General features: G+C 34.0%; 2 protein-coding genes across 3 annotated transcripts; both read right to left on the bottom strand.

Moving 5' to 3' along the window:
• Positions 1 to 4,898: 4,898 nt before the first annotated feature.
• LOC117904883 (short-chain dehydrogenase TIC 32 B, chloroplastic) lies at positions 4,899 to 7,481 on the bottom strand. Of its 2 annotated transcripts, none has more exons than XM_034817690.1 (8): positions 7,330 to 7,481; positions 6,626 to 6,857; positions 6,261 to 6,340; positions 5,987 to 6,140; positions 5,749 to 5,833; positions 5,572 to 5,659; positions 5,418 to 5,464; positions 4,899 to 5,277 (listed from the first exon to the last, which is right to left on the bottom strand). In XM_034817690.1, the coding sequence occupies exons 1-8, from the start codon at positions 7,451 to 7,453 to the stop codon at positions 5,089 to 5,091; spliced, it is 999 nt and encodes a 332-aa protein (XP_034673581.1). In that variant the 5' UTR covers positions 7,454 to 7,481; the 3' UTR covers positions 4,899 to 5,088. The 2 variants fall into 2 exon arrangements, with proteins under 2 accessions (XP_034673581.1, XP_034673582.1); XM_034817691.1 differs by having other exon boundaries at positions 5,749 to 5,827.
• Positions 7,482 to 27,754: 20,273 nt separating this feature from the next.
• LOC117904617 (suppressor of mec-8 and unc-52 protein homolog 1) lies at positions 27,755 to 49,624 on the bottom strand. The gene is made up of 16 exons (XM_034817309.1): positions 49,519 to 49,624; positions 48,914 to 49,124; positions 44,508 to 44,660; positions 41,219 to 41,267; positions 38,742 to 38,825; positions 38,271 to 38,374; positions 36,680 to 36,766; positions 36,496 to 36,549; positions 35,296 to 35,391; positions 33,693 to 33,820; positions 33,276 to 33,402; positions 33,120 to 33,179; positions 32,843 to 32,950; positions 30,667 to 30,767; positions 28,315 to 28,366; positions 27,755 to 28,104 (listed from the first exon to the last, which is right to left on the bottom strand). Exons 1-16 carry the CDS (start codon positions 49,548 to 49,550, stop codon positions 28,006 to 28,008), a joined length of 1,545 nt encoding a protein of 514 aa, XP_034673200.1. The 5' UTR covers positions 49,551 to 49,624; the 3' UTR covers positions 27,755 to 28,005.
• Between the last annotated feature and the right edge of the window lie 12,441 nt (positions 49,625 to 62,065).

The raw sequence follows: 62,065 nt of genomic DNA, 5'->3' as shown, positions 1-62,065 counted from the left end.
TATTCAAGAATGATTTGGGAAGGTTAAGCTCATGAAGCAATGAAGATTGGAGCCTTTTTATAGAAGAAAAAAGTCAAACTAGCCATTGGGGGTTCAACCGGTCAAGCTAAGGGTCGACCGGTTGACTAGCCGTTAGGAAAAGTGACCGTTGGGCCTCAATCGGACCTCAACCGGTTGAGGTTCAACCTTGACCGGGAAGAGAAGGCCACTAGGAGAGAGAGAAACTTTTTTGCCTCCCTCAACCGGTCCTCGACCGGACGAGCACAACGGATACTCAATCGGACGAGCACAACCGGTCGACCGGTTGAGCCATTTTTTGGCTTAACACTCAACCTTTTTCAACTTAAAACCTTTTAACACAAGTTTGAAAATCATTTAATACAAGGTTTTAGTTGAAAACATAAAATCATCCAATTCTTAAGATATTTAAAACAATATTACTCTTGGATGATTTTGGTGCATAAATAAAGAATGAAATGCATGAAAGTCTTAGAGCACCAACAACCTTACAAAGAAATCTTAAGAAGCTTTGGTCTTGAAAAACTCTTCTCTTTGAGGTGGTCTTCTTCTTCATGATTTCTCCTTGACTTGATTTGTCTTTGGATTGCCACTTTGGAAGTCGTCTTGCCTAATCACACTTGAAATATCATTATTAGTTCTAAACCTTGTTTTGTTATCATCAAAATCAAGATTAACCAAACCTTGGTTTCACACTTCTTATTCTTTAGCACAAACAAGTAATTACCTAACTGCAACACTTTTTAGTGTCAAGTCTAACCCTTCATACTCTTGGATTATTGATTTTGGAGCAACTGACCACATGATAGGTTGTTCAAGTATTTTTTTTTTATCTTATAGTCCATGTGTAGGGAATAAGAAAATTAAAATTGCAGATGGTTCACTTTCGATAATTGCTTAAACTAGGAATAAAAATCTCATTTTCCCTTACTCTTTCTAATGTGCTTCATGTCTCAAATTTGTCTTGTAATTTATTGTCCATAAGCAAAATTATTCATGATCATAATTGTCGTGTTAACTTCTTTCCATCATGGCATGATTCTCAGGAACTGGACTCATGAAGGATGATTGGCAATGCTAGGGAATATGGTGGACTCTATTTTTTTTAAGATGGAATGAATTCAAGTAAACAAGTCCAGAGTACCTATTTTGAGTCTATTTTTGTTTCTAGTGATAGTGAAATAATGTTGTGGCATTATAGATTAGGTCACCTAAGTTTCCAATATTTGAAGTACTTATTTCCAAATTTATTTAAAAATAAAATTTCATTTTCATTTTAATGTGAGATTTGTGCTTTAGCAAAACAACATCATGCTTCTTATCTACCACAACCTTATAAACTCTCTATTCCATTTTTGTTAATACAAAGTGATGTGTGGGGTCCTTTATGTGTTTCTACAGTTTTTAGAAAAAAATTGTTTGTCACGTTCATTGATGATCACACTATGGTCAGTTGAGTTTATTTGCTTAAAGAAAAATATGAAGTGGATAGTATTTTTTTTTTAAAAAAATAAAAAATTATACCATGGTGCAAACACAATGTCATGAAAAAATCAAGGTTTTTAGAAGCGACAATGGTAAGGAGTATTTTAACAAGATTTTGGGGCAAATTTATCTTGAAAAAAAGCATTGTTCATCAAAGTTCTTGTAACGATACCCACAACAAAATGGAATAGCCAAAATAAAAAATAAACACCTTTTAGAAGTTGCACGAGCATTACTTTTTACAGATAATGTTCCCAAATATCTTTGGGGTGAAGCAATTCTTACGACCACTTATCTCATTAACAAAGTTCCTTAAAAAATCTTGGGGTTCAAGCCATTGTTAGAAGTTTTTCAAAACGTTTACCTTACATTTAGGCTTACATCTTCTTTACCTTTAAAAATATTTGGATGTACTATTTTTATTCATGACCATGGAAAAAGGAATGGTAAACTAGATCATAGGGTTAGAAAGTGTGTTTTCATGAGTTTTTCACCAAATAAAAAAGGTACAAATGTTATGATCCAATTTTTTTTTCAAATGTTTGTTACCAGGGATGTTTCTTTCTTTTTTTAAAACTAACTGGTTTTTACTGCCCATCTTTAGGAGGAGAGAGAAAGAAATGAAGATTCGAAAGATTCAAAATTTCTAGGTTTTTTCAAACTTCACCAGAAAATTTGTGATGTCTTTCCAATTACTAATAGAGTTTTTACTCTTAAAAGAAATTAAAAATCTTTCAAACTTTGAAACCACTGTAAAGATTCTAATTTAGGAAAATTTGATTAGTTTTTTGAAACAACAAATTCTAACTCAAATTTTAATTTTGAAACTAAATCTAATCCTAATCAAATAGAAAAAATAACTTATGTGTCCAGTGAAATAGGTTTTGGTCAATCTCTAAAGCCATCATAAAATCACAATCCTGTTGGCATCGAAAATGGAGGAAAACAAGTCTAAAATCTTTGGAATAGTTTATGAGAGGAAGTATCCAAATCAAATAAAAGAAATCAATGCTTCTCTATCAAGTCATGAATCCAATCCAAGTCAAGTTCAAGAGTTTTCAGGTAATTCTCAAACTGTGTTAGATAAAATTTCTCAGCTTTGCTCCAATTCTCCAAATGAGTCATTTAATGATTTATATGTACTCACAGCAATCCAAATCCATAAAGGAAACAAGTCTTGTACCAATCATCCAATGTCCAGATTTGTGTCTTACAAAAATCTTTCATCATCTTTTTCTATTTTCACTTCTTAACTTTCTCGTGTAAAGATTCCAAAGAGTGTACAAGATGTTTTGCGAGTTCCAGAGTGGATGAATGTGGTACTTGAGGAGATAAGAGTACTTGAGAAAAATAAGACATGGGAAATTGAAAACCTACCGAGAAGAAAAATCACAGTCGGCTGCAAATGGGTGTTCACCACCAAATACAAGTTAGATGGGACGTAAGAGAGGTATAAAACGAGATTGGTGGCCAAAGGTTTCACACAAACCTATGGCATTGACTGCTTGGAAACTTTTGCACTTGTGGAGAAGCTAAATAATGTAAGAATACTCTTGTCACTTGTAGCAACCTTGGATTGACCTTTATAACAATTGGACATCAAGAATGTTTTCTTTAATGGAGGTTTGGAATAAGAAGTCTAAATGGATCCTCCATCGAGGTTTGAATAAGGGTTTAGATCAAAGGTGTATAGGTTAAAAAAATCATTATATGGTCTTAAACAATCACCGAGAGCATGGTTTGAAAAATTTACTCGATCGGTAAAAAGACAAAGGTATAGTCAAGCTCAAACCGATCACACTATGTTCATCAAGCATTCAAGAGATGGAAAATTGACTATTTTTCTAGTGTATGTAGATGATATCATACTCACGAGTGATGATGAGAATGAGATGAATCAGTTGAAGACTTGTCTAGTAGTAGAATTTGAGATCAAAGACTTGGGATCCTTGAGCTATTTTCTTAGAATGGAGGTAGCTCGATCTAAAAAATGGATTATGGTCTCACAACAAAAATATATCCTAGATCTACTCAAAGAGACTAGGATGAGTGGTTGCAAACCTACAGACACACCAATTGATCCTAACAAAAACCTTAGAGATAACAAGCAAGGGGCTCCTGTAGATACGACTCAGTACCAAAGATTAGTGGGAAAATTGATTTGTTTGTCTCATACATGGACTAACATTGCATTTTCCATTGGTATGGTGAGTCAATTTATACATTCTCCAAGTAAAGAGCATCTTGAAGTTGCTTATCAAATATTGAGATACTTGAAGAGCTCTCCAAAAAAAAGTTTTACTTTTCAAGAAGGGCGAACAATAGACAATTAAAGTCTACATAGATGTAGATTGGGTAAGGTCTGTGACATATAGAAAGTTTACATTTGGGAAATCTGGTTACATGAAGGGGCAAAAGGCAAAATGTAGTAGCTTGAAGCAGAGTAGAGGTTGAGTTATGGAGTGTGTGAAATCATATGGTTTCAACGAGTACTTGAAGAGTTGAAGCAACCAATAAACATAACTATAAAGTTGTATTGTGACAACAAATGAGTTATAAGCATAACTCACAACCCAGTGCAATACAACATAACCAAGCACATCGAGATTGATAAACACTTGATAAAAGAAAAACTTAAAGCAAGACTTATTTTCATGTCATTCGTTCCTACCATGTAGCAAACTACTGGCAATTTAATGAAGGGACTGTGTTGACCAAACTTTGAATTTCTTGTTAGTCGGTTGGGCATGATTGACATCTATGCTCCAACTTGAGGTGAGGTGTTAGAAGAAAGTTAGGAAGTTAGTTAGGATTTTTAAGTTTTCCTTCAATAAAATCCAATAACAAACTTGGAGTAGTTAGGACCTTTCCTATTTTTTCTCTTTAGTTACTATTTTTTCTCTTCACTTAGTTAGGATTCCAAGTTACTAAGGGTCTCACTTAGTTAGGATTCTAGGCTCCTAAGAGTCCTATTTATTTCCTACTGTATTCCAAAAGTAATTTAATAAAAAAAGAATGTGGATTATTAATACATACTTATATGTGTTTACTCATATTCAAATTTTAGTTTATTATCCTAAAGACTTTCAAATTTTCTTTCTAAACTAACAAATTTTGAATACTTATGTTGAATTTATTAACCAATCTAATAATTTATAAAAAATATCTTTAAACTCAAAAATTAAACAAATTAATGCCAAAATTTCTTAGGCCAAAATATTGTCACCATTTTTTGTTTTTATTTTTATTTTTCTCTTTAGGTATAACAAATGATGGAAAAATGGAAAAACGGGAAGGCAACTTGCCATAGGAGGTCAGATTTTGATGAGATAATCCCTTTTCGACTACGGTACCAAGCCCAATCCCAACCTCCCGACCCTACAGAGAGAGAGACATTGGGAGGACAATACTGACTGTTCCTTTATTACTTTGTACTTGACCACTAAATGCCAATGCCTTGTACACATTATATACGTATATGTAAAAAAAAATATGTACAGAGAGAGAGAGAGAGAGAGAGAGAGATGAGTTCCTGTTATGTATAGAGTTATACAGAAGAAAAAGGACACATCTCAAGTCCAAGTCTCAGGCAGCAGCAGCTGGTAGACGCAACCGTCTGTGGATCAATGCACGGCTCTGCCTCCATAGGTTGTGTGCTTCACTTTCATCATTTGCCATGCTTGAGCAGCTACACTCGTTGCAGTCTGCATAGTACTTTCCACTCACTCCTTCTGTCTTCCTACTCAGTCCTACGTAGCATGTCGTTGATGCTCCCTGCGCCCATCCACCCACAAAAACATCAGCACCCCCCTTTAGCTTTAGCTTAAACCCCAAACTCCCTTCCTTCATCTCTATCTTAATTCTTAACTTCATAACTCACTCATCATATAAGGTAATGTGGATGACAACATTACCTGAGAGGTCGATTTTAGTAGCTTTGATGCTATGAAAAACAGAGAATCTGCAGCACATATTCATAAACATATCATTAGTCTTGACTCTTGTCCTCTTCTCTTCTCTTCCATTTTATATTTTTTCTAAAATTGTGAATGAATGATGAATTCTTGCCTGTGATAAAGCCTTTGTGATCTCTGATGATCCCTGTCTTCACAATTCCTGGGTGCACTGCATTGATTGTCACTCTTGCATTTCTTGCCTGCAATGTAACATTACACAACATTTATCCTTGTTTGGTTGTTGAGAAAATTGAAGAATCCCCATTAAAGGGGAGACTTAGCTCTCTACCTTAAGCTGTCTTGCCAGCTCCTTGGCATGCAATATGTTGGCTAGTTTGGACTGTGCATAGGCTCTAGTGCCATTGTAGCTGCACCCGTTGTGATTAAACAATATAATGAGATGGGAGTACGGAAAAACATATATATATATATATATATATATATATATATATATATATATATATATATATATATATATATATATATATATATATATATATTTGATATAATTAAGGAAAGTAATTTACTTTTTTGGGTTAAGCATCTGGTTGAAGCGAAAGCCATCTCTCTTCACCCAGCTGTGAATTACCGAAGAAACATTGATTATCCTTCCCTGTATGCCTGTTTGTGCTGCTGTCTCTACCATCTTCTCTATCAACAACTCTGTTAGTAAAAAATGCCCTGCCCAAAGAATTAATTCAGACAGATGTCATTTATTCTTCCCCACAAAAGTCAGTCCCTGGCCCAGGACCACCCGGCCCAAATTGTAACTCTAAAGCAGAGCAAAGTTGGGAGATTTACCTAAGTAATTTGTAGCAAATGACATCTCAATTTTGTCTTCAGAAAACTCCAACTTGTGAGAGAACTTTCCTGCATTGTTTCTGCAAAAGTCATTTTCCTCCCCATTAGTTGTTTATATTGCTTCTTCAAATACATGGAACTTTATTATAGTATCGATAAGTACTAAAAACGTAATAGCCCACATGTGCATATTTGGATCTATATACCCGGGACTAATTATATACCGGTCTAATTTGTTTGTATCTTTATATCGTGATCTCCTTTATTGATATCTTTAATATATAAAGATGTGAGTTCATCAGATCGAAAAAAAGTATACATCAGAGAAATGGGACATGAATGGAGAATGATGCGACATAACTCACATGAGGATGTGTAGGGGGAGTCCTAGAGATAAGAACTCAGAGCAGAACCTCTTGATGGAGGCAAATGAGCTGAGATCAATCTCCAACACTATAACCTCAGCCTTTGGGCTCTCCTTCTGGATTTTCTCCTTCATTTCACCTGCTTTCTTCAAGTCCCTCGCCGGAATGATCACTCTCACCCCTCTTTTAGCCATCACTCTCGCCGTCTCCGCCCCTATGCCCGACGTGGCCCCTTCAATATCAAACCCACAACATCAGAATTCGACACAATTTTCCTTAATTTTAGAATTCAAGAACCAGATGAAACCTTGTACTACTGAAGAGGATATCATTAGAGAACCAATGAGGGGAAAACTATTCAGGAAAGGACAAAACCATAGTACGTACTGTAAGTCTGTGGTGAAAAGGAACCATTATTAAATACAAGTAGGGATTCTGATTGGAGGGAGAAGTACACACATATATACACATCACCCAAAAACATCCGGGGAAAATGTTTTCATTCAAGAAAGGCTAAGAAAAAAAACATAGTAAGCAACTTCTTGGGAAATTCCCTCAAAACCCCATTAAAGATTTTAGATTCGACACACTGTAGGAAGATTAAAGCACTCATTGGAGAAACTCTTGGGATCCAAACAGAAAAGAAACTGATACATTACTAGAAAGTTTGATTTCTTTGTATTTTTCCATGGTTAGAGACAAACCAGTGATTATAGCAGTCAGCTGAGAAGGAAGAGAACAATCTTCCGTAACTTGCTCAGCAGTTGAATTGGAGCCATACCCACTTGGGCCTGCAAGACCTGCTAAGTACCTTAGTGTTTCCTTCATGAGGGTGCAACTTTAACAGCGAGAGAGCAGCTCTGGTAGAGACCAAAGTCTATATATATATATATATAGGGAGAGTTTGCATATATATATGGACAGAAGTTTTCAGCCTATCCCTATGGTAGGGCCAGATGGTAGATGGAGTTGGCTTCTTGACCCATCAATTCTCTCCTGTTTATGGGTGATTGGTTGAGACCACCTAACTTGGGTGGACCTCGCTGTGGATGATTTTTGAGCCATCTACTGTGAAAATGCACCAACATTTTGTGTCTTTTTTGCTATAATTACTGTCTGCTATATTGTGGGTGTCTTCCATTTTTTCTTTTTGTGTTGTGGGCTATGGAGATTGTTGTTTCCACTCATGTTTTGTCCACTTCATTTTATTTTCATTTGCTTAAAGAAACATATATAATTTGATGTGACATAAAGGGCTTTCACATGAGATAGTAAAATTATGGAAGCAATTAATAGTTTGGAATTTGGAATTCTTTTTCTTTTTCTTTTTCTTTTTCTTTCACTTTTCACTTAATTTGTCTGACGTGGCCACCATAAAAAAAACCCATAATTTGCCCATCAGAAAAAATTCCCCAATTAATTCACCACTAATTACCCTCTGTTAACGCCATGTGCTTTTTCCTTTTTTTGTTTTTCCCACCAACCAATCACTCCTTTCCTATCATTTAATTCCCTTCCTTTCCCTGCTCCAAACACCATCCATAAATTTGTGGAGGCCCATCCCTCATGTCTTCTCAGTATATATTTATGAATGGTAATTAAGTAATTAATTATTCCCATCCATAATTCAAAAAAATATCATTAAAAAATGTTGAATAATAAATCTGAAAACCTTCCACTAGGAATGTAATAATTACAAGTCTCATTTATGAGTGAAAACACACACACACGGGTGAGTGATGGACAGTCACAGTGGCATCATTCCCACGTGCACCTCTAGAAAAAGGAGAAAAGAAAGAAAGAAAACAAAAACGTAGCAATTACATGCAAGCAAATTGAGAGAGAAGTAAAAAGCACTTTACCATGAGAAAATAGGGAAGAAAGGTGGTGAAGACAAAAATGCTTTTGTTGCGTGCCTCTAACTCTCCTTTTTGTCTCAATGGCGAGCCCGTGGTTGTTTTTCTTTGAAATTTCATGGATGATCAGGTTGAGAAATGATGGGCAATGTTGGATGTTTGAGGGACTAAAAGAAAGCATTGAGGTTGACTCCTCAACAATGGAGTTGTGTAGTGGCTATGCACTAGGGCCCCATTTGTTTCCCAACTCTCAAACACCTTTGATCCTGAAAAAAAACACCTCCATATATGCCCACTGCCATGACCCATGAGAGTTTTTACATGTATACATGAAGCTACTAGCTGAACCACTAGTTGTCTTGCAGTACTACTTTTCACATGTGATCTTGCCTAGCTCTTCTTCTTCTTCTTCTTTATTAATCACTTTGGTTCATTCTCTCATTTCATTCATTCATTCATTCATTGCATGCCCACAAAAGTTAAAGAGAAAGTAAGAAAAGATTTATTGATTGTCATGCCCATTTTACATGCTTGTTGGGAACAAAAGCCACTTCCCATTATATTCTGAAAAAGAAAAAGAGCTAGCTAGGGTTATTGTTCTTCTTGTGAGAGAAAAGAGGGAGTTCTGAGTTTGCTTGAAGACTTTTTTTTTTTTTTTTTTTTTTTGAATTTAAGTTTTGGGGTTTTTGTTTTTATATTTTTTGGTCATGCCCTCGTGTGCATGTAAGTGACAGAAGGTACTCATGAGATTAAAAGAGAAACAAGATTAAGTTAAGTGATTCCATTTTAGTTAATCATACCAATATTTGAATGAAATGAATGCATGCTTGAGTAAGAAAGCATGAAATGAAGTGTCAAATTAAACCATTGGTATAATTTGAGATGGATGGTCATGGTTGGTTTGGATACACTTCTTATTTTTATTTTTAAAAATAGAAATTTAAAAAAACTCTTTCATGAAAAGTAAAAAATTTAGTTTATGTTATTTAAAATTATTTTTAAAATATTTAAAATTTGAGATATTAAAAATTATTTAATGCTTGAATTTTTAATCAATTTTAAACAAGTATAACATTTTTAATATAAGTCTCCAAAAAGTTCTAATATTTTATGCACAAATTATTATTATTTTTTGTTTTTAAAAATAAAAAGTGTATCGAGAATTAGATAAACACTAAGTTGGTTCAAAAATTAGTTCAATAGCAAATAATTTTAATCCCATCATTTTAAGTAAACTTTAAGTCTTTAACCATCTTTATGCTTTTGTTGGCACACATAAAATAAGACTAAAAAGAAAAAAAATATTCATTTTTCCCATATGCCCTCTCTTATCCTTTTCCTCGGCAAGGGAAATAGTTTACTTTACATGAGCCATACATTCAAGAGACATTGAAAAGTATTTGCATTGAGAAAATGGAGTTGTGTCCATTTTCCTATCCTTTAATCATCTTTTGTTAATTGCCAACAACTCCACTAAGTCAAATTATAAGAGCCAACCGCCTAATCTTGACCATTAGCCTTCCTAATCAATGAAGATGGGATTTCTCCACCAAAATCCCAACAACCCAATTTCATTAAAAAGTGAATAGACACACAAATCTTAAGAGGGAAAAACAACTAGCAAGAACCCTAAAAGAATGGTCCCCAAGTGACCCCAGTGTGAATTTTTCCTACCTGAATTGATGCATTCAACAAAGTGAAAAATTCCTTCACCGACCAAAAATGTGCCCATATCACTATCATATCAACCTACCTTTCCCCATTCATGAAAATTAAGAAAAGAGGTTGCTTAAAAAATAACCCATTATTGATCATGTACCCTTACCCCTAATCCTAACCCTAAGCTCACGTGCCATTCGTGTGGACCACAAAGATAGGCGACCCCACACTACGAGCCATTCACGGATGAGATTTGGGCACAACCCATCACCTCCAACATGGATTGTTATAGCTTTAAATAATTATTAGTCTAAAAAGTCTTTCTCTTAGGAGCCAAAATACAATCCATTGCATTGTTTTTCCTTGGTTGGGGCCTTTGAATAGTATGATTTGGAGAAAAGTAGGCTTGTCTTTACCTCACATTGCACCATATCTAACCAAAAAGTAGGTGGGTTTTAACAATTAAGAATCAAAGTCCAAGGAAAATGCTAGTTGGATTCCCATTGTAGATCAAGGCTAATATATCAATATATATATACATATATATATAAGTATGATCAATGTGAAGCATGGAGATGTGGCTGTGTGTATATAAATATATATATATACCTCCCCATGACCGACATTGGATTGAATACACGAGAGATTTCAAAACTTGTGGTTAAGAAAATAAATTATTTTATTCAAGTTTGGATGCCGGAGAGGAGACATTGGAATTCATAGTGAAAACTAATTCAAAGACAGTATAATGTGGATGTTTGCCATTCTTAGTCAATGGATGCACTGTTGAAATGGACGTGGCCATGGTTAATTAGAACTTCAAATCATTTTTTTCAAAAGCAAAATGATGGATGATTTGGCTTCAAGTCTTTTGGATTAGCCCTAAGTCATGATTTTCAGGTTTGAACTTTCCTCCCAATCTGCCTTTTTCCCCCTAATGGACGCTCAGTTTTCCTCCCCATCATTTACCTCACTTTCTCATACCAAAAATTCACCAACTTTTACAGTGTTTTCCCATCACAACTGCAATTTACCTTCATCATTTGGACACCTACCAAGGTCCACTAGTGTTGTAGTTGGGTTTCAACAGTTGGGTTCAAAGCCATGGCCTCTTCTTTGAATCTTTCTGGTATGGAACCATCAAAGAACTGATGAGAATTCATTGGAAATTTGGCTGAAAAAAATAGGAATGGCCAGCTGTGTGTTCTTTCACCATGTAGCTACATCTTTAAAAGGATAAAATTTTATTACCTGTGAAATAATTTTTGAAATGGTCCCAGGCCTAAACCAATATGCCCACAGCCTTCTCTATTATTGTTGAGATATTCAATGAACACAATGAATTCTTGCTACAAAAAAGTATGAATACTGAGCTCTGGATGGTTGTCTTCATATGCCCCCATCTCTTTCCTATGGTGCTGACTAGCATGTCCAGACTCCGGAACCTACTCTATTATTATTAGTAATAAATTCAGCTGCAGTATTCATATGGGTTAGGCTGGCTGGCATTGAAGAATCTCTTGCAGGACCATGGCTGACCTTGAGGGGTTGGGACCTTGCATGCCAAGGTAAAATGGAATTCCACTAGAGAAAATGCTTTATAGCTTTCCCTTATCTTTAACTTCAGATTCGCCATTGAAAGACATTTTGAATTCTATATGGCTCTTTTTTCCAAAAGATACTAAAAATAGGAAAAATATTCCCTTCCTAACTTTCCCCACCCAACAATTTCCAACAACCCCATTGATGGCTACCCAAGAATAAATAAATAAATAAATATTAAAATAAAATAATCAAAGAGTAATACTATTTTTCTCATCTAATTATCATCTTATCATGATAAAAATGATTATTATACATTAACTATATATATATATTTGCATTAAATTATTATTTTATTATATAAGTAATTATACAAAAAAAATATATGATAAAAATGATGAAAATAATAGGCATCACTCAAATAAACAAATTTGACATCTCCATGGCCATTATACCTTCCCACTATTACAAGAACAAATTATGATGTCATTATCAACCTAACAACATCTTAAGGCCTGAAATTAATAAGGGTGAAGCATTGCAAAAAATATTTTCACTTGGAGAATCAAGGTGATGTTATATTTGGGTTTATGATGTCGTCATTAAGAAGACAACACCATATGAAATTAAAAATTTATTCATTTCTGATTCAAATTAAGTCTAGAAGTTGCTGGAAATAAAGGTACCATTTCTGTAAAATAATATAGTGCAAAATGGTGACCATAAAATTGAAAAAAAATTAGTAGTTGATTATCATGTCTGATAATAGGAATTATTTGTACGTTTGATTCCATGAAAAAAAACATAGACATATTATGTAGGTTTATTATCCTATTTTTAATTTTTTTTTTATAAAATCATCATTATTATTATCATTTTTTTTGCTTGAGAAACCATTTAGAAAAAATATTTGGAAAACCTACGGTCAATAGCAAGTATGTGACAAAAATGTGAATAAATTTTTGTAAAAATAAAAAATCACAAAAAATTTAGATGAAATTTTGATAGATGGTAAAACGATTAATATTATACATATTAAGCTAATTTTCTTGACAATAATATATGTATGATTTTAATAATATTAGATGGTAAAAGCAATTTTATGTTCCCAAGTCTTATGTATATTAACTATTGTTTGCTAGCTCAATTTCATTTTAATGATAAAAAAATATATTCTCAAGTGGAGTTTGATGAAATTAAATAAAAATAGGTCATTTGATGAAATTAGATGACCTTGTGTGGTTAATTAATCAATTAGGACTCTTTTGAGCTACATTAAGTGACTTAAGCTTTAGTAGGCTTAAGTTACTTAAGCCCAATAGAGGAATCTTATAAATACTTTGTTAGAGGTTAGGGTTTCCAACACTCTAGTGAGAGAATCGCCTTCCACATCCAGAAAGAGAGAGAAAGAGCTAAGGCATCCTCCCTTCCAAAGTCCACTATTTGTAGTGTTGAGGTTATGGTTGGAGTCATTGGGTGGAAAGATTTGGGTGTTTGTGACTTCCAAAGTATTCAAACATCTTTTTCACTTCAAGGAATTGATTTGGGAACATCTTGATCCATGTATGAATGTTACTTCTCTTGTTCTATTAATCTAAATGGCTTTAAAAGCCATGTTTCCACTTAGATTAGTTTCTATAAAACCCTAAGGTAGATTTGCATGTACCTACATAATCCGAGGTTTGTGAACAAAAAAATCCAAGGTCCCCATCAATGATCATGTTCAATTAGCCTTCCGACTATTGTATGAACTATTTGTAGTAAAAATACAACCTCAAAGATTGGTTAAGTTATTGTAAAATAAAAGAATTAAAAGAAAAAACAAGAAAAGAACACATTGGAATGCTCAAAGAAAATAGAATATCTTTTTAGTAGCAAGTTTCCATTTTTTATAGAAAGTTAAGAAAAGATTTACATCAATATGAATGATCATCTACAAGTTCTCACAATATGACAAATTCCATATTCAAGAACACTTTTCTTGGGTGATCATAAGAATATGCTTTGTTAAAATCTTACTAGGAAAAATCTAATAGGAAAAGCCCTAGTGAAAGAAAAACAATATAATATTCTTTAAGTGGTTTGATTGTTAGAACTATCTCATTAAAAACCTTGCTAGTAAAATTCAACGAGACAAAACTTAGACAAAGGAAAAAAAAAAAAAGTATAGTTTATACATATTAGTATTTTTCTTCTCATGTAAATATAATTATGTTTTTTTTAACACTTCAACTAGTAAAGCCTTAATTTTTGCATTCCAATGTTGTATCTTAATATTTCAATATAGTCAATAGTTACACTTCTGTGAATAAATGTACTAGATTATCATATGACCGGATTTGATCATGAACACATGATCATGAACACAGATTTCATGATTGCATGTCTTTAGGATGACCCAAGGCTATACACTATCTCAGACCTATGAGAAATTATAGTGCCTATTTTGAGAATACTTATTTCTACCTACCTCAATCAACAGTAGCATAGGGAATATATGACCATCTTAAAGTCTCACCCATAAGTTAAAGCACTAAAAACCTTAGCACTAACTCAATATTCTCGTAAAGTTGAGAGCACATACAACATAGTAGTTTAGTGAATCATGACTACTTGATACCAAATGTTATAATTCATTGTAAGTCATGTCTAATGTGTAACTATACACACTAATGCACTCACCATGGAAAACTCATCTTGATAACTAAGATAATTCATTACTCTAATTAAAAGGTAATGCATTAATTTCAAACTCAGCCACTGATGATCAAGTTTGAGCCCTAAGACATGTTGAAATGAGTTCCAAAGGCCTCCATCCAATTCAAAATACATTGTAATCATTTGGAACTCATAATTTTTGAAGTTTTTTAGGTTGTTTATGACTTTACTTGTAATAGGTGACCAATGAGAGTGTACATGGTTAGGTCATTAATGATACTATATAAACTCTCTTAGTTCTAGGGTTTAGGCATCTTGGATCTCTTTTGGGAGTTTAACATTTTTGTGGGGAAAAAGACGAGAACTTTGGTTTATTTCTTTTCTTCTTTATTGAATAATTTTTTTTTAATTTCTTTTGATTTAAATTCTGGATTTTTGCCCTAATATGGATTGTGAATGTAACATCACTCCCATGAAAGGCTAAAAAGCTAACTTGGGGCTTGAATTATGAAAACCTAAGGGTTAGAAACTCATAGAAACAATAGGTAAATTGTTATAATAATGGGATTAATTATTGGTTGGGTTACAATTTATCAATTTTTTATCCTATCATTGTGAGTTAGTTTAGGGAATGATACAGTAGGTTATTATCGATACTAGTGATTCTTGGTAACTCTTGATCATTAGTTATCTTAGTCTTCGTTATTGTTATTTGTCCCAAAACAAAATTATAAGGAGTAGGAAGGGTTAAAAAGTCAAACCTTAAACCAGTAATTAATCTCATTCATTTGATAGTTTTAGGAATCTGTATTAAAAATGAAAAATTAGGTTTCAAATTCAATTTTGAGTTATAGAGCTCAAGTTGATTGCGAGCCGCCAAAGATCCCAAAACCCTAAGATCATTCTACTTAAGAAACCTTTGTTTTCTCTATGTCTATACCTTAAGTTAGATTGTGGAAAGCCCTAGACTTGAATCAATTGAATTGAAAATCAAAATTTGTTTTGTTATTAATTTAGTTCTTTTGCTTAGTTTCACTTCATTCACATATTATTTTTCACTTTAGGATTCAAATAAAAGTTATTCATTTATCCTAGTATTGACAATTTCCATAAGTTAGTCCTTGAGGATGATACTTGGAGTAATACAAAAGTCATAATGACTCTTTCTCTGGTTTTTCTTGACCAAAGTTACTATGTAAAATGGCTTAATATTTTGGACAACAAAGAAGATCGGTCAAAAAATTGGCACCATTACTAGGGGATTGGAAACTATCATCACCAGGATAAAGTGCATTGTTTTGTTTTAGTTCTTTGGTTTTTTTTTTAGATTTTATTTTCTTTCTTTCTTTATTTTTAAGATTTTCTTTAATTTTTGTTGTTTTATTTCCATAAATTTTTCCTTTTTTATGCTTGGTTGGGAAAGAGATCTTTTAGGTAGACTTTAGATAACAAATTAGGAATCTCAGCCAAATATGGAGGACACTGAAGAATTTAACAGCAACATCAATAGACCAGATATGTTTATACAAAAGTACATAACTATGAGAAAGTATCTAAATCCTCCAAAGCTAAGTACACCCTCATGTTTTGCGATGCCACAAAATTAAAATCATGTTATTATCTAGCCACAACTGGTTTCTCTACTACCAAACTAGTGCATTGAAGAAAGCAATCTTGAACTTTAAAGCTTTGGAAAATGAGAATTTTTTTGCATGTTGGGAAAGATACATGGAGATAGTTGGAGTTTGCCCTCATCATGGCTTCGAAAAATGGATGTTAGTGCCATATTTCTATGAGGGCATGTCTTCGCAAATAAAGCAACTCCTTGAGACAATGTGTGGTAGAGATTTCATGAACAAGAGCCTAAATGATGCATTTCGGTTTCTTGATTACGTGGTTGATGTTTCTAAAAGTTGGGAAGATCATGTAATCAAAGAGCAATAAAGATTCAAGGGTGTAAATGAGGTAACTGCTAGTGGAGTGTATGCATTACCAAAGGGTTTAGATGTCCACACAAAGATTGTCACTATTACAAGGAAGTTAGATGATTTGGAAGCTAAGACGTTCAAGAGGTTTAGATAGTCAACGAGGGAATAATGCAATCGTGTTTGATATGTAAGTCCATGGGACATGATGTGCATTCCTGTCTTACACTACTTACAGTACAAGTTATAGTACAAGACATGTTCTCTAAGCAGGCTAATGCTATTGGAACCCATAAACAACCAATGAACAACTCTCCATACTCAACACTTACAATTCAGGTTGGAAAAATCATTCAAATATGTCATGAGGAGGTAACAATAATGATCAGTTCCATCATGAAGGCAAAAAGTATCAAGATTACCAAGGTAATGGACAAGAAGGACTTACACCTTAGGGAATACCATCTCAAGGTTTTCAATACCAAAGGCAGATTTTATCATCCATATCAAGCTTAGAAAATATGATGAAGTAGTTCATCCAACACCAAGGTAAGATCAATGAGGATCAAGAGAGGTTCCTACTCAACCACAACAAAATCTAAGGTGTGTTATGTGAAATTTCAAAAGTAAGGAATGAAGAATGCAAGGGATTGATCACACTTAGAAATGGAAAAAGGATATGAAATGTTTAAGAATCCAATTATAGAAGATAATGGCACAAAAAAGAATTGTCCAAATTTAGGAAGAAATATGGAACTTGAAAAAAAATCAGAGAAGTTTAAAGAAATCATTGCGAGCAAGAAGAAAGAAAAATCTATCATTTTCCATTTCCAATAGTACTTCAAAAATATAAAGTATGAAACAAAACCTCAAAAATATTAGAAGTGTTGAAGCAGGTTAAGATAAATATCTCTTTCATAGATATGATCAAGCAAGTTCCTATATATGCCAAGTTTCTAAAAAATTTGTGTACTATGAAAAGAATGATCAAATTCAGTAAAAAAACATTTCTCACCAAACAAATAAGTGTGATCATTAAGAATAAAGCTCCAGTGAAATACAAAGATTCAAGATGCCCCATTGTTTCAGTGCAAATAGGATACATATGTGGAGAAGGCTTTACTTGATTTGGGAGCTAGTGTGAATATCCTATCATACTCCATCTACAAGCAACTGTTAGGAAAGCTCAAGACCACTACTATGACTTTGTCTTTGGCTAATCGATTTATCAAAGTACCTAGAGGAATAGTAGAGGATATGTTAGTACGAGTTGACAAGTTCTATTATCTTGTCGATTTCGTGGTACTAGACACTGAGCCATTATGTAAGGGAGTAATTTTTGTGCATATCATTCTTAGAAGACCCTTTCTAGTAACAAAAAATGCCCTTATCAATTGTTGAAACGAGGTAATGCAACTTTCTTTTGGCAATATGACATTGGAAGTTGAATGTATTCAACTTGAGTCATCAACATATTGATCATGAGAAAGAAAAAAATGAAGAAGTATGCCAAATAGAAAGTTTCATCCAAAGGCCTATTAGCTAGATCTTGCAAAATATGGAACTAATGGTTGATTCAACTTCATCAATTAAAGAAGTGCAAGGTAGAAAGTTGCTGAAAATTCCCAAGGAATGTAAAAAACATGGAATGAATGGAAAGATTGACTTAAGTATTTTGGAGAAAGAACTATATGACAGGTGGAGGAAAACAAGAGATAAGTTAAAATTCCATCATAGTAAATAGAACAAAAGGATAAAGTTCAAGCTAAGCAAAAGGCAAGTTCCCATTTTTGGCCTCATCAGCTTGCTCAATCCTAAAATTGGCCATAAGTTTAAGGTGAAAGATCATTACCTTAAGTCCCTTAGACAATGAGTGTGGCCATAGGGGGAAACTTTTCATATTGTTGATGAAGAGATTCCAAATGGATGATGCATTTTCCTTTATCTAGTAGGTAAAGTTAGGTTTAGGTTGTTTTTAGTTATTGTTTTTGTTTACATTTATTTTTCCTTTATTCATGCTTAGGAATTCTAGTTTATTTCTCTATTGAGACTTTTAGGATTTGAATTGTTATACTTTGTTTTCTTGTCTTTTCTTTTCTTATTTAGGATATTTTATTAATTTTTATTGCTTAGTAGCTTTCTAATATTGGTTCCCAGATGATTGGTTGATACAAGATTTGGTTTTTTGACTTGTCATTCTGATTCTATGATCATGAGATAACACTTCCACCCTATTCTTTTCACTCATTCTACACACTACGGACATTGTATAATTTAGGTTGAAGGAAGGAAGGTATATTAACCCTATTTTTTTTTCAAAAGTTTGCATACTATCTTTGTTTAGTTAATGAGATTCTTGATTTACATAAATGACTCATGGTTTATTTTGCATGAGAATGCTTTTAAGTAGCATTATTTCTTTAGAATTTGAGAAGAGATACAGTTAGAGTAAGAGTATTAGTTCGCTTATTTTATCTTTTTATGCCTTTAAGTGCAAAAATAGTTAGGTTGAATCCTTGTGATACCTCTAATTTTTCTTTGATGGTTATTTTCTATTTAAGACTCAAAGCACATGTACTCTTATGGTATCTTGATTAAGATAATTTCTTTAGCTTAAAATGAATTGTTCTTAAGCAACAAAATGAGGAAATAATATATATGGATATATATAAAAAATGAAAATGACTTATTTAAGCTTAAACAATTATCTAAAGGGGGTAATGGCCTTGTATTTAAGCCTTGGTCCCCGAAACCAACTAGTTAGGAGTCATCGATATTTTGCTTACTACACAAGCTAAACTCAATTTTGGAAAAGAAAAAAAAAACGAAGTTTGAGAAATTCAACCTTGTTCTACCTTGAGCTAGGGTGATACTTGAGGGGTAAGTGGCCTATAAAGGTCTTCAATACCTTGTACCTTGGGTGAAAACTCAGGAGTTGTCGGTGGGTACCTATTGAGTCATATAAAAGGAGATTTCCTAAACTAAGAAAGAAAAATCAAAATAAAATGTCTTCCTTTTTTAACTTAAAGAATGATGAAATATGAATTTAAGAAAAATTCTTAACAAGAATAATATAAAGGGACATCAAAATTAAGCACATAAGATTTAGGTGGAAAGAACCAATCAAAGGAAAATCTAGAAACACTAAGGAGAATGATAAAACATGGATGCACGTTTATGTATACAAAGATAAGGTGAGAAAACTAAGAGATTGCATATCTTGTGTCATCTTGCTCAATTCTAAGAAATTTGACTACTTGGGTATCTTATGTGTAAAACATGTTATGTTGAGTCACTATAGTTTCATGAATCTCATTACATATTTTTCATTCTTTTTTATTCTTTTTATTTGCTAAGGACTAGCAAAACTTGGTTAAAGGGGATGATTGGAGCCAAAATATGTGTTTTAATGGCACATATTAGATATGATTTGTGCACTAAAGGACACTCAAATCACCTAACTTGACCTAAATCAATGCTAAGACTCTAGCTATGAGTTTAACTTTTATTTTAGAGATTCATCTCAAGTTTAAGGGAAGAAAATGGCGCAAGTTGAACCACTTTAGATTTTTAAAGATCAATAAATAGTTAAACGAGGAAATGAGCAAGTCAAGACTCATGGAAAATGGGGAAAGACAAAATGAAGATATCATGAGTTTGAGAGATGAGCAATGACCATTATAAAGTAATAAAGAAAAACACGAACATGGGAAATGAGACATGAAGCAAGATTCATCAAGTTTGCATGGACATTTGGAACTCAAAATTTGGTGGCAACATGCACTCTAAAATTGAGGTGACATTGGGAGCACTTTCCAAATTCCATTTTTGACAAGCTATATATCATTTTAAAGCTTTGGAAGTTAGGATCCAATGCTTCAAACTATGTGCAAATTGGAGCTAAAACGAGAAAGTTATGCACACTTGAAGCAAACTGGTCATAGATGAAAGTTGAGTTTGAAATTGGCAAGTTGAATTTGAAATGGTTTTTGACCATTTAAAACTCATAGAAATGCAAGGAAGCTTTTGGAAGAGGCTAAGTTCGAATCTCCCTACCTATTTCAAGCAAAAGGCACGTATTCGAACCTGAAAAACATAGAGTTTTTGCATGAGCAATGGGTAAGTTCGAAATTCATTGTGAATTTTGAACTCGCCTTGTTGATTTTGAATTGGTCCAATTTTCTCCCTCTTATGAGTGAATTTTGAACTCTCCCAAATTTCGAACTCAGCCATTGGTGATCAAGTTTAAGCCTGGAGACATGTTGAAACAAGTTCCAAATGTCTCCATTCAATTCAAAATACATTGTACTTATTTAGAACTCGTAATTTTTGAAGTTTTTTTAGGTTGTTTATGACTTTTCCTTGTAATAAGTGGCTAATGATAGTGTGCCACATGTTAGGTCAGTGATGATACTCTATAAAATCTCTTAGTTATAGGGTTTAGGCATTTGGAATCTCTTTCAGGAGTTTAACATTTTTCTGGGAAATAAGACGAGAACTTTGGTTTGTTTCTTTATTTTTATTATTGAATATATTGTTTTTAGTTTTTTTATTCAAATTATATATTTTTACCTTATTATGGATTGTGAATATGACATCACCCCCATGAAAGGCTAAAAATCCAACTTGGGGCTTGAAGCATGAAAACCTAAGGATTAGAAACTCATAGAAACAATGGGTAAATTATTATAACAATGAAATTAATTATTGGTTGGATTACAATTTATCACTTTTTTATCCTATCCTTGTGAGTTAGTTTAGGAAATGATATGGTAGGGTATTACCCGATACTAATGATTCTTGTTAACTCTTAATCATTAGTTATCATGGTCTTCCATATTGTTATTTGTTCCAAAACAAAGTTATAAAGAGTAGGAAAGGTTGAAAAGCCTTCATTCATTTGATGGCTTTAGGAATTTGTTTTAAAAATGAAAAATTAGGTTTCAGATACAATTTTGAGTTATAGAGCTTAAGTTGATCGCGAGCAGCCAAGGATCCCAAGACCCTAAGATCACTTTACTTAAGAAACCCTTGTTCTCTTTATTTCTATGCCTTAAGTTAGATTGTGGAAAGCCCCTAGATTTGAATCAATTGAATTAAAAATCAATATCCGTTTTGTTATTAATTTAGTTCTTTTACTTAGTTTCACTTCATTCACATATTATTTTTCACTTTAGGATTCAAATAAAAGTGATTCATTTATCCTAGTATTGACAAATTCCATGAGTCAATCCTTAGGAATGATACCCAAAGTAGTACAAAAGTCGTAACGACTTTTTCTCTAGTTTTTCTTGAACAAAGTTGTTACGTAAAAAGGCTTGGTATTTTGGACAACAAAGAAGATCGGTTTTATCCTATAACCTTAGATTGATTGTCTAATTTCATGAACTAGTTGTGAACAACTCATTAATCTTCCAAGAAACCCATGACTTGAATCTTTAGCGCGACTCTTAATGCACCTAATTCATGTATAATGCAAGTGAAATAGACTTGAATGCTCAAAACATTTAATAAATAGATATAGAAAAGTGAAAAGAGAACCAAAATCATAATATAAATATTAATGAATTTCATTTATTGTTTCATCCTGACATGTTTTTAAGGGTTTTATCCCAAAAATCTCTTACTAACCTTAAAAACACACTGGGCACCATAATAGGCCTGTCCTACAGTCATATCATCTCTTTAAACTATCTCAAAGATTAATTAGTACTTCATCTTTATATGTTTTCTCTTCCAATGGTTTCTTAGTTCTTTAGATTGTGTCACCATCCCATCGTTATCACAAAATAGAATGATAGGCAATACAACCAAGGTAACTACCCTAAGTCCCATAAGGAACTTCCTAAGCCAAATCATTTCCTTTGTTGCTTCAGAAATAGTAACAAATATCACTTAGAATGTACACATATCCAAAGGTACCTACGAGAGTCCTTTTTAGACATAAGTTTGAATTTGTTTACTGAATGCGTACCAACTCATTGCTATAGAACATAAGCATATAATCTCTTGTTCTTTTAAGATACTTGAGTATATGTTTGATAATAAACATACATTATTCCTAACGAGTAAATTGCCATCTTCATTCAAGATCTAAAATCACCACCATGTTTCCCTACCTATTCTTATACAATTATTTTTATCCTTGTTTTGACATCCATTTATTATATCTCATAATTGAGATACACCAAAATGGATATGAGTACTTTGATAGATTTGAGCATGGCTACTAGCAAAAAGGTTTTCCATAGTCGAAACCATGTCTCAAACTATAACTTAGCCACAACTTTAGCCATATAAGTCTCAACCTTTCCATATACTTTTTTCTTCCCCTTGTAAACCAACTTACTCTTATGGGTTTTATCATTTCGAATACTTCTACAACACCCTTGACTATGTTAAAATACTAGAATTCTAACTTTCCCTTCATAACACCTTACTATAAATGAGCATCAACGTCACTTATTATTTCATCATAATTTGTAGGATACAACCCTCCCACTATGATGAGACATTCATGTATTAGAATTATTAGGAATGATATGTGTTTATACCCCTAGATTCATATCTTATGCAAATGTGGGTTTATCTTTTAGCATTTTCTAGTTTATATCACTCTTTGCCTTATTACTTATCATATAGTTTTCATCAAAAGTCTAGCATTTATATTAATAAATAACTCATGATGATCCTTACTATAAAGGTCTTCATCCAGATCAACCAAAAGGTATTTGTTAGCACAAATGTCAAATTTTCTAAAGAAGACTATATGATGAGTAATAGGGTAAAATATGTTATAGATTGGAAAGCACTTGAACACATTCCCACATTAGAACAAAGAACTATGGGTTTAAAGATTTTTACGCCTACCATTCATATTACTTCTAAGACACGATAGCCTTGTCATAGTAAAAGGGGTTGTTATACAACATGATAGGTTCATGTATTTGAAAGATTTTTTTTGAGGTAATTTCAAAGGAACATAAGATCGATCCCACAAATTTTGATGAAGCAATGAGTAGTGATGATGTTATTCTATGGCAATGAGCTATTAAGACAAAATTATAATCTATGTATTCTAATGAAGTTTGGGGTCTTATAGAAGCAATTGAAAAGATAAAACCCATAGGGTGCAAGTGGGTCTACAAAAGGAATAGATGGGTAGGTGGAAAGGTTGAGACACATAAGGCTAGGCTTGTAGCGAAGAGTTTTAGTTAAAAACTTAGTTTCAACCATGAGAAGACCTTTTCGCTGGACTATGCTCAAATCCATCAAAATACACCAATCCATTGCAATGCCTCTTGATCATGAGTTATAGAAAATGGATGTCAAGACAATATTCTTGAATGATTATCTTGAAGAAAACATCTATATAATATAACTTGACAGTTTCATAGCAAAGAGTCAAAAGCAACTTGTGTACAAGTTGCATAAATCCATTTATGGATTAAAGCAAACAGCTTACTCATAGAATATCTATTTTGATTAAGCTATCAAGATTCTTGATTTTGATCAAAACGAAAATAAGTTTTATGTATATAAGAAGACATAAGGAAGCATGGTTGTTTTTTTTTTATCTTGTACATTGATGGCATTCTACTTATTGGAAATTATGTAAGGTTATTGTTATCAGTCAAGATGAAAGATTTAGGGGAGACACAAAATATTCATGGGATTAAGGTTCTTCGGGACCACAAGAATAAGAAGATTACGATATCTTAAGTCACCTACATTGATAAGCTTTTGGTTAAATATGTGATGTAGGACTCCAAGAAGAGTGTCACCCTTCAAGCATGGAGTACCCCTTATTAGGATAGAGCTCTTAAAAGCATGACACGATGTAATAAATTTGGAATTCATTATTCATTAAATATTATTTCAGTTTCACTTTTATCTATTCTTATTCCATGCATTGTATTCTATGAGCATTCTCGTCTATCACTTTTTGCACTATACATGATTTGGGTGCATTAGAAGTTGTACATAATATCCAAGTTATGGGTTCCTTATAAGCAGATGACTTGTTCACAACCGGTTCACTACCTCCTAATTGGAGGGATAACCGATCTTGGCCATTAGGATTGTTTTTTCATGGTGAGTGCATTAATGTGTATGGTTACACATGGATAGGACCTACGGTGATTTATGATATAAGGCTATCAAGTAGCCATGACTTCACTAAGTTGTTTCATTGTGTTGTCTCTCAACCTTGAGAGAATATTAAGTTTGTCTTAAAGTTAACAATGACTTAGACCTACAAATAAAATCGTAAGATGATCATATATTCCCTATGGATTGGGTCACTATTGATGAAAACCGATAGCAATAATTATTCTTAATAGAGGCACCATGATATTTCATAGGATTGAGACAGAATGTCTCATTGGGTGATCCTAAAAAGGTGTGTTCAAGAAAATTATGGTCATAGTAGTTCCTTAAATGGAACTTGATATAAGTTCCTTGTGAGTTAAGGCATGTCAGTTAAACACACAATAGGAGGAGGATCTATAACTCAAGGATAATAGAGGTAGTCTTGAAAGGTTAAAGTTTCACCTTATTAGAATACGGACACTAATTCATAAGGAGACTAAATGCAAAGGGTAGAAGGTTATGGAATTGAGCACATGGTGTCTTGTTGTTATTTACATAGGATACTAAAGTTCAATTAATTCTCTATGGTGAAGTGTTGAATCAATTTTAGAATTGAACTATGAGGAAGCCAATACTCCTTGGGTCCTAGTGGTCCCCGTTCGAGCTCATGTATCTTGTTGGCACAGTTTATAGGGTCGAATTAGTTCTAAGTTCACTTTTATGCATAAAAGTGTTTTGGTAATTATGCAAGGTTGTATAATGGTAAGTGAACAAGGTCTTTAGATTGAACTAATTGATTAATTAGTAGGTCATGTTGGGTTAATTAATCAATTAGAACCTGTTTGAGCTAAATTAAGTGATTCAAGCTCTTAAGCCCATGAGGGAACCCTATAAATACCCCTAAGGGTTTCCATAACTTTTTCATAGAATTGTCTTCCACCTCTAGAGAGAAAAATAGTCATAGCCTTTACTCTTTTTTCCCCTACTGGAAGTGTGCCAAGATCAAGGAAGAGTCATTGGGCGGAAAATCTTGAATCTACAAGACTTTCGACGATATTGATTTGATTTTTAAACACTTGGAATTTTAGGTATGGGAACATCTAAATCTAAAGGTTAATACTTTTACCCTAAATATATATATATATATACATATATTTTGAAAAATTAGTATTGCTTCCATTACTTAGATTTAAGATGTCAACACCTATTTCCTATAATCAATATCCTGAGACATCTAAGGAGAAAGATTGCATGAAAACAATACTCTACACCTCAATAATGGGTAGCCTTATGTATGCAACGCTATGTACCAAATTGCATATTTGTTTTGTTGTAAGGATGGCAAGTAGATAATAGTCCAATCTAAGCATAGAGCATTGGACAATATTCAAGTATATACTAAAGTATTTTCAATGAATAAGGGATTATATGCTAGTGTATCATTATGATGAGTTACTATGCTTTAGGTACACAAATTCAAACTTTTAGTTCGATAGAAACTCTCACAAGTCTACCTCTGGGTTTTTGTTCACTTTAGGTGGTGGGATTGTTAGTTGGAGAAGTGTAAAGCAATCATGTATTACTAACTCCAGTATGGAAGCCAAGTATGTTGTTACTTCTGAAGCAACAAAGGAGACCATTTGGCTTTGAAAGTTCCTAATGGGACTTGGGATAGTACCTCTAGCCGCATCACCTCTGATATTGTTTTGTGATAACAGTGGAGTAGTGATATAGTCTAAAAAACCAAAAAACTACCAAAAGGGTAAACAAATAAAGAGAAAGTATCATTGATACGTGGGATAGTAATTAGAGGAGATATAGTTGTGGAGAAGATAGCTTCACGAAGAACCTGACAAATCCCTTCATGATACTTTTGTCTACTGGTGTCTTTGATAACCATAGAGATAGTTTAGGCTGAAAATAACCATAGTAAAAAACTTAGGAAAAAACACAAGGTAATTGGATACCGCATAGCAGTTGAGTCAGACATGGGTGGATGGGAAAAGGAGCTATTTTTGCCAAGGGTAGGTAGGAAATGGAGCTGGTTTTTCATTTTCTTTTTTTCTTGTTACTCCAAATGAAGCTTAAAAGGAAAAATGAAAATTCCAAAGTTCTTCTGGACATTCTGTGTATCTAGAGTTATTCCAGTACCTTTGAATTTTGGTAGCATCGGCAAAGGCAATAAGAATCCACAAACTTACAAAAATAGAACAGTCTATTTGGTTGTACAGAAAACCGACAGATCATTTGTTAAATTTTTTCACGAAGATCTTTGGGATATGGAACTAGTGAATCTGCGGGCAAGATGCTGCCACTTTGACTGCTGCCTCTCTAGCTGCTGTTGGTAGCCATCCATTTGGCATAAGAAAATGATGTCAAATTGGGACAGGCATAGGCTCTTAGGAGGGGATGCCACGAGCCCTGGATCTATTATAGGCTCCAGAGCAGATGCAGCCTCGATAGCTACTAGCTCATATCCTGGTGGAACTGCATACCTGGATAAGTATCATATAACACTAGGAGAAGATAAGATTTGTAAACAAAGTCAAATTTTATATTTTAGAACGAGGTCTAAATGCTTTGCAAGAACCATAATTTCTTCCGTCACTTCAGTGCATAAAAAGACGAAAGAACCACAAGGAGATTTCCCTTCTCTTCCCTTGCTTCTCCTTTTTACTTTATGTTTCACTCCTCTTCTGGGTACTTGGCCAAATAGGGTGTAAACAAAAAGAAAAGAAATACAATTCTAAATATTATATTCGATACTGTTGTGTCCTAAAATATACTAACAAAAGTAACACAACATAGAGGGGGAGGAGGGGGATTGAAGCTCTTGAAACAAAGAAAGTAAAGGAATCATAGCAGCAATTTACATAGTAAAGGAAATTGGGGACTCAACCATAAAAAGTTGATCATATCCCAAATTGAAATTCAAAATCAACAAAGCATTTCATCTCAATTTAGAATTCATCATAAGAGAAAAAGTAAAGGGCTACTTCCAACATAATCTAGTGTTCAATGCTGTTGTGGAGTCTTGGATTGAGAATGGAGGGAGACATACGAGTAAAAGAAAAATGGAGGGTATTAAGAATCCTTTGAGGGTACTTTTGAAAGTTTTAAAATGTTTTTTTAAAGAAACATCTATCATGTACAAGTATTTTGACCCATAAAAAAACACATTGAAGGTGAAAAACACTTTCTAGGTTCACTGCCAAACAGGTCCAAATGATTCTTTGATGCATCATTGCTTCTACTGTGAATCACTCTCTAAAAAGATTCCTGTTTTGAAATTATTTTTGGTAATTAAATGAATATATAATAATAATAATAAAACTACTTAAAAAACAACATTTAAATTTAAAAAGAAAAAAAAATTACCTTCTTACGTTACGCACTCCTAACCTTACAAGACTACTCCCAAACCCATTCTTCATGCTTCATCTAAAATTACAGAATAATAGGGGCAAGTAAATTTCTAATTTCCGATAACATTTCAACTTACCCACTAGCATTCCTTGTGACCCATTTACAGATGAATCTTGCTTTAAATAAACAATAACTACCAAAAAAGAATTAAAATCAAAGTACAACGAAGGTTTTCGGAAAGCTCAGAGTTGTTTTACATATAAAGAGAATGGGAAAAAGGGGTTCAAGGTTTCCATAATTTCATGGTGCTGTCTTCACTATATGTAGCAACCAGATTCCTGTGGGGATGATGGGTTACGCCGATTACATCCTTTTCATGCACCTGCCAGTGAAAAAAGAGGTAAAAGGGGGAAAATAAATAAATGAAACCACCAATACAAACGCAGTCCTAATACTCATGACAGTTTAATGAGACACTGCTTGTGAAGAACTTTGCTGATTCTTGTGATGTCAGATACACCCAACTAATAGCAATCTCAAGGTGGTATTAGTAATAAATACTGGCTTAAGCTTCCACTACCTAATAGCTTACCTTCATTAGATGCTCTAATTTACCCGATTGGTAGCTGAAGCAGTAGATATTCCTACATATGATCAACAGTTCAGTTAGCTAATAGTAGAACCGACACCTGCAGTAAATCCAGCAGAGACAAGAACAGGCACATGGGAATCATATACTAAAGCGACATTTCAACAAGAAATGGAAAATCTTGTTGCAGCAACAGAGCAGAATACCATTTCAGCGGTTCTTAATTACTTTTAAGTTTAGGTTAAAAAAAAATTGAAGTTACATTTTTCTCAGCACCAGTTACAAATTCTTTAGGTACTAATCACCATGATGCTACAAGCACCTGGTTTCGGGTTGAAGGTTCATTTTCTTCCAAGAAAAAACTTGGCTAACTCACAACTGAACTAGAAAGTTTTGCAAGTGAGGGAAAAACTAGAACTTGATGATCGTGCTGGGGCAATCCAGTTTCCAAGTTTAGCAGAAACTCCCCTCAGGAAGGAAGGGTTCTCCTTGGCAACTGGAGCAATTGTTGGAAGCTTCTAGGGCCTTGATAAACCAAAAATTTCTGAAGAGGTTGCAGAGGGGAATAATCACTTCCTCCCGCTAAAGAGAAGAAGGTGTCTTCAACTAATTGAAACTTTTGATGTTGGCAAATGGAGGGTCATTCTTATTCCAGAAGGAGATGGATCCATTGGGTTGTCATCAGCATGAGTCAGTTAACTGAAAGTTCTGATGAAACCCAATCAAAAGGACCAAGGGAAGCCAGCAGTGATGTATAAAAGTATAGAGGATGGATTGAACAATGGTTCTCTAAAAGTTGAACCTAAATTTTAAAGGTTGAGATTGAAGAAGGCATCTTTGGTAGTTAAGCAAGAATGCCCTGAATGCGCAGCAGCTGGAGTTGGAGAGTGAACATGTGGACAAAAGCTAAAAGATGGTAGGGACTCAAAGTAGTGTCTTGATTGCCTGATCCTAAAAATGTTTTTTCTTTGTGCAAAAACCACAACCCTTGGGTACTGTTACCCAGAAAGGAGTTTCTCACACGGCTCTGTCGTAAGGCTAAGTCCCCTGTCAATTCATATCCAGGCACTGGACTTTTTGGTGGGGCAGGGGCCACTATAAGTATAAATTGATACTATTTGTATCAGAAAACCCAAAACTTTGCAAAACCATCAGAGGCTAGAATGAGAAGTAGGCTACAGGAGGTGCCTTGGAGGTCATTGCAATGCTTTAGAAGTTTTGTCTTTCCTCCTCTAGTTGATCTTTTCATTTGTGTAGCTTCAGCTACTGGTAATTCTCAAGAAGTAATCTTGAACATTACCATATAAAGTATTTTTTCATCAATTAAGTCAGGTTCTGAGTAAGTATTTTTTTCATCAATGAAGTTTGATTCTGAATAAAGTCACAAGGCCCACAGAATTATGAGTAATATGAAATAACACAAACCAATGCAGCTACTCCCAATGTTGGTTTGCAGTGAAGTTTGTATTTTAAACCTTGTGTATACTAATACCATGAAAATTTAAAATCATATAAGAACTAAAAGCACAGGAAGAACCAATTAAACAAAGATAAAGTCATCAAGCAAACCCATTTTTAAGTTATTAAACCCCCACCTTATTAGAAGTGCTATTGGAAAGAAGAAGAAAACAGCAAAAGCAAAGACCAGGAAAAAGTGAAGAGAGAGAAGAGAAAGGTAAATAGAACTGTTCTATTCAAAGAAGCAAGGCACAAAAAATTCAGATAGAAACAAGCCTAAAATGGGTATCCTTTTACGTGGATGTGTATTGCAAAAGGAGAACTATGAATAGCAGAATTGGTTATCGCATGAGGTCATATACTCATTTTTTTTTTTTGATAGGCGAGGTCATATACTCTTGTTAATAAATTTTATATGTGATTAAATGATAGGATTACTATAAAGGCAATTTCAGATAAAATAACTGAGGGTGAGACTGATGATGACAGCTCTGAGGGGATATATTTATAAGGCAAGCCCATGGAAATGACTAACTAAAATTATTAATGCAAACACTAATAAATTTAGTAATAAGATAGTTTAAGGATCAAAAGTTTGCCAGGTAGCACATTGCCGCCATAAACTGCCTACTTGAGAATTGTTTAAAAATTATATATCCAAAACCAATAAAACTAGAGCATAGTTGTCTAATGATCTCAAACCTTTTTAAAAACTATCACCTTAAACCAGCTTCAAAAGTGAATGAGAAAAAGAGAAATAAGAAAAATAGCTATATAGTCATTACTTATTTATTGCAAACAAGTAAAGAACTAGATTTACTTAATGGAAATAGATAAAAAGTATGACATTAACCATTTGTGATATTGAAGAGCACAGCACTTCATTTAAGCAAATACCTGTCTTCACCAACACAATAAATCCATTCTCCTTTGGGTGAGACACAGGCTGCAACAAAATCTCCACCTTCTCTTTTACCAGAAGAGAAGCTCTTCACAACCTGCATCACAAACATTTAGAAATCACAACAATTCTGATCGTAGTTCCCCTTGGTTATGCACCTATACACCTAACTAAAGCTTGCTTTGCTAACTGCTTACATGTAAAACAATAATGATTGGCTCATGTTATATGCATCCACAGATCATCTTTATTAATTAAAGGACGATCATCTGCAAATCATCATAAATGGATGGGATAAACCTAAAGATCTTTACCGCCCACTGATAGATCACCAATTTAGGGACTATTACAACTCATAATCTGTATAAAAATTGGGTCAATCCTGTATTCAATACTGTATTGGCAGAGAACAAGGGATTGCCAGTTTAGGTCCTCCATTGCAACCCCTAAATAATACTCCTACACAAAACCCTAGAGATTACAAACGGAACCAGTGATTATTTGATTGATGTTCAGTCAGCTGTATGACATATAAGCAAGATTTCATGTTAAAAAGGATGTACATATAAAGTACAAGATTTCAATAAGGATAGAATTGTTTGATTAAAGAAAGATATTGAACAATTAAAAGCAACAAACACACGTGTGCCCAGACCCGTATAGCAACTTGCTTACAGAAAGCATGCAAGGAGCACTAAATAACAAAAAAGAAAGAAAAAGAAATACCATGGGCAGTAGGAAGGCCTTAACCAATCCCTAATCTATAGCTTCCTTCTCTAGAAGCAAATAAACAAAAAAGAAAGTAAAAAACAAAAACAATACAAAAAATCAATCAAAACTGTAGCACTAAGAAGGCACGAAAAGAAAGAAAAAGGGTAAAACAAAAAAAAATGAAACAAAACAAAGAAAAACAAAGAACAGAAACAAACAAACCACACACAGTAAGAAGGCCTTGACCAATCCCCAACTTTAGCTTGCTTACCCTCCTATGGATCCTTTAGCTATGAAGAGATTTGAGGAAAGAAATTTATGCCCTTCCTGTCCAATGAGCTGCACATCCCTCCACCAGGCCCTCACCATGTCCTCTAACTTAGGATGACAAAGCGATATGTTGTCTAAACAGATGGGAACAAGGTCCTACTTAATTGAATTGCAGTCACGAAAATAGAAAATGATTTGACAAAGGTTTAGGCAACATCTGAATTCTTGGATCATGTTGGAGAATTCAGATTCCCATTTATAGGAAAACATGAATCTATCAAGTCTCTTAAAAGGGGCTCTGCTGCAAGTTACCCCAAGTAAGGGATGTTTTTAAGGGCTGGATCCACCAGCTTGCACTCCCTAATTAAGTGGGAGACAAAAAAAAACTCTCCCACTCAAAGTGGTACCAGCCTATGACCTTCTGGTTATTAAAATGCAATCCTGACAACAATAAAGTTTCTACTCCCCTTAGCAACACCCAATGGATCCCAACTAAAAAATTGTCTTTCAGCTCGGCTAGAATCCCTTTCACAGGCTTAAGCTATTCAACTATACCATTGAAATTCAAAGTCCTCCCCACTATCCACATGAAACCTAAAGGATCATTCCACCATTGCACAAGCCTTCAACAGTACAGTGTCCCAAACTTGAACCTCTTCATCCTGCTCTCCCACCAGCCCCGTAAAACAGAAAATGGCTCATCTGTATTCCTAGCATCCAGGATACCCTCATAATTCCCCTAGAAAACAGCTCCAATCTTAGGTTCTTGAATCAAGAAAACATTTGGGACTTGCAAGAAAATCATAGATAGCTCTCCTCTTATTGCTAGAACCAACCCTCAAATACTCCAGCTGATCATCTTCATCGAAACCACATCAATGATTAGATAGAGGACAGTGATTAGAGAGAGCAAAATGGTGAAGAAAGAATTATGTAGCCAACCCTAAGCCTCCCACTGTAGGAGAACTTCAAGAAAGTCACAGTAAGTCATGCAAAAATTCACAACTCTTACACATGCACTTTAATTCACAAATCACAATGTGAAGTTTCAGTTCTATGATGGTCTGCAATGTTTAACAATGAGAAAAGAGCCCTCATCAGTTGGTTATTTCCTATTGTCTACACAACAGACTAAAATAACAAATAGTGTGCTATCTCACCCTAGTTTCCACAAAGAAAAAGAATAAGTACCTGTCCTTGAAGTGTCATAAGGTATATTGATGATGTCCTGTTACACACAATAATATGGTCTGTATTTTTGGGGAAAAGATGAACGCCATTTACAGATGCGTCACCACCCTAACAGTTCAAAAAGAAAAAGGTAGTAATTAGTCAAGAAATAAATTAAAGCAGACCAGATATGCAAAGGAATCCAAATTAGTTATATTGCTCAAACCAAAGAGAGATGCACTTTTTAAATAAAAGAAGTACCCTTAAATCCATCAAAAAAAAAAAGAAAAAGAAGTACCCTTAAAGGAGGTGGTGGCTTAAATGTCTGCAAACAGTCGGTTGTCTTCACATCCCAGACCTATAATAAGGCATATGCAACCTGTTATGGGCACAGGAGAATGAAATAGCCTAACCTAGTCTGTTGTCTTCACATCCCAGGACAAGATAAATTTACCTTTACTGTGCAATCACTGGAGGCAGTAACAACACGACCTCCGTCGTTTGTAAATATAGCATCATTCACATAAGATGAATGGCCACGGAATTCCTTTAACAGTTTCCCAGACTTCAGTCCATGGATTCTAAATCAAACATAGCATAAGGTAAGTAACAATAGAACAACCAAGGGGTCCTCTCCTATTTCATAATCAATAACATCAAAATTGATAGAACTGCCTCACACCATAGAAGCTCCACAAGAAAACCCCGACAAGAACTTTATGTAAACCACATGAGAAAAGGAACTAGACCAAAATATGAATGAGACAAATGCCAAAATGTTGGCATGTCAGAATCACTACTCAACAAGTAATTTTGACACACCACATTAAGAAACACAATGCAAAAGGAAATTCCATTAATCAAATAAAACCTTGCAGTGCTGTCAAAGGATGCACTTAGTATCTGACTTCCATCTCGAGAGAAAACAAGACTTGTAACACCTTGGGAATGTGCACGTTCAAGTCGGCGTAAGCATTGACCAGTCCTTATACGCCACACCTGATACATATAGTTTGCAAATAAATCATCTTCAATTTTGATGTCAAACTTCCAATTTTGAAGCAATACTCCAATGTTTCACCAACAGTATAATGAAAGAGAAAAGTTGATGCAAATTAGAAGGATGCATAACACAAAAACATTTACAAGGTTCAAGCCAATGACAGGAATCAGATAATAAAAACAAAATTTGAATGCAAGACCAAATTTCTTAAAATAGAAAGGCATCAAATAAAACAAAAAGGAATAGAAATAATTGACCTCATGTAACACTTTCCATCCCTCCCTTTCATGCTTTTAGCTAAAATCCACCCAGCTGAATTCCATATCTAATTGGAATGCAGGGATAATTCGGAATCAGTTGAAATTTTGGGTAACATCATTGCAATAGCTGTTTAATTGAGAAATATTGCAGTATTGATTATATTTCCCTTCATTTTTTGTCAAAATAACATGGAGGCAGCATTTTATTGAAAACTCCTGAATGCATAAAATGTTAGCCAAATGCTTATGTTATACTTTATGTAGCATGGAAAAGAACAACATCACAGATAAAGAAAGCAAAGTCTGGAGAAGCAGGATGAAGGCAACATCAAAACTTATTTTAAAATTCAAGACTCATCCAACAAGTCTCTGGTACCTGTCCAAGCACATCGGAGAAGTGTTGCCAAACAGAGTACCATCTCCAAAGTACACATCTGTTTGGAACCATCCAATCCCTCAAATGCTATACAATCGAAACTCAGATTTTTTTTTTCCATGATAGATTTTTTGTTTTTTTTTTTTCTTTTGTTGCTGTTACCTGGAGGTAAAACTGGAAGCTCCCCCATCCCCATTCAACCCCTTGCCACTTGAGCCAATCCCAAGGTCTGTGATCAATTTTCAGAATCTTATCATTCATCAGATTCCAGATACTGCTTTTACAAGAAAATTATAGAAGTTTTTCCCTTCTGTAGTTCAAATGGCAATAGTTTGGTGGGTACATGGTCATTCCATCAATACCACCTTCCATCAATTTGCCATCACAACTTACATTCTCCATGCCGTGACTTCATTAGTGGATGGAACCTTTCATTTTGGCTCACTATATAAAAGAACTGTAAGCCTTTCCTCTTTGCATAAATATGTGCATCATCACCACTCATCTAAAGATCCTTTTATACATTTTCTTAATGAGATTCTAAACCATATACAATGAGGACACAGAACAGGATTTTGTTTGCAGCAAGGTTCTGAGGTGTCTGACACAGCAAAAGAATACAAGGGGTGAAAATAACAATTACCTTGCTACATAACTTCCTAGGAAACATTTTGATAAGTTCAAATAAAATAGAATATAGAGGGAGATTGTAAAAGTTACAGCATATGATTTATTAAAAATCCACCATGGCAAGACACCCAAAAATAGAAGATATGGAATTAAAGGAACAAATAGAAATTTAACTTCAAACCAATGTATGAACAATTAACAATACTTTGATTTTTCCATCTTGTGATCCAGATGCAAGCATCTCCGAATCTCTGCTAAAATCAACACAAAGGACAGCATCATCATGCATCATAAAGGTTTCCTGTAAAAGTTCATAGCATGTCAGCAAATTCATAGGAGGCCTCTGCCAAAAAGATTAATTGCTAAAAGTTTCTTTGTGCTTTGTAGGAACCAAAAATAGGAAATAATATTCATTACTGTGTCTTCCTCCAATTATTCTTGTCCTTGTATTACCATAAATTTAATCAGTTATGTTTAGTATGCCAGGCAGCCACCCACAAATATGTGGCATTTAAACTATTTTTCGAAGAAAACAAGCACTTGAGTATTGAAAGAGCAAGTGTAATCAACAAACATCCCATAAGCCAAAGACCAGACAGCATTATGTCTATGTCATTCTATCTTTAAGCATCTCATTAGTGGTGACCTTCATGATCATTAACTGAAGAGGATATTTCAGTCGTGAGGAAAGGAATGTCATTTTTCAATGTAGGAAGATTTGAAAGAAGGATTAAGAAGTGCACATGCCACTCCTACACAAGGACCAAGATCACTCCCAGAATAGAATCAGTTAAGTAAAACTCATCCTAAAGAAGGAGCAAAGAAGCCAATTAACCAGTATCCTGATCATTTTAAAGTTATGAAGAAACCAAAACCAAATAGAAGTGATTAAAATGACTCCAAAAAGTAGCCACAGGACTTGAGATTCCATATAGACAAGGCAAAACAACTGGAAAAGATTGATCCACAACAAAAGATCTTCCAGGAAGCAACTCTGAAGGTTTCTACTACTGGTAATTGGGGTTCAAGTAGGAACCACCCTGAGGACAACATCAAAGTTAACCTTGATAGGTAGTCTTAGGAAAGCCACAAGAACTGGGTGTAGAAGGCATTTGAGGACACAGTATTGAAAACTTTTTCTTGCACGACTTGTACATTGAGAAAATGCAAGAAAAATAGGAGCTATTCAAATTGCTCCAAAATGATAGATAAGTTACAAATATCAATAAGAATGTATAACAAGTACATTAAACAATTATTCTGCAGAGTTGTATCGAATGAGTTAAGAATAAGAAAAAGTAACATTTAAGTAATGGCTCCTATCATTGTAAAGAAGTTTCATCACCATATGCATCCAAGCACCTATATTAGAATATGGTAATTAGTTTAAGGAAAAACCACTCACATCAGCCTGATACTGAAGATCCTTCTTAAGTTTCCCACTTATATGGTCCCAAACCTGAAAGCACTCTCGAAGTCAGAGAGCATCTGAGTTTCATCAAAAAATAAATAAATAAATAACTATAAAGAGAATGTTTTTTTTACGTTTTTTTTTTTTTTTTAATAAGTAAAGTTTTTAATTTATATACCTCAATAAATCCATCCACGGAGCAAGACACAAGAAACTGCCCATCTGGAGAAAACCGAGCATATTCTGCATGACTTTTTGTTCCAAACTGCAGTGTAACACCAGCACAACACATGAGATGAAAAGCAAAACAACTGAATAACCCAATAGCATAAAGGAAAAACTAAACACCAACCAAATAATAGCTCAGAAGTTTCTTCAGAAACATATAAATAAGAATAAGAACTCAAATGAAAAACTGCTGTGATTTCCTTCTCCAACACTTCTACAATTTCGATGCTTTAATTCCATAATACAGACAAAATTTCATCAAAAATTAATATCACCCCAAGGTGTAAACATTATATTTAGCAATAAGTGAAGAACAAAAGTATATTCAAGGGTGATATGACAATTCTGGCACACGATGCATCAAAATGTAGCCACCCACATACAATTAATAGAACACCAAGACATGATTCTTATTTGGACCATAAATGTTGCTACAAGAAAAAAAAACATGAATCACTTTTTTTTTTTGATAAGTAAGCACAGAATTCATTCAAAGAAGGCAAAAAAGCCCCAAAGTATACAGGAAGTATACATGGCAGCTAAGGCCTTACAAGCAAAAAAGACCAAAAACTCACCACCCCTTAACTGGAGGCTAACCACTCAAGGAATCCTATAAGGGAATGCGGCTCCTCACCCCTATACAATTTAGCCCAACCCCAAATGTTACATACAAACATTTGAAAAGCTTTACAAAGATTTTGATATGAAAATGTCTGATTATTGTTCTGGAACAGGTTCTAAGTAGTTTAAGACCAACCAAGGACATTAGACACAACCATTTTATGATGGAAAGGTAAAAGATTACTACAACAGTTATAAGCACTATCATCTAAGGAAACATCTAAAACAACAAATCAAGAATCCAATAGGCTGGCCAAGAGGAGCCATTCCTTTTGTTGACTTTGTTGGGGATCTTTGTGCCTCCTTGAGTTGAGTGTGGGGTTCAGCCCGAAGATCTTCCCCTCTCTAATCTTGTGTCTATATATATCTTTCTTTCCAAAGGACCTCCTATCCTTCTTGTTATCATCTATTATTTAGTACAATTACAGGTATAATTTTTCATCTGAATCAAAAATAACAAGATAAAGAAAATTTAAACACCAATGGTCACTTCTGGCCATTTGTTAGGCTAAGAGCATAAAAGGATAAGAACATTGTCTGGGAGATGAAACTTTAGTTTTCATTTTTCTTTTTTCTTTCAATAGGAAACAATGCATATTGGGTTGCACTCCCTCTTCCATTCAGGCACTGTCCTATAAAATTCCATTTGCTTGTCAAAAGAAAAAGGAAAAACACAAAACGAAAAAGAAAAGGCAAAACATAAACTAAACAAAACAAAGAGATGCACAAGTGAACCAGTTCCCCAGGTCTTATTATTAAAAAAATTTCAGCACCCAAGATCAGTAATGCAACAACAGATTCCAGAAATAAATAAATAAATATTTTATCTGGAAAATGTGAAACAAAACAAACTACTGCAACCCTCCTGGCTGGAAAAAACTAAACATTACCAGAACCAAGAAAGATATATTACACCTTACCTTGATGGTGTGCCCGAGAGTTGTTGGATACATATCATCTACATCTTGTTTCATAGCAGCTGTTCCTCGGAACAAGTCAAACTGTGTTCCTGGTGGAAGTAACCCTGAAAGAACAAAAGAAAAATCTGTCAGGTGAAAAAGAAAACAACAACAATGAAAGAAAAATGTTTCAAAAGATATAATCAATACCATAAGAGTGCCTAAGCATCAATTAAACAATTGATTTTCCAAGGCATGAAAAGGCGGGCAAAGGTTATGCAATGATAACAATTTTTTTTGCCCATCTATTTCCAATAATATGCGTTTCAGAAAATAGAAAATATATTTAATGCAACTCCAGTTCTTGTACTCAACGAAGGAAACAAGAACTCAAGTGTATTACAAAACAAATAAATATATAAGATTTTGAAAGCACTTTAAGTTAACAAGTCACATTCACAGCATAATGCAACATTACAATAAAATGTTAACCTTGATGTTGCTGCCACTTCAGAGCCTGACCAATGAGAGCCATTAATCGTGATGGAGGAACTACAGAAACTTCAGCAGCAAGGGCTGACAAATGAAAGAGAGGAAAAATCATAAAGAAAATAAAAGACATGAAGTATAACTACAAATATTAAAGAAATCACAGTATACAATTATAAATGCATTATGCGTTGATCGATCCCATTGCTCCCTGTATATTTAAGTGAGATCCACAGGCCTTATTGTGACTTCAAACCAACTGATTTTTAGTGACAATACCAACCATTCTTTAAACACTTCAGACAAGATAAGAAAGGAATGACACACTACATCACTAAGCCAATACACCAGAGTTTAAATAACAACTGCTGAATCAGAGTGCCAAGGCTTGATTTACAGGAAAAACCATTAGGCATAACATGAGAAGAGGGCAGACCATGCCATCTGAAGGAGAAAGCTAGGGAAATTTCAGTAAACACATTATTGAGATTTAAAACTTGCTTTACGTCATAAATTTACTGATGACCCAAAACAGGATTAGTTACATCCTTCTTATTTCCAGATCCAGCATTGTGAACATTTGATATTTATGTGGTGCCATGGTGAGCATAAAGGTGATCAAATCATTAGATCACATCAATAACTTCTGCACCACTGGGATAAACATGGTAAAATAAATGTGATCAGCCTATTGTTTATATTATAATGAAAAACATATAAGCTAAAAGAATTTGTCTAAATTTTTCTAATTAAAGTTATACAACTTGGATGAAGAAGGTCAACAACATAATATGTACTTTAGCTACAAAATTTATCTAAATTTCACTACACTCTTAAAGAAGATTAATTACTCAGAAGCAGTAATATTTTTCAGAAGTAGAGAAGTTGATTCTTATAAGAGCACCTAGTGTGGTTTGTTGGCCTACTCTTATCTCCCCTTTATTTTCCATTGCTTTATTGCTGAGAAGTTAGAGGAGTTACGAAGAAGTTTCCTTAAGGGAAAATGGGAAGGGAATTTAGACAGGCCTGAGTTAGTTGAGACAAGGTTTGGGAACCAAAGAAGAAGCAAGAGTTTATGTCTATGAGAGGTTCAAGGTTGGGTGTCATCAATAAAGTCTTCCATTGAGAGCTTTGGAGATTTGTAGAGGAGCTAAAGTCTGTGCAAAAAGTGGAGGCAAAATATGGAGATGGAGAGTAAACTTGGAAGATTAGGTTTGTAGATAGTGTTTTCAGGGAAGAAGTAGGAAAGGAGTCAGAGAGCTTTCAAAGAGGGCAGACTGCAGAGCTTCAACATTGAGCTTAAAGAGTCTCTCCTTGAGTCTTGGTTTTCTGTTGTCTATGGATTCTTGAGGAGGAAGGAGTTTGTTACCTTATGATTTTGTTAGATCAGGAGGTGTGGGATGAGATCATTGTCTAGTGTTAGTTTGCTAAATGAGGAATCTACAATGTATACTACAATAGATATTCATATGGTGTCCTTATTGAACTAAAAGTTCTGGTTGAACTAGGAGTCTATAATATGCATGCACAATGTCATAGTTTTTGTTTTTTTATAGGCAAACAGAAAATATATTAAGCAGCATCTAACAATAAAGAGGCGCAGCCTAAGCACACAGGATAACATTATAGTTAATTAGACTATTGATTCAATTAACACAACTAATATTGTTTTATTTTAGAATTTATCTTGTGGATTCTATTCAAAGAAGATGATGGTAATCTTTCCAGGTTTCTAGCATGAAATCTGAATTAAAAAATGGTTCAATATTGTGACTTTTCCCTTTAAGAGTCTCAGAAAAATCTTGAAGTAGACTATTAACAAAGTTAAAATTCAAGTCATAGGTTCATTGCACATAGAGTGGATCTTTTGTTTTTTTAAGTTTTAAAAACAAAGAGGAATATCATGCCTACAATAACACATATCGCAGCCTTTTGTAGGGAACATCGTGACTTTTTCCTTCATTCATAGGCTGTTAACTACACATATAATTTCTATTTGAGGCCTATCAAAATAAAAAAATAAATAAAAATTAAAAAGGAAAACAGAAAAAGAGAACAAAAAGGAATTGAAAGGAAAGAATAAAAACAAAGAAGAAAACAAACACTAATAAAAAGAGAGAATAAAAACAGGTGCAGACTTCAGGGATGAGGTGTTACAAGCAAGCAACAGTCCTACAGATCTAAACAGAACAAAGTCCCTTTAACTTGATTTTCTTTAAATCTCTAGGATTAAAGGAAGTATATCCATCATCACCATCTGTTATTCCTCAGCAGGGTATACTTTTTCATTGTCATCATCCAATTCACTTTAGTTTTTGTAATATACAGTACCTTTCATGGTCCATGTCAATATTATAATACTTTAACTTCCCGGGGAGATAACTTCATTTTCAATAGGAAAGACATGAACCCAAATTTTAACCAGCAACATTCATGCATCAATTAAATGCAATAGCAGTGTGAGAGGCAGAGGGGAAAACCTTGGGCAATTTGAGCACGACGTTTCTCTTTTGTTGAATCTTGATAAGCCTGTCACATGACACAGTGCACAGTTTTTTAGCACCAAGCACAAACTCAATGAAGCAGAAACTATAGCATAGATTTGATGTGATAAAAAATAATCATCTCAACAATAATCATTTTCATCAATTCTAAGGTTAACAATGCTCTTACTGTGCAATGGGAGTTCTGTACAGAAAATATAGAAGCCAATGCAACCAACTTGCACAAGGAACCATAAAATTGAACAGTGGGCAGATTCAGAAATCTGAAAGAAAATACAAAGGCAATAAGATCCTACAAGAGCAGTGAACATATAGAAGCACAAATTCCCTCCCTTGGAGTCAGGGGCATGATCTGACCATGCAAGTGAAGTGCCATGTTTAGTTCACCTCTAGTTTAATGGCATTATGAAGAAATATACAGAAGTAAAAGGAAATGCAACATGATGATTTTTTTTTCTGTAGATGAAAAGCCACAACCCAAATGAAGATTACTAAGTTAAACAAAGTAACCACCAAAGTGTAGCATAAATTTCTATGCTACCAAAACTATATCCATTACTACATTTGCCATGAAACCCGCTTTTAATAGCCCAATTTCTTTATAATATTTTGACTATTCAAACAAATCTCACCAAGCCTAATGGATCCAAAAAATCTGAGAGTCAGCTCAATACAGAAAGATAAATACTTTCTATTAATAGGGCGATGCTATAGGGTTTTTTTTTTTTTTTTTTCACTCTCTCTTGATAGGTAATAGGCAATGCTACAGCATCATCTTAAGGTATCAATAATTTGGGATTTTTTTTAGCCAAAAACTAAATAAAGCCCCTTTATTTAGGGAACAAAACCTAGACATAGAATTCAGATTGTATTCAAGTTGGTGGTGATTGAAGACTCAACTGGACATCAATATAATTAGGGAAGTTCAAATTGATCTGTTTATTCCCAGATCCATAAAATGATCACAATAACTCTCATATTTTGTCTGCGTCAGAGGATCCAAGTTGTGATTCATAGCCTCTACATTGAAGGACACGGAAGAAATAAGATTGACCCTCTCTTCCATTAGCCCTCTTCTCTTCATATGAGAAACTCTAGCAACTCATCTAGAAGAAAGCCTTCATCACACAATGATGAGACCTGAAAACTAAATGATTCATCTTTATTGCAAGTCCAACACCAATTTCATTACTCAAAAGTGTTCCAAAGAATTATTAATGTATGTTTTTTCCTCCTCCAAACAAGATGTATTGGGCATGGTCTCCTATGCCATTTACTCTTCCAAATCCTTTGTTTGGTGCCCTCTCTACAAGCTAAAAGCAAAATACTTTCCCTCAGATTGTTAAATCAGGAAGTCGAAGCATTCACTTAGTAGGTAGGACATAATAAGATTAGTACTAATGCTCTGTTCAAGATTAGGAGGCTTTATGAAGTCATCAGCCCCTGATTAGTGTGTCCTGTGCATGGAGAGCACAGAGTCAACTAACAATATTTTTCTCCACCATATTGCCCCATTGCTCCATTGCCTTGGGGTCAATGGCAAAAGCATTTTTTTGAGTGGCTTGTATTACATTGGTTGCCACAGAGAGTTTATCAAAAAAAAACATTGGTTGCCACAGAGATAAAATATGTTGACTATTTCCTGTCAGGTGTTAGGGAGGAACCTAAAGGAAGAATGTTGAGGCATGGGAACTTTTAACCACACTTTGGATGATTTGGCCTAGGAAGAACACCAGAATCTTCAACAGAAAAGAGAACCATTGACAACCTGAAGGGTAACATCTAACACCTCATTTCTCCTAAAAGGCTACCACTAAGGAATTCTCTGGTGTTCTGGTTGCATTGGAAATCGAATTGGCTTCCTCATTGAAGAGGTGTGTAGTAATCAGGGCTATTTGGGCTTAGCTACCTTTTAGGTGCTGCACACTCAATTTTGATGGCTGTTCTCTAGGTCACCATGTCAGATGGATTAGTCACTGGTTTGAGGACCAAGGGATGGATCATTAAACCATTCAAAAGGACTATTAATAATGGGTCGGCTAATGAGACAAAGATTCTGCCTTATTCAAAGACTTGAAAAGGACAACCACAGCAAGGGTCTTTAAACTTGTGCTAAATCAGCATTTGGCAACGTTATACTCTGGCATCAATAGGCATAGAAGGTACCCTGGTATGGATGATAGCTGCATTGTGGATCTTCCAAGAGAAACCCATTGATCCTTCCTAGGAGCAGCTAACAAAAAGGTTGAGAGACTCACAAATAGGGAGCTTATTCCATCATCTTTGTTGGAGACTATTTTCCTGAATTTCTGCAAACTCTCCTTTGTCTTGGTTCTTCGTTTGAAGGGTATTTTTATACTAGGAGATGTTGTACCGCCTAAAGAAGCCCCACCCTTCCATGTCACTTTTCAATTTTTATTAGTAATGTTTCTATTTCCTATATGAAAAAAACGTGGCTACACAAAAGAACCCTAACTAGATCATTTTCCTCTCTCTCTCTCTCTCTCCCTCCCTCCCTCCCTCCCTCCCTCCCTCTCCCTTCTGTGTCACTTTTCAATTTTTATTAGTAATGTTTCAATTTTCCGTGTCCCTCCCTCTCCCTCTCCCTCCCTCCCTCCCTCCCTCCCTCCCTCCCTCCTCCCTCTCTCTCTCTCTAGGCAAACAAAAATGTTATTTACAGGATCAATCAGAAAAGGGTGCACCAAAGTACATAGAACATATGCAAGAGTTGCCAATCAGCGATAAAAGGAGAAAGAAGCCAAAAAAAAGAAACAAAATCACTCTCTCCCCATTATTTAGAACCCTACCGATTAATTAGATCTAAAATAGGGCAATGTGAATGCAATAAGGTCAAATTTAAAACTAGGATAAATTCCAGTCTCAGAAAACCACCCAGAGTCTCAAACTAGTCCAAGATTAAATATATTTACACTGCCAGATTTGGTAATGAACCATAATTGTACAAATTACAAGGTTTCTGAAGAGGCCGTGAACGTTCAATAATGAATGAAACAGCGACTATGCCATTTCAAGAACAAAACCAGTCAACCAAAGATTATCAAATGATTTCAAGTACAGAAATGATTGCCATATGTGGGATATTTTCTAAAAAGTTTATAATGCATTGACTTGATAACTACCATCAATGACATCAAACATACACATCATCCCACTGTATTCAGAAACTCACTTATGAAAAACAATGGTAAAATGGAAGAGTAGTGTGAAGAATGATACAATGTATGATTAAAACCATCATTCTAACCTCATGTGGATCAAAATAAGTTCGAACAAGAAGATGCTCAAGACGCAAATATCTTTCAGGCTGCTCTTGTTTCATGACACCCATTGCCTGAGTTTGTCTTAAAATAGCACGTGCAGTATCCAATTCTCGCAGTTCAATCATTTCTAAAACAATCTGCAAACAGAAAGACAACAACACCTGAAAAATGGAAATATCCATGGAGGCAAATGCAACAATAGAGCATCTAAAATATGATATTTGATTCTGACTTGACAGTCCAATATTGAGGCCAAAACACAGACACAACACCAAGGGTCAAAACAATCTAAATTTTTAGCTGAGACGAAATTGGCTTGACAAGCTTGAACATAGAATGATAGTCAACTCAACCCATCCTAGGACAGGAGCCAAGAGGGCCACTAGATGATAGTCATATCGTTCTCACAAGATATCAATAGTGTGTGAGATGGTAGTCATTCTCCTCATGAGAAATCAATAGTGCACACATACATGCATGGAAGAGAGAGAGAGAGAGAGAGAGAACTACTTGAAACCATTGTCATAAAAGAAAAAGAGAATTGGTCATCATTACCATCCCAATAAAAGTGAGAAAAGTATTTGTTGATGCTTATAATTATTTTATAAATAAAAAAATAAAAAATAAAAAGATCCAGAACTTCACAATTTTTTTCCTTTCAAATTGTAAAACTGGAGCTTCTTTATTGTTATGCTCTGGATGCACATGACCTAGGGTGACCAGGATACATTCTCAAGATTAACCTTTATCAAGAATCTCTTGGTTTCAATGTCACCTGTATGAGATAAACCAAAGGAGATGCCATCGATAAATAATGATTGCACAACAATCTCCGGCAGGTTCAATAGTAGCAGCTAAGACCCCCAAGAACCCTCCCCCAAACAACCCACTACACCACATGCTCCCCCACCCCACCCACCACAAAAAACCCCCTCCTTTCATATGTTAAGATCCTCTGCCAAATAGCTGCTCATACAGAGAAAGCACATAGTTTCTTCTCAGGGAATCGAACCCTAATCTCAACAAGCTTGTAGTAAGATTTCATTGCAAACCTTCCATTTTTAGTCCTCTTCCATATCATTTCATCCTCACTTGCCCAATCCACCTCCACTCTGTAAATGTACTCCAAAGAGGAACCTTGGATTCCAGCAGTTCCTTATCTGGGCCCGCCTGACCAATTTGTCATCCTAGGAACTCTGTTATATGTTATGCTGGAAAATGTTTCCTTCATAGTCCTCCACCAACATTCCTAATCTTCACCCTCTTTGCATATTCCCACTCTGTAACCTATGAATTTAGAGAAATCTTCCCACCAACTCTTAATTTGCTTCCAAAGCCCCTTTCCCAAAGGAACCCTACCTCTACCTCTTCATGACTCCTGGCCACCACTGTCCTCCATAAATCCTCCAAAAAGTCATCGAGCGAATGTTTTTATCATGAAAAAAGATGGCAATAAAAAGAAAATGAGAGGGTCAATGATTTGGTTGTAATGGAGTACCAGCAAACAAAAAGTTGAAATTAGAAAAACAACCACAAGACAAGCTTAATCTTACAAAAAAAAGGGAATATTACACAAAAGATTTGGTTGTAACATGTTTGCACCCTGAACTACAAAAACAAACAAAAAGGCCTCTTAAATTGTACATGCATAAAACTTCTTCCCCTCTTATCAATTTTCCATTGAAAAACTAATATTTAAGTATTTTTTTCAACTATTTCGATCCACTTTAGTGATGATTTTTCCCTTATTTAAAAGAAGAATGTTTTTAAAAGATCATGCTGATGGGAGAAAGCCTTTTAAAGTTTATTCAAGGAGGAAAGGAAAGACCTAAGTAAACTTTAAGTAGGATTAATATTAATTAGAATTGATTTAGGATTGGTATTTGTTGGAGTCTAATTAAGATTAGCTAGTTGAGTTAAGAATTTGAGTCATGATAGGTTATTAGAGTCCTAGTAGACTTTGAATGTTATAATTAGAATTAGAATTATAATAGGTTATTAGAATCCTAGTAGACTTTGGATTTCTTAAAGAAGTCTATAAATAGACTAATCAATGTAAATCAAAGGGATGAATTTATATTAATAATATTATATTTTCTTTCATTGCTGTTGGAACCACTCCACAAGGGATCGGATGAAAAGATCCCTCAAACTTTGGTGTGATAATTCTTCATCTTCAAAGGTCCTTTGGTTGCGATCTCCCCAAATACACCAAAATAAACAAATTGGAGCCAGTTGTCAAACTGCTCTTTTCTTCTTCCCTAGCCCCTTGAATTTCCATTCTAGGAGAAAATTTCTCACTGAAACCGGGAACACCCAAACCAAACCAAAAGTTGTTAACAATACTGTCCAAAGCTGTCTTGTCTTATCACAATGAATCAAAATATGATCAATTGACTCTTCACTATCTTTATAAAGATTACATCTATTAACCATGGACCATCCCCTCTTCATCAATGTGTCTACAGTTAATATCTTCCCCCAAACTGCTTCCCAAACAAAAAAACGAGTTCTAAGAGAAGCATAAGATCCCCAAATCTCTTTATCTGGGAATAATACATTGTTCCCAGCCCTTAGAGAATTATAATAAGACTTGACACTATACTTTCCCCTCCCATCATATATGTCCAAATACATATACACACAGAATTAAAGACTTTTAAGAAAAGAGGTTTGTGAGGCTCTAATTCTAAGTCAAAAATTTAGAGGAACAATTTTCTTAAAATTCTGCCAGGGATCAGTTCTAATAGACCCTTGGGGCTCACTTCCACCTGTAAGCCTAACCTATTTTGACCTTCTATTTCTTGTTTCCTTCAATACACATTTAAACAAATTTATCTGAAATTTCAAAGTATGTGAAGTAACTTTGTCAAACATGATACACCCAAGGAGTTAGGTATGGATTTTTGTCATCCTAATGTTCACGTGCTATCAAATCATCTCTAACTTTCTCAAGTCACAAACTCTCCAACATCTCCTATTTTAGAGGCATTGTCATATAGACTATTGAATTCCATACCACAAACATAAAAGGTCATCAAACAAGCCATCTAAAAACCCATTTCATTGTCCTGGACTCCTCTTTTTTCAACTCCAAACCATTTTACCGCAAAAAGGCAGAACCATTTTACAATTAATTAAATCTCAGCAGTTACAGTTATGAAGATCCCTCTTCTTGCAATTAAGAAGAAAACTGATGGAGGAGAATGAAAAAGGAGGAAGAAAATTCTGAGTTGGGATTGACTTATATCTCACTGAAACGGGCAAGATCACCAACAGCTTTCTCGATGTCTTTGTGTTTCCAGATCCATGATATCTTTGTTGATATGCAGATCTTACAATTTGCAAGAAAATATTATAAATAAAAGAAATGGACCTATACACCAAAGTACACAAGACATACCAAGGGTGTCAAATGGCATTGTCATAAAAATGAGAAAAGCAAATCACACTACTCCCTCTCTCATCTAGAGCCCACCCAAATCCACATAAAAAAAAATAATAAAGGCATTGAGTCTTCTCCTATGTACAAACACACCCACAACCTAAGTTGCACAAAAATGTGTGTTCTAAGTGCTTGAATTGTCTACTCTTTACTTTCAAACACCATTTGATTCCTCTCCTTCCAAATCGCCAAAAAAATGCATAGGGGAGAGGCCCTCCATACCATCCATTTCCTTCCCATAAAAGAGCCAGGACATCTTAAGAGAGTTACCTTGACCGTAGAACAAAGGACTCATGCAATACCAAACAAAGAGAATATAATTTACCATAGAACCCTTACTCTGGCACAATGAAAGAGAATGTAATCTATTGATTCCTTTTCACTTTTACAAATAACACATCTTTTCACCAACAACCATCCTCCCTTTTGAAGCCGATCCTCAATCAATACTTTGCCCCAACTAGCTTCCCAAGCAAAAAAAGCCCATTTTTTAAGAGAACCATGAATTCCAAATGATGGCCTCTAAATAAGGAATTGCATGCCCCGACTCCAAGATGGAATATAAAGATATGATGGAGAAGACCCTATTCCTGGAATCCATCCATACCACTCTTATCATTCAATTCCCTGCTCACTAGCATCCCTTGAAGCCTCTAGAAAAAAGCCTTCACATCATCTAGCTCCCAATCATTTAAGTGTCTACAGAAACCCAATGGCCTCCCTCACTCTAATCCTCCCACACATCCTCCACCCAAACCTCCTTTGAGGAAGCTAAAACAAACAAGGAGCAGAAAGCCATATATGTGTATATCATCAAGTACAAGTTAGTAAAGTTTTCAAAAACAAAATTATATGGAAAAGAACCATGAAAACTACGAATGAATCATAAAGAAAGTAATACGACAATACGAACAATCTTATTTTTGTTAAATATGCACCATCTACCTGCTCATACAAATCCTCCAGTTTCTTCCTGGGAAGCTTAAGTTGTGCTACTTGAGGCAATATTGCATCCCACCTTCCACTATTAATATCAGCAATAAATGTCTCGAGGCTGTCGACCGTATTCAAAGATACCTGACACTCACTTTGTAATGTCTGAAACGTTTGGTGCAAGGAATTTTCTTTACAAAACTGAAGCACGATCTTAATGACACTGAAAGATGAAGAAATACATAAAATTAGATTTACTTCACATCAAAACACTATAAAATATTAGACAGCTGAAGATATAGGAAGAATACATATAAACAACCAGCATTTCACATGACAAGTTTTAACCCGCTGTTTGGTTGCCGAGAACATTTAGAAAAAGAGAAGAGACAAAAATGCTGAATTTTCAAAATTTACATATCCACACTGAAATGGTAAGCAAAACAGCAAAAAAAATAAAAATAAAAATGAAATTAAAAATAAAACGAGCTCAAACTTCATTTTCCATTTTCCTTTTCCTGAGTTTTCTCGGCGTCCAAACAGAGGGTTTAACTGAAATGAGCAAAGATTAAAGAGAATAGAGACGGTAGTAGAGGTAGATGAAAGAGAAAACTTACTCTCGAGCTTCGATTTCTAAGGTCGATGACATTGTTGCAAACAGTTGTAGCAGAGCGATGAGAGAGAGAGCGAAAACTAGGGTTTATGTTGAAATTGGCGGGTCACGTGCGTGGAGCGAGATAATTTTCTCATGGTTACTTTATTTGTTTTCACTTCTATTTTTTTATTTTTGTTTTTGAAGTTAAGAGCTTTAAAAAAAATAATATTAAATAATCCCTTTTTATTTTTATTTTCAAAATTTGTCAAATATTTAAAAATTAAAAATATAAAAGGTTAATTTCTCAAATGTATTTAAGCGCGTTTTTTTAATATAATATTGAACATCTTACTATTATGTTTGCTATTCTAAAAAACAAGAAAAAAATTATATTTAGTATTATTTTAATAAAAAAATAAAAGTGAATAAATTATATTTGTTAACTTAATTTTAAATAATAATAATATTATTATTATTATTATTTTATTACTAGTTTATATAAATAGTAGGGAGTTTAAACATGATTGGAGACTCGAACAAATAAAAACCTAAATTTAATTAAAATTTTAAAACATATTAATAACTGTTGATTTAAAAATACTACGAATTAAAATCTAGTGATAAGTTATATTTTATAAAATATAATGACTCGTATAAGAAGTATGAATTTACTTTATGTTGGTGTGTTGGTGCGTATGGATGCCTCATCTTGGTTATTAGAGTTGGGCTTTGAAGTAGTATGCTAATTTGAATGGTTACGTATTGAACAAGATGTATGCAAAACATGTCTGTTGTTATTTGAGTGACATGTGTTCTTCTAATTACTATCTTATAAGAGTTTTTCACCTTGAGGGGTACTTAGGCTAATGTATGGGTTAGTGATCACTTTAAGTCACATATGAGTAAGACCCACATGGAGGTTATATATTCTCGTGATCTTCGATGGTTGTTAACTCAACATGTAGTTTGTGTATACCCAAAATAGACACCATGATATCCTGCTAAGGACAACATATCCCCTTTGAGTAATTCTAAGATACACAATCAAGGTAAATTCTTGGCTAGGGTAATTTCAATTGATTATTGGAATTGATGTTTTATCATTTTAAGATATGGTAACATCAGTTTACTATGACAAAGGTGAATTTGCAACTTGAAGTTTAAAGATATAATTTATTAGTGGATAGCAGATACTAATTAAACATGAGCAAAACAAACGAATACAAGGATTAGTAGGTCATGGGACAACTATTATCTTTAGCAATTAGATATGATTAGTGGAGTGCAACTAGTTAACTTCAATGAAGTGATAGATTACTATGAAATTATGTTTGATTAATTTTGTGAGAGTCGGAATTAGATGTTGCATTGGTCCCCAATCAATCTGCCTATTGGGAATCATATAACAAAGATGTCATGGGTGGCATAGAACTCATCTACCCCAGGCTCTTCCACCCGATCTCTTCCTTCGCGGATGTTTGGCACAAGAAAATAGTGGACTTCTCTTTCTTTCCTCTTGATGGTGGTTAGATTTTCCCTCTCTATAATTTTAAACAAACTGAACTGGAAGATTGAAGCATTAACCCTTAAAGGGGTTTGTATATGCTTCCATACGGGCTTAGGTGACTTAAGCCCAAATGGGGCTTAGGTGACTTAAGCTCAAATTGGGCTTAAGTCATATAATCTAGCCTACTTGTGCTAAATTTAATTAAGTAGCCCTAATGGACTCCAATTAATTAATTACCTCATTCCAAAAAGTCAATTCATAAGATCTAGTGCAATCTTACATTTTTACCAAACTACCCTTATGCATTCTTTTGTATTACATACCCAAAATACCCTTAAAACACGTGTCATCGTGAGCTATGAGCTCAAACGATGACTACTATGACCCATAGGAAAATACTAACTTTCTTATAATCTAATTCTGAAGTTGGCTCAACACTCCACTAAAAAGAGTTAATTGCACTCCAATATCATATGAAATTTCAACAAGACAAAATTCAAGTTTGTGACCTACTATTCATTGTATACAGACTCCCCATGAACTAATATTCGTAATATAATATATTGTGTCATTTCTAGTTTTTCATCTAGAATGAGTAGACATCTAGATTTTAATTGCTGACAATGTCCTTATATCGTTCCCAATTAGTAGATTGTCATCTACAAATAAGATCTTAGAGCACCAACATGCTTATTTGCGACTTCTTGTACACACAAGACCCCTTGCTATGAAAAATATCTAGTTGTTTTATCTTATAAATGAGATGCACTGCAATGGATAGGAGCACTATGATAGATTTGAGTATGACTATTGTTGAAAATGTTTTCCATAATTAAAACAATGTTTTGAAGTTTGAACTATAACTTTAGTTACAAATTAGCCACATAAAACTCAAACTTTCCATCTACTCCTATGTTCCTCTCATATACCAACCTACACCTATGGGTTTTATCCCTTTAGGTGCTTTTATAAGAACCTATACTATGTTAAAATATAAAGATTCTAATTATCCCTTCATAGCCTTTTGCCAAGAATGAGCACCAAGATTGCTCATTTCTTCATCATAATCCACGGGAAATAAACCTCTCACCATGATGAGTCACTTGTGTATTAAAACTATCAGGAATGGTATATCTCTATACTCCTTGATGCATAGTATTTTGTGTAATGTGAAACTATCTTCTAGTGTTCTATAATGTATATCACTCCTTGCATCAGTCCTTATCATATAGTCTTCATCAGAAATTTGGCATTTGTATTAACATACACCTTGATCCTAACTATAAAGGTAATAACTCCAAAAGCCTCTTGAATATCTTATAAACGAATATACCTTTTAGGTACAGAAGGTATAACACAATCTTATGCCCAAAAGAATTTGGGAAAATATGAAAAACTTGTCATCAATCTCACTATGTCTATTAAAGTTTGATTTATTCTTTCCTCCACTCCATTTTGCGATGAAGTCCTTGACGCACTTAATTGAGATATAATCTCGTGTTTCATAAGAAAAAAATTAAACTTACTAGGCACACCATCTTGATCTAATTAAAGTGTCTTGGTATGTTTACCTAATTAGTTCTCCAATTTGACCTTAAATTGCTATGCACAAATCCAAACCTAGAGTATTCATCAATAAAAGTAATGAAGTACTCATACACTCTTTATGCATAAACACTAAAAGTTTTATACACGTCAGCATGCATTAACTCCAAATATTTCATGACTCTTTATCATTTAAAATAAATGGTATACTAGTCATTTTACTATTTATACAAGATTTGTAGACTAGAAGATCCCCTAGAATCAAAGAGTGCAGACTTAACCAATCTTTAGATCTTGTTTATATTAACATTACCTAAGACCAATCTTTGGATACTATTTAGATTGACACCACCTAAGTAATAAAAGCCACATGTTTGATTAGTACTAGGTTCATTCGTGAGCTTAGACATTCTCATTACTTAGCAAAGTGATAATGAAGCTACACATAAAATAAATAAATAAATAAATAAATTACTTATCATTAGTCTGCACAACTAATCTCGCAATTGAAGTTAACGTAAATACAATCCATCGTATAACCTTCTCATTTGTTAAAAACCCTATAAAGACTTATAAATGGTGGACCTGAAATCTATCCACTATAATTTGTGAAATCCATCACTACACAATCAACCATGAGAAAATGATGTATACTTTCCCTTTCCTTTAGGTATTCCGAGCATTTATTTTTCTAGTGTCCTAAAAGATCACAAAGAAATTGTTTGCCACAAATATTATTTGTTGCTAAAAGTTATTTTTATCGACAAATTTTTTATTCATTGGTAAAACTTTTTAGTGACAGATTTGTTGCAACAATCTTGCGACAAATGTTTTTTGTAGCAAAAACATATTTGCCACGAAAATCCTAACTTTTTGCCATAAAAACATTTGTTGTGCAACATCATATTTGTTGTAGTAAGAAAGATTGGTATATCAAATGTGGTATTAGATGGATCAAAAGACCAAGTGTTTCATATACTTGGATCTTTGGATAATGTTTTGCAATGGCAACACATCTATGACCAAGGACTTTAATATTTTCCTTTTAGTTTACAAAGGTTATTCAGTGATAAGGACATATCAACTTAAACAAGTTGTCTTTAGGATTGTTATGAATACTAGAATTTATATGATCTTAGAGACCTAACAAGTTTCCTTTGAGATGGTTAAGGAGATTATCAAAGATCATAAAAGTGTTCATATGAGAGTCAAGAGTTCTTCAAGCTCTTCTATCAAGAAGAAGAAGAAGAACACCAAATAAATAAAAAAAAGGTTTAGAAGAAGGAAGAACAAATCTTGAGAGTATCTTATCCAAGAAAGGAACTTCAGCTTTTCATATTAAAAAATCCTCATAACATTTACATTATTCCTTACACCTTACACATTTCCAACTTAATAAATATTCTCCTAGAATTTAATTTTCACAATAACTTATTTCATTAAAATTACCAAAAACATAACTTTTTATTAATTTCTTAATAGATAAAATATTCTCTATAAAAAACTTTCAAAAATTTCTATTTCCTTTAAAATAATAATAATAATAAACAATCCATTTTGGAAAGTGTTTTTAAAATATTTTATTCCTCCATTAAATTACCAAAACCTCTAAAGCTATTTGGTAATCTTTCTTATAAAAAATTTTAAATCATGACATTATTCAATTTTTTTATTTATTTCTTAAATTGGAACACATGTGCTAAAATAATTGTTTTTGCATTCCTTGTCCGTGAATTATCCTTATCTAATACAGTCATTTTCCAAGGAGGGAAAACCTAAAGGACATGGTATTATCCTCAGTTTTTTAAGGAATGATTGGAGTCAAAATATGTGCTCTAATGGCATATATTTGATATGATTTGTGCACCAAAGAACATTCAAATCACTCAACTTGACCTAAATCGATACTAAGACCCTAGCCATGAGTTTAATTTGTACTTTGAAGACTTATCTCAGGTTCAAGGGAAGAAAATGGTGCAAGTTGAATCACTTTAGATTTTGAAAGATCAAGAAATGACTAAATGAGGAAATAAGTGAGTCGAGACTCATGGACCATAAGGAAAGGCAAGACGAGGACATCATGAGTTTGGAAGATGAGAAATTAACATTGTGGAGTAACAAAGAAGTTAAGAAAACATGGGAAATGAGGCATGAAGTAAGATTCAGCTGCATGGAAATTTAGAACTCAAAAATCTGATGGTAATATATACTCTAACTTGAAGGAAAAATTTAGGGCACTTTACAGAGTCCATTTTATACATAATATATATCATTTCGAAAATTGGGAATTCGGGAGTCCAACACTTCAAACGGTGTCCAAATTGGAGCTGAAATGAAAAAGTTATGGCCATTTGAAGACAACTGCACCAAGTCGAAGGGTCATTTCAAAGTAATTTCAAAATTCAACTTATGAATTTGAAATCTAACTTATGAATTTGAAATCTACTTTTAAATGACACCAAATTCGAATTCACCCACTCCCATTTTGATGTTTCGCCTCCTCCATCTCGGGAATTGCATCTAGGGCACTCCATCTGCCATAAGTGGACCCCGCATGACTAGAAATCATCATTTTTTTTTATTTTTTAATCATTTTTAAGAAATTATTTTTGTAATAAGCGCGCAATGAGAGTGTGTCACATGTTAGGTAATTGATGATATTATATAAACTCTCTTAGTTCTAGGTTTTAGGGATCTTGGATTTCTTTTCTGAAGTTTTTGACATTGAAGGTGGAAGAAGACGAGAACTTTGGTTTGTTTTCTTTTTCTTCTTTATTAAATATATTGTTTTTAGTTTCTTTTGATTCAAATTATGAGTTTTTACCCTATTATGGATTGTGAATGTGACATCACCCCCATGAGAGGCTAAGAGCCAACTTGGGGCTTGAAGTATGAAAACCTAAGGGCTAGGAAACCTATAGGGACAATGGGTAAATTATTATAACAATGAGATTAATTATTGGTTGGGTGACAATTTATCAATTTTTTTATCCTATCATTGTGAGTTAGTTTAGGGAATGATACGGTAGGTTATTACCTGATACTAATGATTCTTGGTAATTCTTGATCATTAGTTATCCCTGTCTTCCTTGTCGTTATTTGCCCCAAAACAAAGCTATAAGGAGTAGGAAGGGTTAAAAAGTCAAATCTTAAACTGGTAATCAATCTCATTCATTTTATGGTTTTAAGAATCTGTTTTAAAAAGGAAAAATTAGGTTTTGGATGTAGTTTTGAGTTATAGAACTCAACTTGATCGCGAGCGGCCAATGATCCCAAAACCCTAAGATCATATTACTTAAAAGACTATTGTTTTCTCTAATTATTATACCCTAGGTTGGCTTGTGGAAAACCTCAAACTTGAATCAATCGAATTTAAAATCGATATCCATTTTGTTATTAATTTAATTTCTTTTACTTAGTTTCACATTATTCTCATATTGTTTTTCACTTTCGAATTTAAACAAAAGAAATTCATTTATTATAGTATTGACAATTTCCATAAGCTAGTCCTTGAGAACGATACCCGGAGTACAACAAAAGTTGTAGTAACTTTTTCTCAAGTTTTTCTTGACCAAAGTTGCTACGTAAAAAGGTTAAGTATTTTGGTATAACAGAGAAGTTCGGTCAGGGAAGACCCTAGAGAACCACCAAACGTGTCGTTCTCCTTTTCTAAAATACGAAGAACTTGGAGAGCCACCTATTTAAAAAATGATGTTTTAAAAAAGAATAACAATCCATCAAGCAACAACCAATTTAAATAAATAATATTGCAAAAAACTTCTCATAAAAAATTACTTTTAGGAATACCAAAATACATTTTTTAAGGTCATATAAGCAATATAATAATAATAAAAAACATATAATAAAAACAAGAAAACAATTAAACAAATGTTTTTCATAGCATTTAGGGATCTTGTTGCGTAATTGGTAATAAATTTGGATAAAATCCAAATAACCAATATTACCAAAAATACCTACAACCAAAAATAGGGTTAGAAAATAGAAAATAACCCTATCATCTTACCTTTATTGCCAAACAACAATCACCAACACTTAAGTGCCTAAAATTCTAAAGAGGGTGTTAGATACCACTTGAAACGCTAGAAGGAGCGCTCAATCACTTGAGCAGCTTAAGCACTAATCCAGACACTCAAGCGCTCAATGCCATCACTCAAGCGTTAATCTAAGTACTCGAGCACCATATCCCATAAATGTGCACCTGATGCTGCTTCTTCACTTTTTTTGGCCATCATTTTATTAAAAAAACTCACCTTTGCATATGAGTTTCTCCACCAAGTTTGAACTCTTGGATTCAATCTTCTTTTTCTTAGGTTACAAATAGATAAAAATTCAATTTTTACAATGAACAAAAATCATGTGCTCCATTGAAACGAAACTTACAATCCATCAATGAACAAAAACAATTTTTACATACAAATATAAAAATCCTATGCTCCTAAACACAAAGCTTACAACTCAATCTATATGAAGGAAAAATAAATACCACACTAATACATATCCATTCACAAGAACAAATTAAACATCCATTCATACATCCCTTTAGGCCATGGGATGTAAAAAAAAAAAACCTACAAAACATGTGTGAGCAAACCCTATAATAGATCTAACATGCAAGATTCTAATTTAGGTATTTGATAACAGTTGCTAGGAACCCCACATTACTTCGTTTGCAAGCCTTGAATCAAGTAAGATGCATGAATCTATCCTAAGTTTCTCTAAATCTAACACAACAAAAACATATAACATTAAAAACCATCATAAAATAAAGATCTAGATATTAAAAACAAAGTTGTAATCTATATGTTCTTAGATCAAATCCCATTTGTTAGAAAAAAATTGGGTTAATTTAACAATCATCCTAGAGGGGGGTGAATAGGGTGATAATTTTTTTTTTTTGAAAATTTAATTTATGTGAATGTAAAGGACAATTATATGCAAATATGTAATAAGACAATATAAAAACAATTGCATATAAAGTAAAAGAGTATGAAAGAGAAAATGCAAACACAAGATTTTTATAGTGGTTTGGCGCAACCTGACTTACGTCCATTCTCTTATAGCTTAAATCCCAAGCTTGAGATTCTATTAATTCAAGGTTTCCAAATCAAGCCTTCAAGCAATACAATTAGATTATGATTTCAATCCATCATTTTGGACTTTAGGCTCTAAGCACTCTTTACAATCTTTAAGAGATACCTCACTCTTGAATAACCCCTCAAATGATACCCCACACTTAAGAATTCCTAAGTAATGTCTCACACTTAAGACTTTTCTTCTCAAAGATTTATAAATGAAGATAATAAATAATCTCACAAAATCATAGTACAAAATTTTAGGGTCAAATGATGCAATAAAACTAGGATTGAATGGTGCACTAATGATATGTAAGTTTTAGAACAATGGTGCACTAAAAAAACACTCTCCCAAGACTCAAATATATTCAAGAAATGTTTGGGAAAGTTAAGTTATTGAAACAATGAAGATTAAAGTCTTTTTATAAACGTAAAAGGTCAAACTAGTTGTTGGGGGTTCTTCCGGTCGAGCTTCGGTTTGACCGATTCACTAGCCGTTAGCAATTAATGCATAACAAGTGACCGTTGGACCTTGACCGCCCCTCAACCAGATCTTGACCGATTGAGGTTCAATCCTTGATCAGTCGAACAAACATTATGGAAGAAAGAGAAAGTTTTTGCACCTTTCGACCCGTTGAGCTAAATAGGTCAACATGTTTCTCATCCGGTTCAACCGGTTAAGCCGTTTTTGGCTTAACAACCATTATTTTCAACTTAAAAACCTTTTAAACATGATTGGAAAACATTTGACACAAGATTTTAATTGAAAACATCAAATCATCAAATTTTAAAAGATTTAAAACAAAATAATTCTTTGATTATTTTGGTGCATAAATAAAAAATGTAGTACATGAAAAACTTAGTGCACCAACAACCTTACAAAGCAATCCTATGAAGCTTAGGTCTTGAAAAATATTTTTCTTTGAGGTCTTCTTCTTCTTATTGATTTCCTTTTGACTTGATTTTATCTTTGTGATTGCTACTTTAGAAATCTTATTGACTAATCACACTTGAAATATAATCATTAGTTCCAAACCTTGTTTTGTTATCATCAAAACTGAAATTAACCAAACATTGGTTTCACACTATTTGATGAAGATGTCGTGAACATCATCTACCCTGTGCTCTTTTACCTGATCACTCTCTCAATAAATGTTTAACATGAGAGAATGATGGGTTTCTCTTTCTCTTTATCCTCAAGGGTGACTAGGATTCTTCTTTCTGGAATTTCAAAAAAACTGAACTGGAAAACTAAAACTCTAACCCCTTAGGAATTTATACAAGTTTTTTTGTAAACTTAAGTAACTGAAACCCAAATTGGGCTTGAGTGACCGAATCCAGTCCACTTTGGTCAAAATTAATTAATTATCCATAACAAGATCCATTTAATTAATTAGCTTATTCTAAAAAGTTAATTCATATGATCTATGCAACCTAGAGTTTTTTTTTTTAATACAAAAATGATGTTTTTGCACACTAATGTGTTTCATACATAAGATATCGCCAAAACATGTATCACCATAAGAGCTCGAGCAGGGATTATTAGGACTCTGTAGGAAAATACTAACTCCCTTAGAATCCAATTCTAAAGTTGACTCAATACTCCAGTAAAGAGAATCAATTGCACTCCAATATCCTATGAAATTATAATGAGACAAAGTTCGAGTCTATGACGTACTATTTATTGTATGCAAACTCCTTATGCATTAGTGTTCTTATTCTAATAGGGTAGTGTTATCAATCCATCAAGATTACTTCTCTAATCTTTGAGTTACAAATCCACCTATTATGAGATCAATTGATACACTCTAGCTAAAAGAATCATATGCCAAATTTCTTTAAAGAAATTATTGTGGCAACAAATTTCATGATTATATGGCCTTTGGATCACCCAAAGGGACACTTGTCTCAATCTTATAAGATATCATCATGTCTTTATTAAGAATACCTGTTGTCATCAGCCTTTATCAATAGTGACCTAATCGGATGGGATATATGACTTCAATAAAGTCTCACTCATAGGTCAAAGCCTCTTTTTTATTTCAACACAAAATCAACACCCTCTCAAGTTTGAGAATCCATGCAACATAATAGATTAGTGAATTATAACAATCCGATAGCCTTATATCATGATTCACCGTAGGTTTTGTTTAATTTGTAATCCTACACACTAATGCACTCATAATGGTAACTCTTAAGAACCCTTTATTACTCAATTTCCAAGCCTTGGATCTTGTAGCGTGCATGCATTTATCCCTAGGGTGCTCTTGTTCTAATGCAGTGTAAAAATGATGACTTCAAAAACCATTTTAGAATAAAGATATGGAGATTTGAAATTCATACTTGTGATTTGGATGTTCTTAGATTAAATCAAAGTCATTAAAGAAGAAACTTGCAACTTGTAGAAGTCTTTTGTCTGATGACTTTAACTATGACTTTTGCACTCCAGATGGTGGGCTTTGGAAAAAATATAGCTTTGTCTCTCTTTTTTTCTCTCTCACTAGAGGTGGAAGACTATATAAAAACTTTAACCATTCATGGGTTGTTTATAGGGTCCCTTACTAGGCTTATGGGCTTGAGTCACTTAATCTAGCCTAAATTGAGTCCTAATTGACTCACCATATAAGGTTATCTAATAAATCAATCAGCTCAATTCAAATACCTTGTTCACTATCCCATGTCCAATGTTGTATGCTTACCAAAAGACCTTTGTGCACAAAAGTGAACCTAGAGTCAATCCATACCCTTATAAATCGTGTCATCATAGTACATAAGCTCATAACGAGGACCACTAGGACCTATAAGAGTACTGACTCCCTTAGAATCCAATTATGAAGTTGATTCAATATTTCGCTATAAATAATCAACTACACTCCAATAACATATATAAATGACAACGAGACGAAGATTGGGTCTATAACCTACTATTCACTGCATATAGACTTCTTATGAATTGGTGTTTGTAATATAACAAGGTAGTGTTATCATCTATCAAAACTACCTCTCTAATCCTTGAATTACATATCCCACTTATTATGTATTTAACTAGCATACTCCAACTTTAAAGAATATATGTCAATTTCCACTAAAAGAATTTCTACGACCATAGATTTCATGATTACATGTCCTTTAGATCACCCAAGGCATTTCATACCGTTTCATGCAACTTAGAAAACTCGGTTTATTCTTTAAGACTTCGATTTCATTAAAACCCGAGTTTTAACAAATGTACCTTAGGCAAAATGTTTTAAAATTGGCATAATAATTCATCTAAAAACATTGTCTAAGTGTTAGAAAAGAAATGAATTGAAAAAAATGGGTTTTCGGGGCCAAAAGGCTCAACCGATCGAGGCTATGGCCAACCGGCTCAATCGGTTGAGGAATCGGTCGACTGGTTGCCCTTGTCCGGTCAAGGACCAGTCGAGGGATGCACAAAACTTTCTCTCTCTCCCAATGGCCTTCTTTTTCCAGTCGAGGTGATTCTCTTCCCGATCGAGGTCCGGTCGAGGCAACAGTAACCTATTAAGCATTAAATGCTCCAACGGCTAGTGAACCGGTCGACCCTTTTTGCTGTTTTTGACTCTCGAGCTTAGAAACCTATAAATTGAGAGCTCTACTTCATTTATTGACAATAGAACACTTGCAATCAATTGTCTACCTACCTGTGCTTGACCAAAAAACCCTCATTTCCTTCTTAGTGCATTAAATCATTACTTGCATATCCTTTAGTGCACTCTTGTCTGTCCTCCTAACCTTGTCTTGTATTTGAGCTATCCTTAAGCTAGGTTGAGGGATTCTTTCTTGTAAAATCTGAGTGTTAAAGCCTTCAAGAGGTTTGAATCTTGAAGAGATTGTGTAGGAGCCCATTGGAGCCGGAATCCAAGTGTAAGAAGATTGGAAGCTTGGTTGAAGCTTCAAGTTAGTGGAACCCTCACTCAGTTAGGAGATTGAGGAGAGTGGACGTAAGCAAGGAAGTGTCGAACCACTATAAAACCCGAGTTTGAATTCTCTAACTCTATCTCTTTATTTTGTTTATATTATGTTTGAACTTGTTGTGATTGAAAAGATTTTAAAAACTCAATTCACCCCCCTTCCCCCCTTTTGGGTGTTTTTCTTAATTAAACATAACCTTTATTTTCTAAGATAGTTCGGTAAATTATGACAATTGATAGTCTCATGTCATGATTTACCATAGGTCTTATCCAGTGTGCATCACATACACTAGTGCACTTACCATGGAAAATCCATTTAAATGGTCAAGACAAGTCATTCCTTCAACTAGGAGGCAGTACACTTACAAAGAAATCATGAATTGTATCCTCTGTACAACTCCTAATGCACTTAAGTCATGTACAATGTAAGAGATATGTGTTGAATGTTCAAATCAATGCCAATGCATAAAATGGACAGTAAGAAGACAGTCA

This window comes from Vitis riparia, chromosome 17 (assembly GCF_004353265.1).
Source record: "Vitis riparia cultivar Riparia Gloire de Montpellier isolate 1030 chromosome 17, EGFV_Vit.rip_1.0, whole genome shotgun sequence".
Classification (NCBI taxonomy): domain Eukaryota; kingdom Viridiplantae; phylum Streptophyta; class Magnoliopsida; order Vitales; family Vitaceae; genus Vitis; species Vitis riparia.
This window is presented reverse-complemented; position numbering and strand designations above follow the sequence as displayed.

What these genes read in the sequence shown, in the direction of transcription:
- LOC117904617 (XM_034817309.1), bottom strand. Translation starts at nt 49,550, where the DNA reads ATGTCATCGACCTTAGAAATCGAAGCTCGAGA. An exon ending in TTAGAAATCGAAGCTCGAGA is followed by an intron (nt 49,125 to 49,518) that starts GTAAGTTTTCTC and finishes TTCATCTTTCAG; the next exon opens with TGTCATTAAGATCGTGCTTC. An exon ending in CTTATTTTGATCCACATGAG is followed by an intron (nt 41,268 to 44,507) that starts GTTAGAATGATG and finishes GTCATGTGACAG; the next exon opens with GCTTATCAAGATTCAACAAA.
- LOC117904883 (XM_034817690.1), bottom strand. Translation starts at nt 7,453, where the DNA reads ATGAAGGAAACACTAAGGTACTTAGCAGGTCTTGCAGGCCCAAGTGGG. An exon ending in CTCCCCCTACACATCCTCAT is followed by an intron (nt 6,341 to 6,625) that starts GTGAGTTATGTC and finishes TGACTTTTGCAG; the next exon opens with AAACAATGCAGGAAAGTTCT. An exon ending in TACTAAAATCGACCTCTCAG is followed by an intron (nt 5,278 to 5,417) that starts GTAATGTTGTCA and finishes GGATGGGCGCAG; the next exon opens with GGAGCATCAACGACATGCTA.